This window comes from Dreissena polymorpha, chromosome 16 (assembly GCF_020536995.1).
Source record: "Dreissena polymorpha isolate Duluth1 chromosome 16, UMN_Dpol_1.0, whole genome shotgun sequence".
Taxonomy (NCBI): domain Eukaryota; kingdom Metazoa; phylum Mollusca; class Bivalvia; order Myida; family Dreissenidae; genus Dreissena; species Dreissena polymorpha.
This window is the reverse complement of record NC_068370.1, coordinates 39037654-39109742: the sequence shown is the minus strand read 5'-3', so window position 1 is coordinate 39109742 and position 72089 is coordinate 39037654. Positions and strand designations below refer to the sequence as shown.

The 72089-nt window shown below is 36.0% G+C and overlaps 1 protein-coding gene across 1 annotated transcript; it reads left to right on the top strand.

Moving 5' to 3' along the window:
- The first annotated feature begins 30891 nt into the window (after nt 1-30891).
- Nucleotides 30892-69192, top strand: LOC127862616 (nidogen-1-like). Its single transcript, XM_052401821.1, has 24 exons — nt 30892-31422; nt 37617-37762; nt 41580-41724; nt 45644-45858; nt 46240-46334; nt 48080-48232; nt 48599-48835; nt 49653-49850; nt 50342-50566; nt 53623-53745; nt 54751-54870; nt 55817-55948; nt 56257-56391; nt 57801-57929; nt 59440-59658; nt 60133-60285; nt 60604-60732; nt 61533-61652; nt 62845-62958; nt 64909-65031; nt 65620-65791; nt 66488-66781; nt 67157-67287; nt 68174-69192. The coding sequence occupies exons 1-24, from the start codon at nt 31222-31224 to the stop codon at nt 68317-68319; spliced, it is 3855 nt and encodes a 1284-aa protein (XP_052257781.1). The 5' UTR covers nt 30892-31221; the 3' UTR covers nt 68320-69192.
- The last annotated feature ends 2897 nt before the right edge of the window (nt 69193-72089 follow it).

Here is a 72089-nt window from a genome sequence, read left to right as displayed (position 1 = left end):
CTGTATATATTTTGTTTCTTGTTCTTTTCTTATGACGTTTGCACTCTTTATTTCGTCTTGTGTAATCTGTTATATGTTTAGACTTTAGAATATAAAGAGTTGCACAATATGTAAGAAAATGCCAAACGTTGTGTCAGCGTTTATAGAAATAATTCGACAACATTTCTCGTTCTCGTCAATACAAGAGCTTATCTCAATTATTGTTTCCGTGTTCGCAAATGACTTACAAACTTGTTTTGAGGAAATATATTATGTCCAAGGGACAACCATATCCAATCATTCGCACATCGACAATCGTCTTTCTATACTCCTCTATGCAAATAAAAGAATATTTATTGAGAAAGCGATAAATAATTATAAAATAGATAAATATATATGCATACAAATGCAACAACCAATAAACTAATCATAAGTACAACAAAAACAAAACTAAAAGTATTTGCTTAAGGCAGGCCATCACAATGTGAATATGTAACGTCAGTAAAGAAATAGTGGACGAATTTTAAGGCGTTTTAAGAAGTGTTTTATTTGATAAAATGAAATAACTTAAAGCTAAGCAAGCAACCAAAGCTGTATGTTGCCTTATAAAATAGTTTTAATCACATCACGTTCAGATCGTTTTATTTGACATATTTTGTTAAAAGATATGTTTCTGTATGAATGTTAAGTGCATGTATATGGAAATAACTATGTTTTAGAAAAAAAGTCTGATATATGGCGTGACCGATGTTTTACCTTTGCATTTATATTTATATACACATGAAAAGTTTTGGGGCAAAGTAAGATATCCCACCGTGTACAAACGTGTCAGTCACTGTATATATCATCTTCTAAGTAAATATATGTAAAATTAACGATTGAAAGATAATGATTTTGAAAGGATGAAACATATTTTTAAAATCTAAATGAAATATGGAATGACCAATGTATGGAAAAGTCACAAATATCTTTCATTCAAATCACCTGAATTGCGTTGTATGAAATACTCGTATACAATATGCCCAAGTGCTTTGGGTGGTGCAGCACAAAGAAATAGGACTAAATCACAATTCTAATTGCGGAAAGAGTATGGGTCGATGTGCAGTTGAGCATCATATTTAAGATTTAATATGTTACTTGTGGTTGTCTTGTGATAAGTCATCAGGATCATCATCTTCTGCTTCATGATATTCATCGGCAACAAAATTGTTTTTATGAAAATGTATTATTATGCTCCATACCTGATTCATTATAAAAAGCTAGTTTTCAAGCGTGAACATTCGGAAAAAAATAGATAGTTAATGTTGTTTACATTCAGCATCATAATTAACGATTCAACCGCTTTGTAGATTGCCTGTCCGACTTTCTTTCTATCGGAATTTGGTGCCTCCTGACAAAATAAAAGTGCTAGATTGATCCGACTTTTAACACATTTGTAACAGACTTACCAAAACCGGGAACTGTGAATCTGGCCTTGGTATTTTGAAACAGTTTGTACCGAAATGAGAAGAATATCAGCATATAATAATGACAATAAAGGAAAAGCCTTACTGTCGGGTATAGCTCTTTATCCTGCCTCAGTTGCAAACATTGACCAAATAAAGCAGGGTCGGATAAACTAGTTGATATCCGGCAATACATCACGTGACCGTGATCTAACCGTAAGTATGTATTCATACGCGCCGATTAACATGTTCTAATATTTGACCTCTTTGAAATTTATTGGGACGCATCATGAAAGTTATCGTTATATTATATATCATCATTTTGATCTTCTTAAAAATATATTACCGAACCAGACTTCCGTATTTATCATGTTCATTTACTTGATTACGCATTTTATGACGTATCTAGTGTGACGTCATTTCTCTGACAAAACATACTATCTAGTTTCTCTCAGGATTTTAGGGACAACAATTTTGACGTGGTGGTTTTAACAGTATTTTTAATATTTTAAAGCATCGAACGAATCATAAACGATTTTCGGAGTGTGTGTTTGTCATTCATAAGTGTTAACTTCGATAGGAATAAAATAATTCGCTACGACAGGATTACGGTTTCGTTAATCGGGTTTTGGGTCAGAATGGTTAGCATTCGATACAAACGCTATCAAAAAAGAGTGTGGTTTAAAATACATTCCGATAATAGAGATGGAAAAACAGAAAATGAATTCCGACAAAGGGATGGAAGAACAGACAATGAATGTGTATATCGTTGTACATTTATTGTTATAAGCAATGGATTAAAGTTGTCATTAAGGTAAATAAAATTTAGTTTTTGTTTTGCTGATGCATTTTGATTTCATTTTTTTACCAAGAAAAAATATCACATTCTCGATTCGTTTTTTATTTCTTCTCTTAATAGTTTCGATAAGAAAGTATTAAAAGGAACAGTTTAATGTGGAACTATTTTTAGCGTGACACAATCGGTAGTTATTCGGTCGTCAGGAATGTAGGAGGCCCGACAAGAATAATTATATTGTTATGTAAATTAATCATTTGTCTTTGATAAAATGTGTCAACGGCATGAAGCAGGATAAATCGAATACATGGTTGGTGCCGAGATGGAGAAAGTTTATCCGGTTCGGCCCGAAAAAGAAAAATAGGGCTCGCTAAAGCTCGCCCTATTTTCTTTTTCTAAGCCTCACCGGATAAACTTTCTCCATCTCGGCACCAACCATGTATTCTCTATAGTGTTACCGATAGAGTGAAACCACCAGTACGCCATTGTAATAAAAAAGCTTCATACATAACACAGATTGCACAAATCACACAGAAAAGAACACTAGTCATAAAATGAAAGCACACATCATAATAAAAACAATGACACTCCTGATCGTCTATACCATTAGTCCTAACAAAGAATGCACGCAGCATAAGAAAAGAAGCACACATTATACCGAAGAAATCGCTACCCACGGGAGATTCGCATAATGCTTGCAACTAGCGCACTTAAAATCTGCTTATGATAAATAAGGTTCCACGAGCATTTCAATGAAAAAAAAACAAAAAACATTTGCATGTAGAACGGTCTTTAAGTATAAAAGATTGGGTATCTGTAAAGCGCATGTAACTCTTTAAAACAAATATAAATTCCGATACAGTTCACATCTGAGGTTTTATTTGTATCTAATACTAATCACAAATCGTAATATTTAAAGACACTTCTCTGATATATCGAAGACATATCATATCAGTGTATCGTGTGTGTGTTTTCAATTAAATGCTAAGAGAAAATTATCATTAACACGATCGACTCTGGGAAGCAAATGTAATAATATGTTCCTTCTAGCGGATATTAAAGTTTTAACATGAGCGATTGATTAATACGTGATTGTTAGTTCATATGTAAACTAAAAGCATCAGTTCTTCTCGTAACTTGTTGCGCTCCAATATTGCAAAGGAACCTTAATAATTAACAGACCAGGACCATGTATTGTTTGATGTGATTTAATAACTGCTTGTCTGCAGCGAGTTCAATACACTTGTTCCCTTGAATTGCATCAAGTTATTCACTAAAATAGTGTGAAAATGACTTAATTTGTGCTAGCACGGAGCGTAGTCCGTGGTGCTAGATAACGTTTTCAAATATTTGAAATACATCGCTTTAACACATTTTAGTTATGCTGATACTGTTGTATGTGGTATCAGTTTTTAAATATGTCCAATGTTGTATTGCAAATACATTATAAGGCGATGCGATGATTAAGTTTTGACAGAATTTGTAATTAATGTTATGATTGTATTGCCAAAAGAAAATGGTATTCGCCAACATTGCTGTGTATTGATCAAAAACATTACCGGTAATTGGGCAATCATAAAATCATTTCCGCAGCGCGTAGAATCTTTCTTAGAATCCAATCTTTTCGTGCCAAAACAAGACAGGAAAACAATCACCGAAGCTGGTTATTATTATCCTTCTCCCAGACTTTAGAACAATATTCTCTTATTGATTGAGTATATTTGCCAAGACATCTATCTCTTCAACCAAGTTCGTAACTGAGCCGTAATCTTCGGTGTCGGTTCAAGTTATATTTCATCAGTGGAAAGTGTTCCACGTATTGATTGTTTGTACGTGCTTGCTAAATTATCTAACCCCCCAGTGTAATTGGAAGCATATACACGAAGCCCTGAAGATCGCGAAGGATGCTGCCGACCGCATGCAGTTTGAAAGGGTGCACCGTTCTCCAGGCCAACCAACACCAGGGAAGACCCGATCAATTGTGGCAAAGTTCGCCTTCTTCAAGGACCGCGAGGCTGTTCGGCGGCAGTGGAAAGAACTGAACGGCTCAAACTTCAACGTATTTGAGCAGTTTCCACCGGAAGTGGTAGCGACGCGCAGGCGGCTGGTCCCGAAAATGAAAGAGGCGAGGGGGCAAGGCAAACGATCCTGGATAGCCTACGATACCCTCTACGTTGACGGTCGTCCGGTCAAGGAATAGGGACACGATGGGGGAGAACTCGCGATCCTGTCGTGGAATGTAAATGGTCTGTCGCAATGCAAGATTGACGATCCTTTATTTGTTGATATTTTGTTAAAGTATGATATTTGTTTTTTGTTTGAAACTTGGACCAATTCTTCAAGTAACATTTCTTTAAATGGGTATATCTCTCATAATTTTTATAGGAAATTCCAGAACAAGAACGCACGTAGATGTAGTGGTGGGGTAGCTTTATATTTTAAAGAATATTTAAAAGATGGTATTGAGATTATAAAAAATCACCATGATTCAATTATCTGGTTAAAATTAGACCAACATTTTTTTGGTTTGAATGAAGATATTTATCTTTGCGGATGTTATGTTTGGTGTGAAAATTCACCTGCATACAATGTTATAAGTGTAGATTTTTTTGAATTACTCGAAAATGACATTTCTATATATGAAAATAAAGGACGCGTATTACTTTGTGGTGACTTTAATAGTAGGATTGGGTCCAAACCTGATTTTGTAATCCATGATGTTCTAAATAGTTTTATAGATGATATTGATTATGACCCAGATACGTACTCTGGTAGGGCCTCTGTTGATAGATCTCACAATAATCACGGTATTAAACTGCTTGATCTATGTAAATCCTCTAATTATCGTGTTGTCAATGGCAGAATAGGTAATACGAGTCAGTCTACATACTTTTCTCATAACGGTCTATCTACAATTGATTATTTGGTTTGCCATGAACGAAATTTCGCACTTATTAAAGAATTTGTAGTACACTTTTTTAATGAATTCAGTGACCACACACCGTTATCGTTTACATTGTATTGTAACAATAAAACGGTTGAACAATTGTCATACACTGAAACGAAGTTTAAATGGAACGATTCATTGCGTAACCAATTTAGATCGGGTATTATTAGCAACTTACCTATGTTTAACACAATTGTAGAGGATTTAGATTGTACAAGCTGTGACTCTATAAATAGTGCGTTAAATAAATTCACTGATGTTATACGTAATGTTGCTGATCCTTTATTTTGCAAAGATTATGTAATAACCAATACATCAAAATTTGAACAGTGTAGCGCTGTAAGGCATGCTGATTGGTTCGATGTGGAATGTAAAATTGCACACGGTCACTATGTTTCCCTGTTAAAACAATTTAACTGTAATAAGTCGGAAGACAATAGACTTCAATTGTTGCAATGTAAAAAGGAGTACAAACAAATTATCAATAGAAAGAAAAAATGCTATTTGAGAAATAAGGCCAATGAGATAGAACGTTTAAAAATCGTAGACCAAAAGAATTTTGGAAATACTTTAAATCAAATAATCAAACTAAAAATCACAATATCCCTTTGGAAGACTTTCAACATTTTTTCTCTGATATTAGTCATGGTTTGTTTGATTGTGTTAATGATGAGGCTGAACATTTTTGTAGTACTCATAATTTCAATTTGCCAAATTCACGTTTCCCCGAACTAGATCAGCCATTTACCGTTGATGAGATTAAATTGTCTGTAAAACGATTGAAACGCAACAAAGCATATGGAAGTGACTATATTTTAAACGAATATTTGATTGAATGTATTGATATTTTAGCGTTGCATATATGTGATTTGTTTAATGCTGTGTTGAACTCTGGTCATTTCCCCGAGAAATGGACGGAAGGTATTATAATCCCTCTACATAAAAAAGGTGATAAATCTGATGTGAACAATTATAGAGGGATTACTCTTCTAAGTTGTTTATCTAAGCTATTTACCTCAGTTGTTAACAATAGATTAGAAACTTTTTGTAGTAACTTTAATATAATTTCGGACGCCCAATTCGGATTCAGAAAAGGGCGCTCAACAATTGACGCTATATACATTCTCATGTCCCTGGTTCAAAAATATATAAATGAAAATAAAAGACTTTATGTAATATACGTTGACATGATGAAATGTTTTGATTCTGTTTACCGTAATGCATTATGGCTGAAAATATACAAGGCCGGCATAGAAGGTAAATTGCTTAGAATAATAAAAAGTATGTATGAAAATGTTAAATCATGTGTTAAGCATTGTTCATCATACTCAGACTATTTTAACTACGCTGTAGGATTACGGCAAGGTGAAGTTATGTCCCCTTTGTTGTTTTCCTTATTTGTAGAAGACTTAGAAATGTTTTTACAGAATGACGTCTCTTCCGGCCTAAGTATTGATGACATTGTATTGATTTTGTTACTTTTCGCAGATGATATGGCTATAATTGGTAAATCGCCCGCGGAAGTGCAGAAACACTTGGATCTTGTTTCAAATTATTGTAAATGCTGGGGATTAAAGGTTAATACCGATAAAACTAAAATAATGGTGTTTCGCAAACGGGGTAGATTATTGCCATCTGAAACATGGACATTTGAAGGTCAGCAAATAGAAGTAGTAAATGATTTTAATTATTTGGGAACTGTTTTTAATTACACTGGAAATTTTAATTTAAATCAGGAATATTTATGTGGAAAAGCGCTTAAAGCTATGAATATTTTATTTAACAAATGTAAAGAGTTTGACTTAAAACCAAAAACACAATTCCAGCTATTCGATGCCTTTGTTGGATCCATACTGAATTACGCATGTGAGATATGGGGTAAAGCAAAATCCATGGAATTGGAGAGGATACACTTAAAGTTTTGTAAAAGATTGTTAAACGTTAAGCAAACTGTATGTAATGCTGTAGTGTATGGCGAGTTAGGAAGATACCCACTATTTATCCATAGATATGTTAAAATGGTTAAATATTGGTTTAAACTTATTGAAACTGAGAACATAATTTTAAAATCGATTTATATACAAGCATTAAATGATTGTCAAAATGGTCGTTCTAATTGGGTATCTAATGTTAAACTATTGTTAGACACTTACGGTTTTTCATACGTGTTTAATAATCCAAGCTCCGTCGATGTTTAAATAGTTATACCACAGTTTAAAACTGTTGTCATTGATACTTATAAACAAGAGTGGTTTCGATCCATTGAAAATAGCTCTGTTTTAGATATGTACCGTGTGTTTAAGTCAACATTTGTATACGAAAATTATTTAGATTTATTACCTAAATCACTAAGACACTATGTCGCAAAGCTTCGATCTTCCAGCCTACCACTGAGAATTCAAACTGGAAGATATGCTGGTCAAAATATACCACGAAATGAACGTTTTTGCCTTTGTTGTAACGAATTAGATATTGAAGATGAGTACCATTTTGTCTGTAAATGTCCATTATACGTTGATATTAGAAAAAACTATTTAAAGAAATGTTATTACAATAGGCCTTCTGTTTACAAATTCCACCAGTTGCTGAATACAACGAATAAATTTGAACTTATTAAGTTAGCCAAATTTGTAAAAGAAGCTCTGATTTTAAGAAATAATATTACTAATGCTGTTAATCAATTTATATAGCAATCCTCCATATATTACCTTGCCTTTTCGTAACCGTATACGATGCTGATTATGTTATTGTTACTACTATGTTTATCTCTGTAACTTTTCCTAAACGTATACGATGCTCCTTATGTTTATATTATTACTATGTTTATCTCTGTGACATAATTGTATGTGAAATATCTAGTGTTTAGACGATGTACACTGTGCAAGTCTGAATAAATATTTGTCTTGTCTTGTCTTGTAATTAACTCATGATTTTATATTTATATTTAGGGATATCAATGCTAGAACGGTGAAGATTAAGGGGTGTTGCTGCAGTTTTACTGAATTTTTTTCCACCAAATAGATTTTGTTCAAAATTTATATTCAAGTACTTTATACAAATACTATATGAAAAAATGAAATACAAATATAGGGTCACCGGCCTTGTTTTGATTTTATTCACCATTTTATAACATTTACTTTTTCATTTAAACTGGAAAATCTCTAATTGCCTCAAACCAATAAATAACCTATGAAATAGACAAAATATAGATATTATATAAGCTGAGATACATAAAATACCATTTAATTAAACAACACAAAGCCAAAAAATGAAGAACACAAGTTAAATTTAAAAAATATATATTTTTATGTCACCACAAAAAACATTTTTTACTATTTTTAACATCAAAATGTAATTTTATGTAATTTTAAAAAAATTGTCAAATAGAATTCTGCAAAAGTACTGCTTGCCATTGTACACATTTTGAATTACTTATGTATAAAACATTAAAAGGAAAAGTACGGACCATTGTTTGCATCTTTATGAACTGTACATTACTGGTGCTATACCTGTAATAAGTGCTATTAATGTCTTGTTTATGTTTCCTTTTCAAGTTATTGGCATGTATATACATATTGTAACACCACCGACGTTTAAAATCTGGCGATAGATGGGAAGCTTCAGATAAAGAAATAACACATAATTCGTATCGCACTGATTAAGTATCACTATTCCAATGCTTAAAACACACGTGTAGAGAAATGTATCGATCAAGGGAAAATACTTTTTAATCGCTGAAATGCATGATGTTAGTATCAGTAATCTACCTTTATGTAAACAATACGTTTCCGTTTTTAGTTGTGAGCGTTAGCTCACGACTAAATTTACAGAGCATGTTTTGCCAATCAGTATGTGCTTAGGGACAGGGGATATATTTTTGATCAAATTTCGAGGTCCGAAAGGCCACAAACAGTCAAATCCATTTCATCAAAACAGAAAGTGACACCACGAAGCCTTTGTGTCAGTGTCATAACAACGGCAACATACATTGAAAATGCAACCAAAGACACGGCTGGCTTCTTCACTTGTGAACCAATGGCCCTTGATCTTTCCCTCCACCCACCTCATTTTTAATGAAAAATTGAGAAATTTGACCCATTTCATGGCATGCACAGTACATTCAAACAGAATGCAATTCTAGTTTTGGCTACATAACTCATTAATATTATCCTTGTGCTGTGTTTATTTACCTAGAAACGTGTCTCCCATACGTTTAGATTTTTCAAAATTTACCTTCAAAGTTCGATTCTGTTTCTGCAGCGTGAAATATTGACTTCCGCCAAAAGTGAAAACCTCCTTTTTGAAGATTCATAATTTCCTTGCTAGGGAGCTGTCGCTAGTTTAAATGTTTTTTCCAAAATTTTGACACATTCTTTCTTAAACCTAACACAAGAAATACATCTTATAAATACCTAATTAATTTTTAAAGACCAAAGGTAACCCCTACCCTAAACATTTGTAATTTTCATGGACCCTCCTTTCACTGATATATCCCCTGCCACCTTAGCTAAGAACCGTAACTCACTATGCTAGGAACGATTACCGCTGCCTGTTTGAACTGCAGACGACGAATGCTTAGGAGCGTCTGCATCTTCTACTGCAGTGAGTGTTTTTACCAGCTTGTAAGACGACATTGGCCAGTCTAGTGTTTATCATTGAAATCTGTAAATATTTACATATTAGCTGCTTTCAAGGAAAACGGGGCTTAATGCGTGTCAAATAAGATTATTAGCCTGTGCACACTGATTAGCCTGTGCAATGCGCACAAGCTAATCAAGGACGACAACAGCGAACAACTTAATTGCCTTCAGCGCATTGATTATAATATATTTAAATAAAGTTATGATGTTTAGTATAGCAGTCTGATCATAGCACATAATAATTAATCTAAATTAGTTACTTACGGTGAAGGAACTGTAGAGAACCCGTCACAGAAGCGTCCATTCGACTGCAGTAACAGATATGAAGGTTCTATTTCACTATGCGGTATACTTCTTGTGCGAAAGACGACCGTCTTGTTAGCGCAGTGGTTCGTACATGCGCATCTTACAAAGGTGATGAGGTTCAATCCTCGTTTCCGGCGCATGTAAGTGTGAATAGCGGTCACCATACCGGACAAGTGACATTTCTTCCGTTTTTTATTTACGAAAACTACATAGCTTGCAATTGCAGCTATTATTAAAATCTAGTCCCATCCTTTGTTAGTTTAGTAATCAATGTAGGTAAGAGTACTGGGACACACTTCGGGTCTTCACATAATGCAGCCTAAGGCGCGGTAGACCCTTATAAACTTAGAAACACAAACACAGCACACTCGCGCGAAAGACGAGTTGGTGTTTTAGTAGCGCGGGGTATGATTTAGTGGGTTTGATTTTTGTGTTATATGATTTAGTAGATTATAGTGAAGCTGGAGGCTAAAAAGTACTAATAGGTTAAAGTATAAGGAAAATATTGGATAACGTTGAAGTATAGTGGGAGATTAGTGCGTGTATCCGTAAAGCTTTGGAAAAGACCCCGTCACATGAAGTCCACCAGTGGAAATGGACATATGCTGATGAACAAAGGCTCTGGATAGGTAAAGAGATGCTTGATCCGATGAACCCGGAAACATTAAAGTGGCCTTTTCACAGATTTTGGCATATTTTGAAGTTTGTCATTAAATGCTTTATATTGATAAATGTAAACATTGGATCTTAAAAGCTCCAGTAAAAAAATCAAGAATAAAATTAAAAAAGGAAAAACAAGTGACCGGTACCAGGGCTCGAACCAGTGACCCCCGGAGTCCTCGAGTTAGTCTGAAGTAAAAACGCATTAGCCCTCTCGGCTATTCCGCCGGGTGTACACAGTATAAGTATTTTATACCTTATATAAGCAATCTTCGTAGTTTCGTAAATTTAAACGACAACAACAGAACTCTCCAAATTATTCAATCGTTTCGCGGTGCAACGCTTTATAATTTTTAGGTTTTCGAATCGTCAAAAGATACATATAATGGCTATATTGGACTATGGTAAATGTTCAGTAATACTGTTACCTCACAAATATCATAACTAAAACGAAAATTTGCGAATCTGAAACAATTTTTTTCAGTTTTGTCAATTTACCAAACCGTGAAAAGATCCCTTTAAATGGTGGTGAATGGGTAGTTGACAACGTACGTTTTCAGCAGTGAATTCGTTTAAAATATGTTTATCTGTAAAAAAAAAAACATGATTGATCATAAACACGCATTATTGTATACTCTTTTGATTTCCAAGTTTTGCATGAAAATTCACATCCAATTTCCAATAAAAAATAAATGTTTTGTATACACATGTCAGTATGGAAATATTTTTAAAGTAATGTTCACATCATCGGAAGTATGATTTCAACATGGCATGAAATATTGTGTGAACTTCACTCTCTTTATCAGGACACTCTGTGTCATCACACGCATAGCTTGGCCGAAAAATCTATTGTTGAAACATGTGTAACAAAATTATTTCAAATATGGACATATGTATATAGAAGATATATACCGACTGAGATGCTGAAATGTTTTTATAACAAATCTACTGTTTTTTGCAGGTTATCAGTTACTTCATATGCCTGATTGCAGCAGTGTGCTGTGGAAAAATGGGGCCATGAACCAATGGATGAATCAAAAGCTATAAAAACAGCACGGAAATATAAATAACTTTGCCTCTGTTACAAATAAAGTAATATTAAATTCAAGCTAGAATTTTATTGGAAGATTTTCATAACTGTGATAACACTTGAGAAAGCATTAAAATGCAAAATAAGTATTTTAAACTTAATTTCTGTATATAACATGCTCAATGTATTATAAAGATTACTTGTCGAACGTGTCAGTTGACATGCAGTAATATGATAACTTTAACACTAACTTATATTTAATGCATTGCCATTTCTATTAATTTAGCAATATCTTCATTCACTTTACTATTACTAATATTTAGCCAATCTGATCAACTCCACATGTCTCTCTAAGTATATAAATGCCATATGCCAAAAGGACATTGTTCCTTAACCTATATGTAACTGGACACAAAAGCTAGTCATGTGTGAAACACTTTTCACAGCAGTATGTACTTATACACATATTGACTATTTCAAACTTGTGAATTAGCAATTGTGAGCAGTATAGTGTAAATTCAGACAAAAACATCCTTTTTATGTATTAATGCTTCTCCAATATGACCTTCTGCTAATGCCAATCAACAGCCAGGGAAATCAAAGCCTTAGAAGAAAAGTGCCCATCCTACATTCATTGGACTATTCGAACTCAAAGTTCTGAAAGTTCCTAAATTGTGCTTTGAGGTAAAAAAAAAGAGTTGTCGGAACGGTGTTGATTTTTTTTTTCAAAAAGTAAACAATAACAAATAAAAGTATTTTCTTTTTTCTGTAACAAGGTAAGCAGTAAGGAACAGTACGGTTAATGAGACAAATACAATTTAATGCAATTAAATCCAAAAATGAGACTAGAAGACGGATCGAGCACAAAATTTCGAACCTTTGTAAACATAAAGTTTTTCTAGGATTAAGTGCAATTGTATTATCACAATTTTAAATATGTGCCACCAATAATAGTAATGACTCTTAATTGTTTGAGTTGCCCCTCAGTCGTTTCTTTAATCTGTGGAACGAAGTTGTCAACATAAATAAGCAACTTGTTCCATGGACATACACTCCCATGCCAATCAATAAATACCATGACAACCATGCCTGCGGTGTTTTCACATTGCTGTTACGAGCATGCCATTCCAACATAAATAGAATAACATGAAAGCCCTAATTACATTCATTTCAATGACTGACTTGTTCTAATAGGGAAATTTGATATAGGTACATGTTAGTACACACACACACACACACACGCACACACACAAACACACACACGCACGCACGCGCACACACACACACACATGCACGCGCGCGCACACACACACACACACACACACACACACACACACACACACACACACACACACACACACACACACACACACACACACACACACACACACACACACACACACACACACACACACACACACACACACACATATATATATATGTATGACAACCATGACATGGACATGATATATATATATATATATATATATATATATATATATATATATATATATATATCCTATACTTAACCAGCATAAACTTTATACCTGTCATGTTAATGGTGTTTATTACCAGAATGGGAAATGCACTTCAAAATCGAATAGCCTTGTTCAATTATGTTTAAAGCTATTTTTATTTCCACATTGGAACTGTCAACCATCGCTCTTCTTATAAACGCTTTTGCAATGAATTCATGATGATTGTGTGTGTGGGATGCGACAGGCCCTTTGTATAGAATATAGAGCTTACCTTAATGAAAGAATTGTACAAATCAGCAATGCAGCAGACGACACAACTTGTGAAATGCCTCAGTGCAGTGGTATATCCCGAACTCAGCGATGGGTACAGTGTCATGTATATGCCAAGTGGTACCACCTGAGATGCTGTTGGGTGGCAGTGAGGGCAGCCCTTGAAGAAGTGCATATCTGTATGGGATGCACATACATCTGTGTGAGCAAGTTTCCTGCAATGTACCTTTACATAAAAAAGAACAAGACATCTTTATTAAATGGACATTTAATGTAGAGTGCTTCCAAAAATCTAAAGTATCAGGATAATGTCCTCAATTACATGATGCTAGTTATAGTTAGAGAGGAGTTGCAAAAATGTGTTGCTTAAAAAAAATGACTTTTTTTTCAAAGATTGTAATGTTTGTGTTAAAACATGTGATCAAGAGTTAAAGAACCTGCAGTGCATACCTATGCCAGTTGTAGACCCATGATTATCTGAAACACTTTGTTCATGGTCAAAATAAAAATAAGAATGCAAAAACAATGTTTTGATCAATTTGCTACCTGATAAAAAACAACATTTTATTTTAAGTCTCTATAACGCTCAAAATCAACGACAATTTCGTGAAGTATTTCGTAAAATAAAGTTAACACCTAAACAATCAGTGTGCCTTATAGCAGTAGCCACAATTTCAACGCTAGATGTGGTATGATTGCATAGATTTTTGTAGATAGAAAATGCTCGTTTTTATTTATTTGTGACCACAACAAATTCCATGTTAATTTCCTGCGAATATATCTATTGATACGACACACGAACACTAAAATGGTAACATGTTAAAACCATAATAAAAACGAGCGTGTTGTATCCACAAACATCTATTTTACCAGACCACATCTGGCGTTGAAATTTCGACAATGGCTATAAGAAACAATGATTATTTTATTGTTAAGCTTTATTTTACGAAATATTGTACGAAAATTTCGTTGATTTCGAGTAGTAATGTTACTTTAATAAAAAGTCAGCACAAAAGAAGGCTGCCGTGTATAATTTATGGCAAAGCTTTGATAAGAGAATAACTACATTCAGTCCAAATTACGAAAAACAAGACATGTTTCCATAGCGGACAGATGCCGCCGCATTCCAAGTTTTTCTTCACGCTAAACTAATCTCAAAAATAAGCTGCTTTATTATCAAATTTTACCTTTGAACTTAAAAGTATGACATTGACCTTTTAGGAAGGAGACGTTTAAACATGTGACATGTCGTCTTATTATGTTTTATATTTGTACAAAATCATTCCAAAATCCATCAATAAATGGCAAAGTAATAGTAAAGACAGGAATATTCAAGGTCCATTGACCTTGAACGTGAAAGTGTAACATTCACTTATGTGTTTAGGAGACATGTGTTACATGCAACATGTTTTCTTACAATGGCTGACATGTGTGCCAAGTTATTTAAAAATCCATCAATAAATGAAACAGTTATAGCCAAGACAGGAGTTTTTTCCAGATGCACAGATTAATATGCTACATACTATACGCAGCATTCTAGGAAGGAGAGCATAAACATACATTTGGGTTTAAACTGTTCAAAGTAAGTTTATTTTTGTACGAAATAAATGAAACTGTTATCAAGAGTTATGGATCAAGGCTTAAAACTTCGTAAACAATTATTGGAGGAAAACGAAACGCACCCTCATGCTGCACCCACGTAACATACCTACATACTCCCATCAACATTCCCCACCTTTTTGCTCCATCCAAAAAAACCTATCCTCCTGCTTCACCCATAAAATCCACCCTTATGCTCCACCCAATTTACCTACCCCCACGCTCCAACCATATAATCCACCCTTAAGCTCCATCAACATACCCTTCCCTAAAGCTCCATCCACATAACCCACCCTAATGCCCCATTAACATAATCCACCCTAATGCTCCATCCACATAACCCACTCTAATGCCCCATCCACATAACCCACTCTAATGAACCATCCACATAACCAACCGTAATGCTCCATTCACATAACTAACCCTAATGCTCCATTCACATAACTAACCTTACTGCTTCATCCAAATAACCAACCATAATGCCCCATTCACACATCACACCGTAACGCTTTATCCACATATCCCATCCTAATGCTCAATCCACATAACCAACCGTAATGCTACATCCACATAACAAACCCTCATGCTACATTCACGTAACACACCCTAAATTTCCATTCACATAACCCACCATAATGCCCCATCCACAAAACCAACCATAATGCTCCATTCACATAACCCATCCTAATGGTCCATCCACATAACACAACCTTATGCTCCATTCACATAACCCACCATAATTCTCCATCCACATAACCCAACCTTATGCTCCATCCACATAACCTACTATAATGCTCCATGCACATAAACCACCACAATGCTCCATCAACTTAACACTCCCTAATGTTCCATTCACATAACCCACCCAAATACTGCATCCACATAATCAAACCGAAAGCTTCTTCCACATATCCCACCATAATGCTCCATCCACATAACCCACCATAATGCTCCATCCCCATAACCCACCCTAAGTCTAAATCCACATAACCCACCATAATGCTCCATCCACATAAACCAAGCGAATTCTCCATCCACATAAACCAAGCCAATGCTCCGTCAACATAACCAACCCTAATGATCCATCCACATATCACACCCTAATGCACCATTCACATAACCCACCCTAATGCTCAATCCACATAACCCATCGTAATGCTCCATCAACATAGCCCACCCTTATGCTCCATCCATATAACGCGCCATAATGCTCCAGCCACATCCTTAATGTTCCATCCACATAACTCACCATAGTGCTCCATCCACATAACCCACCTTAATGCTCCATCCACATAACCCACCATATTGCTCCATCCAAATAACCACCCTAATGCTAAATCCACATAACCCACCATAGTGCTACATCCACATAAACCATCATAATGCTCTTTCCTCATTACCCACCCTAATGCTCCATCAACATAACCCACTATACTGCTCTATCCACATAACCCGTCATAATGCTCTATCCACATAACCCACCTTAATGTTAAATCCATAACCCATCATAATGCTCCATCCACATAACCAACCCTTATGCTTCATCCACATAACCCACCATAGTGCACCATCCACATAACCCACCATAATTCTCCATCCACATAACCCTCCCTAATGCTCCATCTACATAACCAACCATAATGCTCCATCCCCATAACCCACCATAATGCTCAATCCATATAACCCAACCGAATGCTTCATCCACATAACCCACCCTAATCACCCAAACACATAACCCACCCTAATGCTTTGGCCACATCCATCCTAATGCTACATCCACATCACCCACTCTGATGCTCAATCCATATTACACACCCTAATGCTCCATCAGCATAACCCACCGTTAGGCCATCAACATACCCTACCCTGATGCGCCATCAACACAACCTACACTCATCATCCAGCCACATTAAAGAAATATTATGGGCATCTAACAGAATATAGGTGTCTATCGCAACCGTTGTTTATATTTGGTGTTTTCACTTCATATACACTTATATTTGTTAATGCATCATCAACATACTGAAACAATATCCCGGAAAGAGAAAAATAATGCATTTTAATGTCAACCGTACTTTCTATTGACAACTGATCATGCATGTACGATGTGATACTAAATTTAGTTTTAGTGCAGAGTTTAGTTTCGGCTTACAGGACCCACCAGTCACGTAAATTATCGAATATAAAATATAGTTTTACAAGATAAGTATTGATGCAAAGCATCAAAGGGCGTCGGGAATTTCAGTGTAAAAGGCACTAAATGAAGTTACATGGAACGATTTTTTTCTACTGTAAATATTAATATATTGGCCGAATATTTTAAACAAAATAGAAAAAGATACTGATATAACCATTATCTATGATTTTGTGTTATAACCCCCAAATAACCATTATCTATGATGTTGTGTTATAACTCCCAAATACTAACCATTATCTATGATTTTGTGTTGTAACCCCCAAATATTTCATAGTTCATTTTATTTACATTGGTTTCTTTTTTTTACTGGCATCCGTGTGCAGTTTTCATTAATGGAACAGAACTGTGTAGGTTTTAAAAAATCTGCTTCATCTTGTAAGCGTAATTTCATATTTTTCTCAACTTCAAGGGGAGATGATTCTAAACTTATTCGTACGTTGCTCATTTACGATAGGGGTTGAGTACTCATTGATATGAAAACACTGTAAAAGTTTTAATGTGTTTACGAACCGCCCCCAACCCTCTCACACATATATTTCATGGGCATAATAAAAACAAAAAATGATTACAATAAAACAGCATATTTATTTAAACTAAAATGTCTACATCAAAACAAAAAGTAAACATAGAACACAAAAAAAATAATTTGATTCTACTGGGGCTCGAACCTTGGACCTCTCACATGTGAAGCGAGCTTGTAACCACTACACTACGGAACCGCTTGAAAAATCACCTTCTAACTAAGATATTAATAAGTGACTGTAGTGTAACGGTTATCAATGAAGCAATAAACCATGTAATCGCTGTCGTCTTGTAATATTGAACAAAATACGCGTTAACCAAAACTCGAACAGCAAAAGTCTGCGCTATTGTTAGAAAAACCACAGAATAAATATATTTTGATTATGTTTTGTTTTTATACAAATCCAGAAAGTTTCACCGGTTCGCGTATTTGCCCAGTCCCTGTGATCGTTGATTATTGCCCAGTCCCTGTGATCAGTTATTAATTAAAATAATAAGCTTTGCATTATTGGCATTTTGTTGTAGTTGTAGTAAATGTAATAGGCACAAATGCAGTACTTATTTACACTAATTTACACAAAAAAATCACCACTATGCAAGATATTCTGACAACAAAAATATATACATTGATCCATAAAATAACTTCTCCTCCCATATGCGAAAAAAAACGTATTACATACGAGTCGCCGCACTTCAGTGCGACACCAATAAACAACTGGTAGCAAGATGAGTTGCAGATAATTGGTCAGAAACCACATTTAAACTAACTATTTTGACCTGTTAATTCTTTTCAGCTCAATTCAACAGTAAAAAATGCCCATATTATCATTTTAAAGGGACCGTCAATCACGAATGACGAAAATAGAAAAGTTCTTAAGTACCGTATTTTTTACAATTATTAGTTTTAATTGATTAAAATATCACGACTGGTATATAACATTACTTGAAAAAAGTTGTTAAGTTTTCATATTTTCTGTATATTCGGTAATAAATTTTACTGGGTACAGGTACCAGGTAACTACCAGTTAACTATAAATAATAAAAAATCAATATAAGCTAATAATTTTTAAAATACGGTATATTAGAAGTCTTCTTTTTTCGTCATTCGTGGTTGACGGTCCTTTTAAATACCGACATGATCCACTCATATACCTCACTGACATGCTCCGCCCATATATCCAACTGACATGCTCCACCCACATACCCACCTGCATGCTCCACTCACATGCTCTAGCCAAATACACCGCCCACATACACTGCATACCCACATACATACCTGCATGCTCCACTCACATGCTCTAGCCAAATACACCGCCCACATACACTGCATAATGCTCCTACCAAATGACCCACACTACCCATATACTCCATCCACATATCCCATCCACATGATCCATCCACTCACATAATCCACCCTCATTCTGCATCAACATGCCCAACCCTCATGAGCCATTCACATACCCCACCAATATGCTCCATCCACAAACCCAACCCTAATGCTCCACAAACATACCCAATTGACATGGCCACCCACAAACCCCACCCTCATGCTCCACCCACATACCCCACCCTCATGCTCCACGTTCATGTTCGGCCTTCATTCTCAAATAATTCTCCCATCCTAAGCCAGTACTGTACTATCAGCATTTAGTTAATTGTGCTTAATCTGTAATTCTGCGACTTCAAACCAGTTGACAGTAAACAGTAAATGGACAGCAAGTGGGTAGATGCGGGGTCACGTCTTTCTTTATATCTGCGGTTGAAGGGTCGAGTGTGCGGGTCGATAAGGTGTAGCTTGGTCAGCCTGTGTGTTTTGTAGGGGGACAGTAGGGTCTGTGCGCTGGAACTAGCCAGAATAATACTTTGGTGACCAAGACATAAGGAAATCTTTTAGTATATTGTGACCTGTATTGTTTTTCAGTACCGTATGGCCTCGCATGCGTATTCAGGAATGTAATCCGGGAGTTATCGATTTCTGGAATTGTATATAGGTCACAATATACTATAAGATTTCCTTACCAAATTTAATGTAAAAGCAATCACTGTAACAAAAATTCAAACTGCTGCGCATAGAGACCCTCATAACCATACCTTTTCTCAAATAGCAGTCCAAGCCAAATTGCTGAAAATAAATAATAATTAGTAGCTTGTATATAAAAGACCTCGACACGAATCAACGATCACTTACGGACATCTCTCCAGTTGATTAGGGTTTCCCGCCATCTGTCAAAGTCTTATGAAGTGTACAATCTTCAGGCAAAATAATGAATCAATCTGAACGCTTCGGACAGTGGGCTACACCACACCGTCTCTCTGATGTACGGAGGCTGCCGTCATATTGGATTTGGAACTACTTTTGAACACAAGATGGCGGCTCTCACGGTTCAAACCTGACGTAAAGAATAACAATTAAAATGTGTTGTTTGTAGCTCGTCTGTTTCAAGATTACATTCTTTAAATAATAATAAGTGTAGATCTGTGAATTACCACAACATAATTACAAAATTTAAAGATGCTAGTATTGACATAGAGTACTCCTATGAATTAGTCAATATAAATATAGGATAGATGATAGTCTTTTGATGATTTCTGCTTTGGCAGACTCTTGGCTCAGATTTATTCAGAATGCGAATTATTTCAGGTATCCTATAAATATGAGGTCGATACATCGGTAGATTACGTCTAATTAGTGGGCCTATGACATTGAGCTAATTTTAAAGCAGCCTTTTCACGATTTGTTAAATTGAGAAAATTTAAAAACATTGTTTCAGATCCGCAAATTTTGGTTTTAGTTATGACATTTGCGAGGAAACAATAATACTGAACATTTACCATGCTCTAAAATAGCCATTATATGCATCTTTTGACGATTTAAAAGCCTGAAAATTATAAAGCGTTGCAACGCGAAACTATTGAATAATTTGGAGAGTTCTGTTGTTGTCGCTATATTTTGTGAAGCTATGAAGATTGCTTATATATAGTATAAAATACATCTTTGATTCAATGAGCACGGATGGTCGAGTGGTCTAAATGGTAGACTTTTAATCCAGGACTCCAGGGGTCAGTGGTTCGAGCCCTGATGAGGGTTACTTTTTTCCTTATTTTAGTTTTATTCTGGATTTTTTTAGATCCATTTATTAATATAATACATTTAAAGACAAACTTTAATACATGCCAAAATCTGTGAAAGGCACTTGTAAATCGACTGTTTTCATTATATTTTGTGACACTGAGAGGATTGCTTACATAAAGTATAAAATACATAACTCATTGTATGAGCATGGATGGCCGAGTGGTCTAAGCGTTTGACGTTTACTCCAGGGGTCAATGGTTCGAGCCCAGTTGAGGGTTACTTTTTTATTTTATTAAAATTTATTCTTGTTTTTTTATTGGAGCTTTTTTACCTTTAATCATGACCAGTAAAATTCATATAAAAATTCCCGCCAGTAGGTTCCAAATGATTACATCCGGATTGTACTTTGGGTTATAATACAAAAATCACTGTAAACAATGGAGGCATATCATTTGAACAGCAATATGAATATATTGTAAAGTACATGTAAATTACAATAAATTAAAAACTGTCATGATTAAAAACATTCTCTAAACATTACACCAAAACGTTTTTCCTTAGTTTACGAAGCATTATAGCATTATAGCATTAATCACATGTCTCTAAAATTAAAAGAAGCTATTGTTTACATGCCGTAATGGTCACACTAAACACTACAAAAACACACAAAGTTTGGCAAAGGTACACAAAGTCAAACACATGCACGCATGTCCAATAAACCCACTGTAACTCTTGGATTGCCTTTGTTATAACTTGCCTGGAATTATATTAAAACTACTGTAGACCAAATAAAAACAGTTATTTATATTAAAATCTTTGTTCCTCCTAAATATATTCCCCTAATAGTCTTAAATTTATTGAATAAAAGATACACTGGTAAACGTATTTGTGTTTTGCTCTGACTTTGCTTGTCTTTGTAGCCTTTGCTAGACTGTGTGTGATTTTGCAGTGTTTAGTGAAACCCAATCGTATAAGTTATATTAATTTGTAAACAGCATAGTTATACACGTCAACGTATCAAGTCAAAAAATGTAATAATTTATACTAGTGTTTGTCTATTGCAAGATTTAGTTCACTGATATATTAATTAAATGTGTAATTAGCTCTACTATTAATCGCTTCAAGTGGCATAATAATCAATCGGTTGTGTAGTGCGCATCAGACCCAAGAAATAATTGACGATTGCTGAAGAACTTTTAATTTCAAGATGGTGAGCATAATTAATGGTAGATTTCACCAAGCGCATATTATATCTAGTTCTGCGGGTCATCAATAGGTTTTGCTGCCATTTTGTTTATCGCTTGCAATTAAGTTAAAACACCCATATTCCAAACGATTGACCGCTCACGATGTTGACCTAATTCTTGATTATGGACATTTTATGAGCAAATTTTCGCATCATATTATTGTATTGTTACCATTGGGTAAGATCTCGTACATAAACAGTTATTTGAATATTTGTTTCGATTTAGTTGTTGCAGTTTCTTACCGCCTCACTGTCATATGTACCAACACATGTACTCACAGATGTAAATAAGCAAACACATTTTCAACGAGTTGTTGGGTTATGTGTCCAGATTTTTATGGGGATCAATAATCTATTGAAATAAAATAAGCATTTAATTGTTTCTTTAACGAAAAAAAAGTGGTTTTAAACAATCTTTTTTCTGATTTCAGGTTCAGTGCTGGTGGTAAAACGCGAGTTCCTGATCCAGAGCAGCTTTAAAGGCGAGCCCTTATGATACATGTCATTATCAATGTGACATCTGCCTTAAAACATAGATGGAGAATAAAGTGTTTTTAAAAAGCTTCAAACATGTATTTACACATTTTGTGTCAAGATTTAATTAAATAATTAATATAGTTGACAGAAATAATTGTAACCAATATTATTGCTGTTAATTGGAACATCCTTATAGTGTAAGCAAACACACCTTTCTATATGGAGAGGAAATCCAGGTTCAAATCCTGGTGGGGATCCCATATTAGCAGCAACTTAGATAATGTTCATATAGATTATACAAACAATATTTTTGTTGTCAAAGTGTGTGGTATTTAATATGCAAATAAAATTGTCATTGTTTTTTTAATAATTTTCTCTATCACACACACACATACGCAGTAATTGTTTTTTTTTACTCCATGTCATGTATCATTCGTATTAGGGCACCATTATTAGCTTCACAAGATATCAGATGTCAAAAACAAAGGCCCATAATTATGTCCTGGCAATTTAGCATAATTATTATTTTTTTCACTTTGAAAAGAAAAGGGTTCTTCTTTGTTTCTACTACAGAATCAAATAAAAAAACGTTAATTTTTGTACTATACTACAAAATCAGGATATACGACGAATATCTTTTTTAAAGATATTTCTTGTTTATTCTTGTTTTATTTTCTTGAGGTATTTAGTTCCAATGTATACTTATCATATCAATTTTAAAGCATTTAATAACAAACTCCATTACATGTCTAAATATGTGAAATGGTCCCTTTGATATTGCTAGTTTTCCTCTTACATGCCCTTGTACTTTAATATAGAATACTTTCCAGAGGAAAGATGTTTGGGTTTGATTCCCAGTGCTGGCTTCAGAGAATGGTTCATTTTTAGTCAAATGTTAATATTTGCTTTACTATATCCCAAATTTAACCTAATAACTGAAATTATATCAAAATAATGTTAGTTTCTATATACATTGTGATCCATGAACATGAACATTCAATTATGCAAGAAACATGTATAATTTGAGGGAAGCATGCGACAGCAAACTAAGAATGGACATTCATTTTAGATTTTTAAATAATTAAAACTATAAATGGTGTAAAGCTTGTGTTTGACGTCCTTGCTTCTGGAAAGCAGAACTGTTAAGGCATAATTAACTACTCTTTTTTCGTTAGAATCAACATTGATGAATTATTACTTAAGCAAAGTTGAACTCTTTAAAAACTCGATGACTTGGGGACTGAATTTAATTTTTCATGTTTGTTGCTTACAATTAACTGAAAATATAAATGTTACTGGTAAACAAATGCCTTCTCTCTTTACAGGGAGATGGTGTTTTTTTTCATAAATATCCAGGTTATTGTGTATAAATAAGACCACATAACATTTATGTAGTATAGAATGAATTCTAAGTTATACATCTATGACGATGACATTATGTGTTTCGCTGTAAAAAAAAATACAGAGAAAATAGACTACAGCCGCATGTCACAAGTGTTGTTTAAGGGCATTTTGACAGTATTGCCCCTGACTTTTGCCCATTTTGAAGGATTCTTATAAAAACTGATTCTTGGTTTAACGTGCATAGGGGATGGAGGAGCATTTATTGATGCCTTTAAAAAAAGTAGTTTCATAGTGTAGAAAATTAAGTTTAAAATCTATACACGATGCCTAAAATAAGGCACATTCCAACAATGTTTTTGGTTTTTCATTTAAAAACAAGAGATGTGTTTGTCAGAACACAATACCCCCTATTGCGCCGCTTTGAATCCATATATTTGACCTTGACCTTTCACCACTCAAAATGTGCAGCTACGTGAGATACACAGGCATGCCAAATATCAAGTTGCTATCTCCAATATTGCAAAGGTTATGGGCAATTTTAAAGTTTTCAGACGGAAGGACAGACAGACAGACTGACGGACAGTTCAAAAACTATATGCCACCCTACCGGGGGCATAAAAAGTAGGGTGGCATTAAAAACTGCATTCTTAATTTGTTTATAATTGTTATTGGTGTCTTCACAGTATTGGAATAACCAATTTACACTTAAGGCTAAAACAGGGCTGATCCATTATATCCACCAACCAGGTTCATTCAAATGCTTACTGATGTTTTTAATATGTCATTTTTGTAAGCACATATAAGTTGGTTTTACAAATTTATTGAGTGTAAACTTTGGGCACTTATATAGCTCAAAGTGACCGGGAAAAAAAGTTCTTATGTCCTGATTTACATAATTGTATTAACACTTTCAAAATTCTAAGTTTAGAATGGTAATTATTAGAACTTATTGCCAACAACTGCATAGATCTTAACATTGTAAACCGGTTGTTTTGTCTTTATTACTACTTTAGTATATACTTTTGTACTGCCCTCTTTACTTTATTTTAACTTGTAACATATGTATCCAGTAATTGTAGATCTCAGATGTTCTGTGATGTAAATGTGTATGGTTCTTGTTACTTGTCACACCCATATCCATTTCATAATGCCTTAACACTGATATAGAACATAAGTGTTTTTTTATTATTTTTCTTTAGAACAGTGTGTTGCCAGACATATTACAGTTACAAAAATACTGGTTTGAATAATGGTATTGTTTTCACTTCAAAAAGCAACTAATTGGCTTTCTAAACATTTAATTAACATTTGAATATGTTGTATGTAATGACAACTAATGTTTAACAATAACAGAAACAAATATTCTGTTATATTACTCCTCAGAGACATTGGTCCTTCCATATCTATATTATCGGTTAATTTAGTGCACATTTAATGGCGTGTAACCCGAACTATATTTTCGGTGTAATATCTTCCGCCTAGAGGCGTTAGACATATCATTCCACTAAATACAACCGAGAGACGATCGCCGTTATGGCGAAATTGTCCGAGGATTCCCGATTGATAATGAATTTCAAATAAACAACAATGTTTACCCTGCCACATGCACAGGAAATAACCTAATATTAAGTCACGACAAATGCCCCTACAGCTAAGTATGTCGTCAAATAAATGATGTTGATGTTGACTATCGCGAAATATATGGTTGTATGTTATTGAATATCAGAAGACAATGCAGTTTGTTTAAAGCGAGATTATACGATTTTTTATATGTTTTAAATTGTAATATATTGATAAAATATGCTACAATAACACAAAATAAGCAAGAAATAATATACATTGAAGACGAATTTCATAAAATGCAGCAAAGACAAATTTGCGCCCCGAGCCGATTGTGACGAAGATATTTCTTACATGTTTTCCTACAATAACGAAAGCATTCGTCTTTTTATTTGGTGTTCATATGTCGTATGAATAGATATCATTGCAGGAATTTAGAATGAGCCTTTAAACTAAATTTAGATTCACATCGTACATGCATGATCTACATGCTGGCGAATTCGCCTGTACAGCCTTTTTCGATTTCAGAATTAAATATCTGGCTTATTTCGCATTTTTCGACACATGATCTTCTTAAGTTTTCTTTTAATTTATATTGAAAAATATGTTTCATAAGTTTTTACACATTTTATATAAATTAATAAATATTTGACAAAATCGTATAATCTCGCTTTAAGTGTAACAGGATGAATGGTAGTAGGTTGCAATGTAGTTAAAGACGAGGAAGTAGATAAGAGTAAAGCAGAAGAAAATGTAGTAGGTAAAATTATAGCAAAAGACAAGGTAGTAGGTTATGGTAAATCGAGACTTTGTTGAATGTTACAGTATTGCAAAAGATATGGTTCTAGGTTACAGTACAGGGAAGAAGACGATAGTAGGTACAATTTGACGAATTATAAGGTCGTAGATTAAAGTATAGAGAAACACCCGGCAGTAGGTTAATAAAAATGTGGTGTTTACACTTACTTATTAATCCAGTTTAAAAGGGCGTATCATATAAAATACTAGTAATGACATGCTATGTAGTGAATATCTGAATAAATAAAAACGATGATGCATATCATAATGGATTATGTCACACTTCCCATGAAACACTAATGTCAGTTCTTACTCCTATATAAGTGCTTGTGTATTTGACATCTGTATATTATTGTTTTGTTAAATAACTTAAAGAAAATAGTGTCAATTTATATAAACAACTTTGAGAACGCTTATTGAAGTCAAATAAATACGAAAAGACCAAATATTTTTTTTTAATAAATAAAAATGGTTGAAATTATTCATACACAATTTGCAATTATGCATAATTTTCTTCGACTGAAACGTTCTTATGAACCTGCCTGAATAAAACTACTAGGCAAATATCAACTTCAAAGGAAAAATGGTGTTATCTTTTCGGTGATATGCTGATTACCTGTGCAAGAGGAAAATGAAACCAGACAGATTATGGACTCAAATTTAACCCAGAAACAAGCTAGGAACTTGCAGTCACTGAGTGTTCTTGTTAACAGTCATGTGTTCGATGCTGCAACAATATAAATATTATAGCTGGCTCTGGACTCAAACTTATGCATCTTAGAATGATCATTGAACGTGATGGTCTCAAGAACATTTTTATAATGAATAACTCTGACAGTCAGCCCAGGGTCACCAATGCCAAGCGTCTTTTGGAGACACTTATTCCAACCTGTCGAAGTTCTTAAAAAAAACATGACAATCATGTATTTGTTTTGTTTGTCATAATAAGTTTAATGTTATTACTAGTATCACTACTCATTGATAAATTGATAAATCTATTTTTCTTTAAACGTGTATGATTGAATGATTAAATATTCCTTGTTACTTAATTAGTAATGTTTTTATTTCTCTGTAACATTTTTTGAGTCTTATTCATATCTAGGAACGCATTTCACGTGCAATTTCAAACTAGGTTAGCAAATCTTACTGCACTGAGTAGGTTCCATGTCACAAATGATATATGAGATGTATGCATGTTAATATGTTTAGGCGTTTATTATAGGCCTTTACTTTTTTTATCTATTTATAATAATTTTTGAACATTTAGCTCATCTTTATGCTCACATATAAAAATCTCAAATGGCGTTTCTGGAAAAGGGGGGTACCCTTGATTGTAAAGCAGGAACTTTTCGTTTTCACTGGTGACCCCCATTTGTTTCTTTATTTTTCATTCAAGCATACATTGAAGAAGATTTCTATGTTGGAATATTGTAATTTCCTTTTGCCATTTTTTGACAATTTATTTAAAAAAGACTCGTGACTAGAGATTGCAATTTTTCTCGTTTTCCGAAGGATGATGACATCACTTGTTTGTTTATATTTTCTTTATTCCTTTTTTTACATGTTATAAACTATCATATTTGTATATATTATGCATTTATCTATTAATACATACTAAAAAAGTGTTGTTTGTTCAATATTTGGATTAATGAGAGTGACTTTTGTAAATACATGGTTCAGAAAAAATGGAGATAAAAAATTTGGGGGTTCAAAACTGAAAACGTCCACCAAAAATTAGTGTACGGTGAATTGTATTTAAACTTAACTGGTCAATGCGGAATACCTCAACACTAAGAAATATGCGAAGAAAAAAAGGAGAAAATCAACATTTTCCATTAGAGTGCTAATACCTTAAAGTATAGCAAAAGACAATGTAGTTGGATTACGGTATAACGAAAGACAATTTAGTAGGTTGAATTATAGCAAAAACATGGTTGTAGGTTAAAGTAAAGCGGAAAACGAAATAGTAGATTACAGTATAGCAAGACACGAGTTACCTGGGTTTTCGATGGTAGCATAGACGATACGAAACAGTTTAGTAAAGTGCAGAGTGAAATTAGTAAGTTATAGTCTAGCGAGAAACAAGTAAGCAGAATCAAAACGTAGTGGAAGACGAGATATTAGATTATACTGCACCGGGAGACGAGTACATGTAAGTAGGCTACAATGAATTTGGAGACAAGTTAGCAACTTATAGGGTAGCGGAATACGACATCCGATTTAGTAGTTTATGGTTTACGGGGTACGGGGTACCAGTTAGAAGGTTATAGTTAAGCGTGCATTAAAACGTAAAACTCTTTAATTGGAAAGCAATCGTATCAACAACAGAACCATTTATCATCTCGTAAAAGCAAAAGTGTTGGACGGTAGTCAAATATAGTCCGGATCCGGATTAACGTAATTACTTTCAACGTATTAACTATGGCTTGATTGGTCATTGTCGGCTCGGGTACTACTTACATCTATCTCGGTTACTCTTAAGTATACTTACATGTACCCCGGGTACGGTATATATACTTAAACGTACCCGGTCGATATTAGACTGTTCCCGAGTTGTAATCCCGCCCCAAATCCGATGTCGTAAAACGCGCTACCGATTACTGTTATCTTATCTTACCGTTTGTTATCTTAAAAAAATTCTCTTTAAAAACTGCATCAAGGTGCTTTTGAGTATGATTTTCGATAATATAGAGGCCATTTACCAAATCTAAATAGCCGACAACGACCGAGTAAGCGTTAAAATTCCCGGGTACGTTTTAGTATATTTACCGTACCCAGGGTACATGTAAGTATACTTAAGAGTACCCGGGTACATGTAAGTAGTACCCGAGTCGACTCTGACCAATCGAGCTTAACTAAGCCAGTTACGGAAGCTACGTTAGCGACACAAACTTGCTTTTAAAATTATGTCCAAAAATTGATTAAAGGATCGTAATCGGAAACATGCGTGCCGATGTTAGAACAATGCAGATAATATGTACTGTTTAACCCATTTATGCCTAGTGGACTCTCCCATCCTTCTAAATTGGATCAATTTATTTCCAAAATTAGGAATGTCTAGTATATTTATTTCTATATTTAGAATTTTTCATACAGAAATTCCTTTGAGCAAACAGCGCAGACCCTGATGAGACGCCGCATGATGCGGCGTCTCATCTGTGTCTACGCTGTTTGCCAAGCCTTATTTCTAGACGCTAGGCATAAATGGGTTAATACGTAGCAGTGAATGAATATTATACTGCCGCTTACTAAAATAGCAAAGCAGCACTTACATTGCTGACATTGTGTGGAAAAAAAAGTTATGTACTGAAGAACAGGGAAACGAATACATGGTAACATGATTATGTGTGATCGAAGTACTAAGTGTTCATGTCCGAAAATGTAGATGCTTAAAATATTTCCCAAAATCAGCGTCCGAAAGTTTAGAGACACACTAAAAATACATTATGATTTCGATGTTCCTATTCCTGTGCTTTACATCAAATCTGAATAATAGCGCGTGCTTGTATGTACCACATTGTTTGGTATTGATAACAAAATTATATGTTTGAAACGAATTTACAATAATTTCGTAGTGTTTTACTTTGTTTTACAGAAATATATGCTAATGTGGTATGAAACTGTAGTATGAATTTTTAATTTCCATGTAAACAAACTGTTTTTTTTTTTATTCGTTGTCTATTAGACTTAATAATTTGTAGCGGTAAACATAAACATTATCTAAATACCGGTAACGCCAATGTTACGGTCTAGTGATTTCTCGCATACATCTCGTAGGTTTTATGACCGTTATCAGGCTGTAAAACACATAATTGGTTGTGTCACCGGGAGAACGCAAAAATAGGTTGATTTCTGATTAAAATGAAAGTGAGAGGCGCTAATTATAGGGGCATATCTGGGTTTACGTCCGAAAAATCACAAAATAATTCGTTGCTTAAAAGAGGATGTCCGAAAGTGAGATTTGGTGTAAATGCTACATGTTATTAAATAATACTGTTGTAAAAAACATCCTGGATAATACATCAAATATTATTTCATGCAATATTCAATAACTTAACACTGTTTTAGAAAACAGACTCAAGGACTGGTTATTATCTCGAACCTATAATTTTTTGCATGTAAAAATGCATAGACTTTAATTGTTCGCCTCCTAGTTAAAGTTCAACACTTTATGTTGGCAAAGTCAGAAAAAATACAAATAAGAAAAAACTTCGGCAATTCTTATGAAAAAATATTTTACATAAATTTAAATGTTTTATGCAATACATGATTTAGAAATAACAAAGTGATGTCAACTTAAAATTATTTGCTATGAGTGGATATATATCTAAAATATTATTTTTACTCATCTTCAGCGGGGAAATAACAGCTTCGAAGAGTGGCGCTGCCAGCATCATCTGGGCCAATATGTACCTCTTCCTGGATTCATCACGTCTACAGGTAAACTGAACGGTCTGGTAAATTGAGCGTGACGTGTCAAAAATAGACAAGAGCATCAACCAATCGCACTCGAGAAAAGAGATCTCAAGCGGTGTTTATCACACGATGTTCTCTGGAATCTCGAGATAACACTACGCCAGGATAAGAACTTCATGGCGGATTAAGTTAAATACCTACACTACACACTTCTACCCCTTTGTGTTGGGATTTAGGTGTACGCATTAGGCCGTTCCAGTCCTGGTTGTTTTGTTTTACGTAACTGCTGTTCATTTGGATTTAAACTTGAATGGAAAGAACGGCTGCTTCACAAAGATATTAATTTCTGATTACCTAGCAAGAATTGGTGGTTGTAGAACCTGGGAACATCTGTTTGGTGGAATATAATCAGTAGCGCGCTGGCATAGGATTTGGAAAATGCGGTGGTGTGTGTATGTGCGGTGTGTTCTATGTGTGTGCCTGGTGGTGCGGGTAGACGCTGTTCCGCTGCGTCTGTTCTACCCCTACGGAGAGTCGCGTGGGGACGAAACCCTTGACAGGGGCGATGACGTCAGCTCACAGGAAATTCAGCTTACGACCCCTATGTTCTTTTACGACGGGTTTTACCCAAGTGTATTTGTAAGTATATCGTCAACAACTGCTAAAGAGTTGATTTTAGACAAAGATCAAATCCAATAAACAGCAGTTATTGCTCCGTTTCGGTCCTATACCCTGTTGGGTCAAAATAAAAAAATGCTCGAGATTAAACAAATACGAAATAACCCCGAATTTAACAAATGTGCTCAATAATGGTTAGAAACAAATGGGTACATTTCAAAGATACTTATTGTAATATATATGTCATAATTGCTGGCGCATTTGGCTGTATATAAAATGGTTCACAAAACGTCTCATTCATTATACTGAAGATCATATACTTCGCTATGGTTCGTTTTAATTGAATAAGTAGTAAAGGAAATAATAAAGAAGGCTACAAACTAATTGCTATTAACAATTCGTCACTACTGGTATATTTTACCGCATACGAATGCTTTTTAAGGAAGTTGAAAACTTCGAAGGGATTTTATACGTTTTTGGCGTTTAATATGTTAAGTTTATTGTTTACGTTAATATGCAAGATTAACATTTCTTAACTGTTGTCATTGTGAATCGCCCTATTGTGACTGACATGTATACCAAAGAGGTGTGTTATTGAAGTGCGTGTTCTTGTCATATTATGTCAGTTACCTGCCGGGATGTACAAACACTTATCCTGTATAACACAAAGGCGACTTGATAATCTAAGCTTATAGTCTCGATAATTCCTTTATCGGATAGATTGGAGAAGACAAATCTTGTATTTACAAGTTAACAAAGAAAAAGAAAACGCTTGCGCATCGAATATGGGTCTAAATAGACCTAAAACCATGAAGGGATTGTACCTAAACGTCCCAGGTCTTTAACGATTTTAATTTGCATGATTTTACGTATTGATCACATGCCATACACTGTTTCCCATGTAATATAACCAGTACATATATTTTTTATCTTACACATGTAATAGACTTTCTAAGCGTTTTCATTGACTTAGTTTTCATTTATTGACCAATCGCATTTTGTTATTTTGCTGAAATGACGTTGCAACGTCAAATGACGTCGCGAAATTCTGGATTTATCATTATGTTTGCGTAAATATTTATTTTATTTGCTCATTTAAAAGCATGTGATAAAAAAGATCTGACACTCGTTGTCATATCATACCATATTTCATCAAACTCGTCCAGGAATTTCGTTAGAAAGCTCGCCAAAGGCCTGCTTCCTAACAACATTTCTGAACTTGTTTTTATAAAATATGATATGATATGACAGCTTGTGCCAGATCCTATATTTATTTGATTTAAACTTGTTATACCGCACATCGATGTTTGCTTAAATCTCAATGTCTGCCCATGCTCATTTTAAGCTCGGCTGTTTTCAGAAAAAACCCGAGGTATTGTCATAGCCAGCTCGTCGTCCGCCGTCAGCCGTCCGCCGTAGGCGTGGTGCTAAAACCTTAACATTGGCCCTAAAATCAAAGTGCTTCCACCTACAACTTTGAAACTTCATATGTAGATGCACCTTGATGAGTTCTACACGCCACACCCAATTGTGGGTCACTAGGTCAAAGGTCAAGGTCACTGTGACCTCTAAAAAAAATCTGACAAGCTTTCGCAGCCGAGCGTTGGCAGTCGTTATGCGGTGCTTTTGTTATATTTCCATCGGAAAATAATATTGCTGTTTTTCAACACATTAAATTCATTTTAATACAATAGTGTTTCACTAAAGACTGGGGCAAATATGAAATGGGCCGTTTTGATCCGACACAGGTAGAGTATCTACTCAGTATAATTACATATCCGTCATCATCGCCATAATTAGTATTTATTATATTGGCATTTGTCTCATCATGACAAAAATGCGAAAATGTCAATGTTCATTAGTATCATCAGTTCAAATCATCTGAACAATCAGCCGCATAAAATACTTAATCTTCATCATAAGCACCATTATTATCGTCAGTCAGAAACATAATGATAATAACAACCATCAGCGCGATCATCATCATGATCATCATCACCACCACCATCATCATCATCATGACATTATCATCATCAATATCATCATCATCTGCATCATGATCATAATCGTCAACAAACCTAAGCAGCAGCAGCAGCGTCCAAAAGGCAAACAATTATGTATTTCAAATATCTCCGCATTAAGTAGGACAAAGCATTCGTATTAGAACGAAATACAACGTGTACATTACCATTGTAAGCGCTTCTGTCTGGAATTATCGGAAATAGTACAATTAATGATAACATAATTTTACAACGGGACCGTGCTCTGTGAAAAAGGGTTTTAATGCATGTGCGTAAAGTTTCGTCCCAGATCAGCATTTGCATTCCGCACAGGCTTATCAGGGACGACACTTTCCGCTCTTATAAAAAATGTTTAAAAAATGTATCTTCTTAGCAAATATCAAGTTAAGGCGGAAAGTGTCGTCCCTGATTAGCCTTTGCGGACTGCACAGGCTAACCTACGACGACACTAACCTTTATGCAGATGCATTAAACCACTTTTTCACAGAGCACGGCCCTGAATATGTATCAAGATTCAGATAGCTGAAAGGATCATAAAATGCTTAAACTAGTTAAAATGGAACAATATTTGTAATAACTTTTGTATTTTTTTCAAATAGATGCTCAAATGAATGAACGTATTGAACAAATAAAATATTGCAACCTTTGGCGAATATACATTTGCGATTGGGAAAAACTCCTCTACGTACCGATTGGGAAAAAAAGCGCGGAAAAAACACCAGAAATTCGGAAAATTCGCGTCGTGAAATCTTCAGACTGTGAAATATGGGTCTTTTAAATTGCTTGGTATAAACAGGGCAAATCAATTAAAATATTCGTTTATATGCGTTTTAGCTCGAATTGTTAAGTTTCATTGCTCATTTTATTTGTTAACTTGCTGATAATGGCGCGCTTTTGAACCACAATTGTCATAATTTTCCTTCCTTTTGGAAATTTTTCAGACGGCGATTGGGACTTATGTAGTTTTTCCTCAAATGGGAAATTGCCTTATACGGATTCCTTATAAAGGAGGAAACACATCGCTGTACAAATAAGACTATTTTGAGAATGCACTAGTCTATATATTGTTAGTTTTTCGGTAATCTAGGCGAGGAAAACATGCATTGAGAAATGTGTAATACTTTTTATCATGCACATAAACCTTGCGAATATTAACGATACAATAAAAAATTAAACCACCAAAAGTACGATCTCCGCAGTTCATAAATACACATCTTAGTATATAGCCTATAATATACCCATAATATTTTTATACGTCGGAAAAGCTGAGTTTCAGCATAATTATAACCAAGTACCAGCAGCTATTGATAAAACTTGAATAACGTCCAGACGGTATGCTGTAGACGAGAATAAGTACTTTTGTCATAAAGCACCACAACCCGTGTAGCCCCGCGGTCTACAACACCAGCAGATCCTTCTTACAATTAATTGACGGCCTGCTGTTATTAATTAATTATTTTGGGGCGCGTGTGGAAGGGGTTTGTAGGTGTTTAATAGAAGATCTGTTATGAAATATTATAGGTCAAATTTCGTCTGGTAAGCCACTTCGGCTTTGTGGTTCACTGGCTATGAAACAGCTCACATAGTGTTCGTTTGTTCGTTAAAATCAAATAACGAATATTACAATTATTCATAAAAGCTGGAAACAAGTCACCACATCGAATTATAGCAAATGTTTACATCAACAGGTATGTCTATCTCCGTGGTTTATTCATTTGTTTTACAAATAAAATAATCAAAATGTCTAATGGATGAGAAATAAGCGCTGGCGCATTCTATAGAAAAATAAGATACACAGGAAGGCTGGCACTCGGCTGTCTGGTGAACCACCTGTCGGCCGGGAACGCTACGTGAATTATTTAATCTGTGGAGTGCATTGGGTTATCGGAGTATTCCTGCTGCTGTGCCAGACGCGCGCGTGTGTATAATTTATGTACATTTTGTATATCAAGTTCTTGAGCAACATTCATGAGTGTCTATTTCTGTGACTAAGTTGAATACATGTGGTTGCAAATAATGGCAGCTGTATTATAGGGCTTAGACAAACTGAAATATGATATGGTTTAGGGAGCGGGTGGGGGCTGAATAGGGGCAGGTTGATTGTTATCGTTAACAATTGGGGGCTGAATAGGGGCAGGTTGATTGTTATGGTTAACAATCGCCGAATGGTATTCTGTAAACATTGTACATTAATACCTTGTGCTGTTTCCACTAATACACTTATATTCAATAATTTGTTCAGTTTATTCCGCTCTATCAGAGAAGTAGATAACTGTTATCTACTTCTCTGGCTCTATTTCTTTTGTACGAATGTTAAAGAATCTATGATTCGGACAAGATGCAAACGTTTTGTTAAAGGGGCCTTTTCACGTTTTCGTTAATTGACAAAATAAGATAAAATTGTTTCAGATTCGCAAATTTTCGTTGTAAATATAATATTTGTGAGAAAACAGTAAAATTGAACATTTACCATGCTCTGTCTGACATATGCATTATATGCATCTTTTGACGATTTAACAACCTGAAAACTATAAAGCGTTGTAACGCAAAACGATTGAATAATTTGGAGAGTTCTGTTGTTGTAATATTTTGTGATACTACGAGGATTGCTTATATAAAGTATAAAATACATCAATAGTGTGTGAGCACCGATGGCCTAGTGGTCTCAGAGATAGGCTTCCGCCTTTACTCCAAGGGCCAGTGGTTCGAGCCCAGTTGTGGGTTACTTTTTTCTTTCTTTAATTGTATTCTTGTTTTTTACTAGAGCTTTTTAGATCCAATGTTTACATTTATCAATATAAAGCATTTAACGACATACTTCAATACATGCCAAAATCTGTGAAAATGTCCCTTTAATGCAGCGACTTGTATATGTTGAAAGCAGTCGTTTGATGTCGTTGGCGATTTAAACAGTACGAAATTTGCAGATCACACAGGCAAAACGTCGATTTTTTTTAATTCATTACATCACTCCTTACAAAGGTCCACACGTTTTAAATGTGTTGTGAATGTATGTCTCTGAACATTTGTGGATGAAAAACTATTCTCTGAAACGCACAACACTGCCCGAATTTTTAAAGCAATTCGAAATACTTTATGTGGAAACAAAATTGGCTAATAATATCCACGTCCGTTGTTACACCGGGCAGCGTTAATCTTGTTTAAGCTTGGACATGTTCTTGAAGATATCATAAAATGTAAAATCCGTTTTTTTTTCTGAGGATTAAATCTATATGATGGTTTAGTAAAAAAAAAACGTAAAGACATTATAGTCAAATTTGAAAGCAATACATGGATTTTGACAGATCAAACCTTAATCAAAGTTTACATCGTTCAAGTGCCAGTCGAACTTAACCCATTTATTCCTAGTAGACTCCCCCATCCTTCTAAATTAGATCAATTCATTTCCAAAATAATGGATGTCTGGTAAATTTAATTCTATTTTTAGAATATTTCTAACAATTCATTTAAGCAAACAGCGCAGACCCTAATGAGACGCCGCATCATGAGGCGCCTCATCTGGGTCTGCGCTGTTTGTCAAGGCCTTTTTTCTAGACGCTAGGCATACATGAGTTAATGCTCGTGCAGGACATTTTCACCTCCTACACATAATTGGTCATGCTGAAAACTAGCAGTATTGTATACAACAAATAATATACCCTGTACGAGCATTGTTTCAAAAGTCACGCACCTTGTAAAATGACCCCAGCATATGGGAACAGCATCAACAGACATCCACAGAACTACCAAGCATGGTGTTAATATTAATAGTTTGCACATGTTATCAATTAAGCGTCCGTTTTCAACTAGTTTCTCATCATAAATCAATTCGATATCTTTTATTCGTTAATAGGCTTCATAACATAGAATAAGAATGGGTGGTCAAAATGGATTTTACATTCAAAATGCATTGTTTTCTGTCATAACTGTGCAAGATGTTGAAGCAGTGGATATACGGGCATGCTGTTCCCGTTGCATTTGTCTAGGGATTTCAGTGAAAAGACAAACGCTCAGTTATGATCAATGTAAGCTATGTCGCGTGTGAAACAATTTAATCTATGTCGCATGTCACACGTTACTATGCAAACATCAATTGTTGCAAAACTGTACGTCCATGTTGGTTTAGTGAATAACACATTTCTGCTCACCATATTTACATTTTATGCGTACATCCACGCTTTTTTATGTCTCAAGGTTAACTCAAATGGGCACCTGTCGTTCGAGAGCGAGTTGCCTGGGTACCAGCCCACCATGGTGATGCCCCTGGGTCGGGAGATCAAACTTATAGCCGCCTACATGGCCGACATCGACCTCAGCGACGCCGGGCAGGTCTTCTACAGGTGACCATTAGTTTATTATAACTTGGACTGTACTGCGTAGATAGGGGCAGTCTATGTAGAAAGTTAAGCTCGAACTTATTTATTGTAGTTGTTATGCATCGAAAACTTTACTTATGCGTATACGGACACTTTCTCGTCCGTTTCTGGAGAGAACCTGTGATTCTTTTTTTAAAGTAACATTACTATTCAAAATCAACGAAAATTTCGTTCAATTGTTCGTACAATAAACTTACACCAATTAGAAATCAGTGTTCCTTCTGGCAATAGCCAAAATTTCAACGCTAGATGTGGTATGATTACAAAGATTTGTGTAGATACAAAATGCTCGTTTATTGTTTTGCATATCTATTCATACGACACATAAACACTAAAATGGTGTTTGTGTGTCGTATGAATAGATATATTCGCGGGAATTTATTGTGGCCATAAATTATTGGCTATTGCTATAAGAAACACTGATTGTTAAGGTGTTAACTTTATTTTACGAAATACTTAACGAAATTTTCGTTGATTTTAGCGTTATAGAGACTTTAATAGCCGTAATAATGCTCTTTGATTTGGAAACGAATCCAGAGCCTCTCAGTTGCACATCGGACCGTTATTAAAGTGTTATTATGAGCATTTTACACTGTTGAATTGAGCTGAAAAGAATAATCTGGTCAAATGAGTTAGTTAAAAAATGGTTACTGACCAATATCTGCAACTCATCTTGCTTCCTTTTGTTTATAAAATATATATATTATATTCGATATTTTACATGACTGATGAGTCCTCTAAGCAGAAATGATCCGTAAAACAAAATAGTGTCTTTGTGTCGTATGAACGAATCTGAACTAAACCGTAATTTAGATTCACATCGTCAGTTGTCAAAACGAAAGTACGGTTGAAATTCAAATGTATTATTTTTCTCTTTCCGGGATATTAATTTAGTAAGTTGATGCTGCATAAACAAATATAAGTGTATACAATGTATGCAGTCAAAAAACGCCAAAAATAAACAACGGGCCTTTTCACGTTTTGATAAATTGACAAAATAAAAAGAAAGATGTTTCAGAATCGAAATTTTTTGTTTTATTTATGATTTTTGTGAGTAAACAGTAATACTGAACATTTACCATGTTCTAAATATTCTTGATATGCATCTTTTGACGATTTAAAAACCTGAAAATTATAAAGAAACGATTGATAATTTGAAGAGTTCTTTTGGTGTCGTTATATTTTGTGATACTACGAGGATTGCTTATATAAGTATAAGTATAAAACATCTTCCAAATGTGTGTTAGAATAATGGTGTAATTAAATATACTATATATTGAAGTTCAAAATATTACTTTTTTTCAACTGAATTGTCCGTTTTAAAAAAGAATGACTCATAAAATACATCTCTCATTGTATGAGCACGGATGGCCGAGTGGTCTAAGCGTTGGACTTTTACTCCAGGATTACAGTTTCTAGCCCAGTTAGGGATTACTTTTTATCTTCCTTTATCATCATTTATTCTTTTTTTTACTGGAGCTTTTTAGATCCGATGTTTACACGTATCAATATAAAGTATTTAATGACAAACTTCAATACATGTCAAAATCTGTGAAAAGGTCCCTTGAATAAGGCCCGTACGGTTTTAAAAATATCTATGTCCAGACCATAATCATTAGTCTATCTATGTCCAGACCATAATCATTAGTCTATGGTAACAAGGCTTTTTCTGTTATCTTAATCGTCGTGTGGCATTAATTACACAACTTAACATAACTGTAAGCTTCGCTCAATATTTACGTTCAAACATTGTGTTTACCCAGTACCATCTGCATACTATTCTCTATCAGTATTAGCTCAATTTACCACATTGACAGGGCGATTGTGCTCGCTTGCAGTTGCCAATTATGTGTTAAGAACAATAGAGACTCTGAAAACGGCACTTATGTGGTCAACATGGGCATCTTTTGTCCGTCACAACTAAACTCTCAGATCTTATTGTTTGTTACGTATAAATGTGAATTTTCTTTATAAATGCATTACCCTCATCGGCAGAGTTAGGAAACGGTTGGGACTTTGGTTTGGGCATGCCTCGCTCACCTTGCTCATGGTGCGAGTGAATGTAATGTGTGCGATATTGATACTTTTAAATATCGAACCAATAGTCACAAGATACCAACCACTGACTCTGGGCGAACACATCACACTAAGTCTTTTTAATTTAACATTCTGTTGAAATCACATACGAACTTATCTATATTAATTTAAAAGGACTAACCTTTATATAGAAATGAGGTCGGCATTTATTGATTATTACAGTACCTAAGAATTAAATGTTTATTTTTAGAAAATTTGGAGATTTGAATTTGATTGCAGCGATTTTGACATGCCAGGGTTGGCACCAATCGACCGCCCCCGGTTTTAACCGGCGGTTTTACCGGTTTAAACCGCCCGGTTAATACTCCCAAAGTGGTCATTACTGGTCAATACTGGTCGATTGAACTTTACCCCTAATTTTGATTAATATTCCATGCTTAATTAACAATATTGATGATATAATTTAAACAGACATGTTGGCATTAATGTCTTAAGCTATTAATACCCACTATTGTATACCTGTTCATGCAATTTGAAGGCCAATCTCTTAAAATTTTGCAAATAAGTCAAAGTTGGTCAACTGGATTTTTCTGGTTGATTGACAAAAAAATCAATTCTAATAAATTAAGAATGATCAGAAAATTATGTGCTTGATTCAACACGAACCTGTCAATTACTGTGTATTACTTGTTCTTCATGCCCCGCTGTCCCCAGTCTTCTCACAGTCTTCTCACCTATACAGGTTAGGGCACCCAAAACGGATAATAGGGCCTTAAATGGCACCTTTTTGACACAACCCTTACTTGTCATGTATTCTTGCCTGGATTTCTTTAAGTACTTTTTAAACAAAATAGTGAAACCATATTTTATTTTCCATTGATAAAAAAAAAATAAAAATAAAACATAATTTGAAAAAATTATTAAAAGAAAGAAATAATTGACAAGAAGAGTCTAGAGTAGACCCACAATTGGTAAACATTATTTGTTAGCAAAATCAAGAACTTTGATTGCTTATTCATTTGAAGACCAATTGAACTTTAAAATATGAAAACCCTCTTAATACAGAAAGGAGACAAGTTAGAAGTAACTATTAAATTAATAGCAAGTTATCTCCTTTTGTGTGAGTGAAATGAAATAGCCTAAGGGCAGATTTGCTTCATTGTCACTTTCAGAGACATAACACTGCATGCATATTATGACCAATTAAGGCTTAGGGGCCAGATTTATGACCCTAGAAACCACACGAGTTCTGTTTGTCATTCTGCCTATCAAATAGATATATCAATAGATCAGTGAAATACTATGGTAACTACAATTGTAATAATACTTTAGTAACAGATGTGATACACTGAGATAAAATTATTGCCTTAGTTCTTTTGTAATTGAGGCCGTTTCCATAAATAATAAAGAAGTAATTTGTTACAGCTTTAAAGATTTTTTTTACAATAAATAACTCAAAAAAAGTTTATCAATTACAGAATAATGATTGATTTAATATAGAATATCTTAAATTCTTCCTTTGTCATGTTTAAATGCTTTAATTTTCAATCGACCAGTATTGACCAGTATTGACCGGTTTTCACCGGGTATTGACCGCCGGCCCGGTCAATACTCAATTGACCGGTCAATATGCCAACCCTGTTACATGCTTATGACAATCAGTGCTTACCAAATCGTGTATAAATATGTTGATTTGTGTTGTATTTTCGTACTTTATGTTAGTGTTATTTTTTCATTTCCACAGAGAAACCAACGACGAGGCCCTTCTACAGAGGGCGGGCATGGACGTGCAGGCACACTTCTCACAGTTTCCATCTTTTGAGCCCCTTGGTCTGTTTATAGCAACATGGGAAGGCGTAGTACCGTACGGTAGCCAGAACACCAGCCAAGTGAGTATAAACACGTCCCAAGTGGTATTGGTTTACTTGAGCTAAGAATTGTTAAGCCTCGCTCTGGAAAAATCGTGCTTTAGGCAGGTCCGTATAGTGTCGTCCCATATTTACATGTGCAGTCTGCACAGGCTAATCAGGCACAGGTTTTTAAATCGTCAAAAGATACATATAATGGATATTTTAGAGCATGGTTAATGTTCAGTATTACTGTTTCCTCTCAAATATCATAACTACAACGAAAATATCCGAATTTGAAACTTTTTTTTTATTTGTGTCAATTTACTTTTACTTGAAAAGGCCGCTTTAAATACATGACGCATACATGTATCTAAAACCGTCTCTATAACGCTCAAAATCAACGAAAACTTCGTAAAGTAGTTCATAAAATAATGTTAACGCCTAAACAATCAGTGTTCCTTATAGCAATAGCCACAATTTTAACGCTAGATGTGGTATGATTGCATAGATTTTTGTAGATACAAAATGCTCGTTTGTATTTATTTGTGACCACAATAAATTCCATGCTAATTTCCTGCGAATATATCTATTCATACGACACACGAACACTAAAATGGCACCATGTTAAAACCATAATGAAAACGAGCTTTTGTATCCACAAACATCTATTTTACCAGACCACATCTGGTGTTGAAATTTCGGCAATTGCCATAAGGAACAATGATTTTTGATTGTTAAGCTTTATTTTACGAAATATTGTACGAAATTTTCGTTGATATTGAGTAGTAATGCTACTTTAAGAACAGCTCTAAACCTTTATTGTTTATACGAATCAATGACAACAGTTTAATGTTCATTGTCATTGCTTTTATATGGTCATAGCTAGGATTTTTAACAATAAGGCAAACCACTTCCAAAAGTTTTGTTTTCACTGATTACCAAGAAGACAAGCCTCTAAATTTAAGTAAGACGCTTTGATCATTTTGATTTTACGGTCTTGGGCTCATTTGTTGATGATTCGTAACATGTTTCCACGTGGAATGTCCCTTTAGATTATTTATATATAGCCCGTCGATGAAACAAGTTTGGCAGACACATTCCATATCGTCACGACCCCTTTTATTGGCGTCGCACTGAAGTGCGGCGACTAGTATGTTATACGTTTTTTAGCTCACCTGAGCACAACGTGCTCATGGTGAGCTTTTGTGATCGCCTTTAGCCCGTCGTGCGTTGTGCGGCGTCAACATTTGACTCGTTAACTCTCTAGAGGCCACATTTATTTCCAATCTTAATGAAGTTTGGTCAGAAGATTGGTCTCAATGATATCTTGGATGAGTTCGAAAATGGTTCCTTTTGCTTGAAAAACATGGCTGCCAAGGGGCGGGGCATTTTTCCTTATATGGCTATATATGACTATAGTAAAATATTGTTAATACTCTAGAGGCCACATTTATTGTCTGATCTTCATGAAACTTGGTCAGAAGATTTATCCCAATAATATCTTGGATGAGTTCGAAAATGATGCCGGTTGGTTGAAAAAAATAGCCGGCAGGGGGCGGGGCATTTTTCCTTATATGGCTTTAGTAAAACCTTGTTAACACGCTAGAGGCCACATTTATTTTCCGATCTTCATGAAACTTGCTCAGAAGATTTGTCTCACTGATATCTTGGATGAGTTAAAAAATGGTAACATTTGCTTGAAAAACATGGCTGCCAAAGGGCGGGGCAATTTTCCTTAAAAGGCTATATATGGCTATAGTAAAATCTTGTTAGCACTCTAGAGGCCACATTTATTGTCCAATCTTCATGAAACTTGGTCAGAAGATTCATCCCAATAATGTCTTGGACGAGTTCGAAAATGATGCCGTTTGGTTGAAAAACATGGCCGCCAGGGGGCGGGGCATTTTTCCATATATGGCTATAGTAAAACCTTGTTAACACTCTAGAGGCCACATTTATTGTCCAATCTTGATGAAATATGGTCAGAAGATTTGTCTTAATGATATCTTGGATGAGTTCGAAAATGGATTTGGTTGCTTTAAAAACATGGACACCAGACGCGGGGCATTTTTCCTAATATGGCTATATATGGCTATAGTAAAATCTTGTTAACACTCTAGAGGCCACATTTATTGTCCAATCTTCATGAAATTTGGTCAGAAGATTGGTCTCAATGATATCTTGGATGAGTTCGAAAATAATTATGTTTGCTTGGAAAAAAGGCTTCCAAGGGGCAGGGCATTTTCCTTATATGGCTAAAGTAAATTCATGTTAACACTCTAGAGGCCACATTTACTGTCCGAACTTCATGAAACTTGGTCAGAAGATTCATCCCAATAATATCTTGGACGAGTTCAAAAATGATGCCGGTTGGTTGAAAAACATGGCTGCCAGGGGGCGGGGCATTTTTCCTTATATGGCTAATGTAAAACCTTGTTAGCACTCTAGAGGCCACATTTATTTTCCGATCTTCGTGAAACTTGGTCAGAAGATTTGTCCCAATAATATCTTGTTATCTCAGGTTAGCGACTTTGGGCCTTTCTGGCCCTCTTGTTTCGCTTATGGGAGAAGTTATTTTACGGATCAATGTATATATTTTTGTTGTCATAATATCTTGCATAGTGGTGATTTTTTGTGTAAATTAGTGTAAATAAGTACTGCATTTGTGCCTATTACATTTACTACAACATTTATTGCCAATAATGCAAAGCTAATTCTTTTAATTAATAACTGATCACAAGGACTGGGCAATAATAAAAGATCACAGGGACTGGGCAAATGCGCGGACCGGTGAAACTTTCTGGTTTTGTATAAAAACAAAACTTCTTTGTTCCACTATCCTAGCAACCACCTAGTTACTAATAAAGGCGCTATAGAGCGCGACGCGCGACACGTATTACATGTATCAATTGTAATAATGAGTCTTGATAAAGGAAGCAGCCGCTTATCAATGAGGAGCACCATCACAGCACCCCAGTCTCATTACTATCAAGTCCTCTAACAGGTTTTTTTTAAGAACCATATATAGAAGGCCGCAGGGTTGACCCGTATCTTGCCAGTGATATGGACCCTTTTGTATGGACCTTTAACCCCGCTCACTATCCAGCTTTAAAACTTCCGGGTTTAAATTAAAACCGACTATTAATAGCGTATTAATATCTTAGTTAGAAGGTGATTTTTCAAGCGGTTCCGCAATGTAGTGGTTACACGCTCGCTTCACATGTGAGAGGCCTAAGGTTCGAGCCCCAGGAGAATCAAATTATTGTATTTGTGTTCTATGTTAACGTTTTGTTTTGATGTAGACATTTTAGTTTAAATAAATATGTTGTTTTATTGTAATCATTTTTTGTTTTTTTTTATGCCCATGAAATATATGTGTTAGAGGGTGGGGGGTTCGTAAACACATTAAAACTTTTACAGTGTTTTCATATCAATGAGTTACTCAACCCCTATCGTAAATAAGCAACGAAAGAATAAGTTCAGAATCATCTCCCCTTGAAGTTGAGAAAAATATGAAATTACCCTTACAAGATGAAGCAGATTTATTAAAACCTACACAGTTCTGTTCCTTTAATGAAAACTGCACACAGATGCCAACAAAAGGAAACCAATGTAAATAAAATGAACTATGAAATATTTGGGAGTTACACAACAAAATCATAGATAATGGTTATTTGGGGGTAATAACACAACATCATAGATAATGGTTATTTGGGGGTTATAACACAAAATCATAGATAATGGTTATACCAGTATCTTTTTCTATTTTGTTTAAAATAATCGGCCAATATATTAATATTTACAGTATATAAAAAATCGTTCCATGTAACTTCATTGAGTGCCTTTTACACTGAAATTCCCGACGACCTTTAATGCTTTGCATCAATACTTATCTTGTTATTTTTGCAAATCTCACAACTGTCGTATGAACACAGTACATGAAGGAATTTTTGTTTAGGTCAACACATTCCAAATCGTGGTCGCCTCGGACGCGCTCAACTCCTTCGCAATTTTCAATTATCTGGACGGAGGTCTTGTGTGGTCACAGAGCAGGGGCAAGTTCGCCGATTCCGGTCGCCGTGATCCCCCGGCGCAGGCCGGATTCGACTCCGGGGACAGCTTGCACAAGAAACTGCCTCATTCCGGAACTGACCAAGTCACGCGCCTTGCTGTGTATGCCCATCATATTTGTTACTCGCAAATGAGCCATTGTATTGGGATTTGATCGACAATTAACAACTTTGTTATATGGGCAATATTAAGAGATCGGTCACCCATTCAAAAATAGCACTAATTTATCGTCTCGAATGTTTTATTTATTCGACTTTCTGGTATATGCAATACGTTGATTTTAGACGATTTCAAATATGTATAGTTGCAAATCTTTTTGTTTATAGATAGAATCCCCCTCAAACATGGTATGCATATAACATTGAAACTTTATAATTAATTTTATTTTACCGAATGCAAGGTCAAATGTTTTCCAATAAAAATATGAATTACCCTTATATCTGTATATAACGACTTCTATGCTACGGCTCAAACTTTTTTCAGCGACTCGAACGCGAACTTGCCCGGCATGTGGATGCACCACATCGGCAACACCAAGGGCTCCAACGTGGCGGGAGCCGACCTAAACACCGGCGATGGTCAGTGGAAACAAATATAGTATAACAATACCATCGCTCAAAAACACAATCAATAAACTGCATATTTAAGATTCACATTATAATACAATGCGACGATCTCGTTCAAAGATCCTATTTATGTGGATTAAACCTATTAATTTGTTTTGATGTGTAGGATTAAACGTATAATTGTGTTGGTATTCGGTGGTATATCATCACTGAAAAGGGAGACAATATTACCACATCTATGTGCGTTTGAGCGCATAATTATTTATATAAGTGGCATTTTCCAGCATTATCACAGAAAATTAAAACAATTGTGCCCAACTTTGTCTTACTTTGTCTAACTTGTCCCGTTATTGAGCCCGGGACCTAAAGAAGAAAAAATCTTACGCGCTACCACTGCACTACTAAATATATAATATATAACAAAACAATTTGGCCATGCTCTGTGAAAAGGAGGTTTACTGTATGTTCGTAAAGTGTAGTCACAGATTAGCCTGTGCTACCCGCACTGGCTAATCTGGGACGACACTCTCCGCCTAAACTGAATTTTCGCTAAGAAGAGACTTTCTTTAAACGAAAAAAACCCATAAAAGCGGTGTCGTCCCTGATTAGCCAATGCGGACTGCACAGGCTAATTTGAGACGATACTTTACGCACATACATTAAACTCCCTTTTCATAGAGCACAGCCCATTTATATTGTACATTTTCTAAACCGGAAAAAGGTCCCTTTAAAAACTGATGCAGCTGTGCGAGCGATGTAAAGATGTATTAAATTGATATTTTTCTACAGTTTACTACTAAGTATAACATAGGCAGCTCTAAATAATGGAACGCAAAAAGCTGTCATATGCTGAGAGAATCTGATATGTTTGATAAGTTGACATTATTATGCGTAAAATTGACTAAACTTAATACAAACTTTACTCAACAGAATGTATACTGGACTCAACATAATGTCAACTTAACCCAACATCCAGTTATTTATCCCGTAACAATTGTAAGTTTAAAAAGTCCCGTTTAAGGTTACATATTTTTTATTTAAAAAAAATGCATTGTTAATCTGCTTCAAGTCTGAATGAGTTTTTTTTTTTAATAATGTGTGGGGCAAATTCAGCTTTGAAGAGATTGTGCTAACTTATTATTAGAATGTATCAGTGCAAAATATGACCGAATTAAGTCTAACTTTTGATATGTTCGTTGCGGTAATATTTTAACCGATATATCACACAATTTCGTGGATTGTGTGAATATTATGTAAATGTGATACCTTTAAATATTGACAACGAACACTTCTTTCGTCAATTCCAGACTCTTTCTTGATTTAAAGATATAATAAGCTACAAGCATTTCTACGGATTATGTTAATACAGTTTACTAGTAAACAATGTTTTCTTGCACTTTGATTATACAAAAGTATAACTAGAGCGTCATTTGCCCTTGAAATAAGTGAATTCATGTTCGTCATTGGCGTTTGGCGAATACTTATCCCTTTTATGCCTAGCGTCTAGAAAATAGGCATTGGCAAACAGCGTAGACCCAGATGAGACGCCGCATTGTGTGGCGTCTCAACTGGGTCTGCGCTGTTTGCTTAAAGGAATTTCTGTACGTAATATTGTAAATATAGAAATAAATATAGTAGACATCCCTAATTTTGCAAATAAATTGATCCAATTCAGAAGGATGGGAGAGTCCACTAGGCATATATGGGTTATTGTATGAAAACTGGAATGATTTCGTTGTGTTAAACTCTTCTCGTAGTTGTGATATTTGAACCTCAAATGGACCAGAACACATGTGACAGCGGCAGACGACAGTGCCACACTGACGCGCTCTGTACGGACTACGAGACGGGTTTCTGCTGCCACTGCGCACCGCCAGCGTACGGAAACGGCCGGCAGTGCGTTCAGCCGGGTAAGTCTTGTTAACAGGTATAGCGCGCAAATGCGTAAACAACCAACAGTGCGAATAGCTGATTAGGTCTTCTTAGCATGTAGAACGCCAACGTACGAAATCGGCCGACAGTGAGTATAGCAGGTAAGGTCTTATTTACAAGTGTATCGTAGTTTTTTCTGCTCTAAACATGTATGTGTAATTATGAACACATTTTTCTTTGTGTCGTACTTTATCTCTTCTATGTTCACATCAATATCTACAAACTGAAATACTTCGAGTAGACAGAGCAATAGTTCGAGTAATCAAGTAATACTTAAAATAGACGATTTGTACTTCGTATGGTTGAACGTACCGTTCGTTTACGGCTCTGGTTTAACACCGCAGAGGCCCCACAGCGCCTGGGTGGAAAGGTTTCCGGTACGATCAACGGCGTCGCCTTCAGCGACCTGGACATGCACTCGTTCGTGGTGACTAAGGACGGGCGCGCCTACACCGCCGTCAGCCGGATCCCGGCTGAAGTGAGCGTCGGCCTGATGACCTTGAATACCATCGGCGGCCTTATCGGCTGGATGTTCGCCCTCATCGGGGGACCGGGTGCGAAAAACGGATACATGTACACGGGTAAAGCGAGCTTTCAGAAGTAGCTAGATTTCAATGCTTAAAGGAAAGTCAATAGTTTTAGACTGTTTCAGTTACTAATTTTGTTATATATAGGACTTTTCTGTGTTCATATTTAGAAGTTTAAATAACTTTCGTAACCATTAACGTTAAATAATTATCTGTTATTATTTTGTGTGCGTTGCTACCAGTTAAACAAACCCTTTATTTCACTAAAAGAGATCTTACCAAGAATTGTAAAATACATACTGATTTGATTTGGTTTACCTAATCTTTTTTTAAACAATCCAGAGTTTAGAAATATACGCTTTTTCTTTGTTACCGGTACTAATCTATCTTGATTTCACATTATGACCTATGACCTAACAGAAGCTATGTTTAATAAGTATATCAGGCTTCGCTTAGGATAATATGAGACGCGTTCTGATAAAACTGAGCATAATGCATGTGCGCAAAGTATCATCCCAGATTAGCCTGTGCAGTCCGCACATGCTAATCAGCGACGACACTTACCGCCTAAACTTGATTTTCGGTAAGGAGGGGATTCCTTGAAACTAAAAGTACCATTAAAGCGGAAAGTGTCGTCCCTGATTAGCCTGTGCGGACTGCACAGGCTAATCTGGGATGACACATTACGCACATGCATTAAGCCCAGTTTTATCAGAACGCGGCTCAATTATATAAGCGATGTTTGCCGATGCATTAATAATTAAAGCAGAGAACCGAACTTATAAACCACTCTAAAAATCATATTAATGATGATATACAATGTGTAATGATATATGTGATTGTTGTGTTTGGCACGTGCTTTGTTTCTCAGGCGGAAGCCTCAACAGGACTGCGCGTATCCGGTTTCAGAGGGGTGGGGAAGTAGTAATCACTCAGCGTTTCCTCGGGCACAATGTGCTCAACAACATTCTTATGGAGACGAACGTGCGCGGAGACGTGCCGAATTTCGGAGAAGCGGACAGAATCACAGTGGACGATTACAAAGAGGAGTACCGCAAAGTCCGTCGAGGTACATTATAATTATGTTTCGCACAGAAGATAATTAATTTTAAGTCACCTAAGAAGTTAGCCGAAGTGTTATATATTAGTTTTAAACCAAAATGAATGGCTGAGAGTCATGCTCACACAGATCCGCTGGGTTATCTTTTCTTTATCCTAATTTATGTGTACCATTGAAATATTATACAAGAAGGGTTTCCAGTACATTCAAATATGCATGTACATTTGAAGGTATCGGACAATAGTTACAATTGGAAAGATATTTACACAAAATAAAAAAGGAAAACAGAAATTATAATTTTTGACGTTATGATGTAAGATTCATCAGGGAAATTGACACTGATTTCATTGTTTCGAAAGAAAGTTCCTTAATTTAGAGCTACAAATAACTCGATGAATTCATTTCAAGCATATCGACCAATATCGCAGAATTAAGTCACAACAAGTTCGGATTTTTCTTACTATAGACAATATAAGCCCCTGATATCATTTTCTCACTAGGCGTTATTGAGTCGACGTCGGATCGCACGTTCCGTCTGAACGAAGTCGCGTATCAGTACTCCTGGAACCAAACGATCACATTCGACGAGTGCGAGCACGCGCCCGCCGGTCTTGATGGCGGCGGCAACTACATGCGCCTCTCTGTGAGCCGGAACTACATCAACTATGACCCGAACGAGCGTGTGGTGCGCTACGCCATGTCCAATAAAGTGAACGCCATGACGGGTAAGTTGGTGTTAGCGATCCATTGATAAACGGTTAAAGATTTTTAAATTTTTATAAGTTAACAATTAATCAATTATTAACGCAGCATATGGACATATGGAAAAACAATCACAAAAAAAACATTCGTTTAGCTATTTAACGAATATAGGAATATTATAGGAGCATGTAGTGTCGTTTGTAAAAGTATTCAGTTTAAGTTTATACAAAGATCAAACCATTCTCAAAATAGTGTATTATTTACATTTCAAATTTTTAATTGGACACAATACTTTTTTTTTTAATCTATGTAGCAAAAGCACTTTTGATTTTAACAACATTGTTTCACATTTGTAAATTAAAACATGTATTTCGAATGAGTAAATGATAATTTGGAATGTAATTCTTATTTAGACTGGCATTATTTCAGTCACACCAGTACGATGTTGTATGTAGCTCCTTTTCGAGTGTCACATTGTGTTTCCATTTCTTCAGCATTATAGCATAATTAAACAGTCATAGTACATCAATAATTAATGGAATCGAACTGTAAAGCGTTTGTTTCCCACAGCGTCCACTAGGGCTCGCTTTGCACTTTGCTCAGCAGCCATTTGCTTCGCGGCCATTTTGCCGTACTTTTTGTTCAGATAGTCTTTCTTCAGTACAAAGTCATTCAGCGAAACGAAGTTTCCGAAACCTGTTTCAAAGTCGTATAGTGGAGTGCAACCTATGTCGTTAATCAAGTGATTGGCAATATGCTCTAATCCCATTAAATTTATGCGTATATTTTCTTCGTCAACAACGCAACATTCTTTCGATAAAATATTTATCTCCTTGTTGAAACAGTTCGGAAAAAACGCATGCTTTTTGTTCTTGAATCCCTTCACCATTTTCTGCATATCGTCAATAACGGCCATCAGGCAGTCCGCGAGTTTGTCATTCGTCGCGCACTTTTCACAATGATACAGCACGTGTTGTTTTATCACGTGATCCGTAAAGTATTCCGCTTCCGGTAATTTCTTCTGCCCGTATCCCTGCACGAGGAATTGGATGATCTTGTATAGGCGCTTGTGGTTTTCTGATAATCCATTAATCAGCGATGTCTCCACATGCATGAAATTCCATTGGAAGTAGTCGTTAGACTGTTCGATAGGAAATAAAACCAAAAATCCCGCCTGCTCAAGGCTTTTCTGAAAATACTGCGATGTTATAACAGTCTTGCTCATTAATTTTAGACTTTTACTTCCAATGCACGGTGTCAAAACTATAGTTATAAGCTTTTCTCGTTTCCAGATAAATTTTAGTTCTGTAGCTGTGCCGTTCTTTACGACAGCCTGATCTTCCATTATATCCAACCGACCCGTTTTCCTGAAGAGCGTCGTTCGTGATTTCATTCTGAGAATCTCAACAGCTTTTTGTATTCGATCATAGAACGTCGTTGCGATCCCGATATCGCTACTCAGCCGTTTCTTATCGTCAGTTTCGTCTGTTGTACAGTCGTCCCATCGCATAGCGCAGTTTTCCGTCACGAAAACTTTCAGAACCTTTTCATTGTCTTCAGAACATTCCGCGACCTCAGCGATATTTTTGTCTGATATGTCATCTATTTCAATATTAAAACATATTTCCTCAATGGTGATGACGTCACAACTGTCGTGGAATTTCCCAACACGCAAAACATCCTCTGGTTTTACCCTAAAGCGCCTATCGACGCTGCCGACTTCTGTCACTAAAAAGTCAACAAATTCTTCAGCAGCGCTGTCGATGTCTTGCCGTTCTTCTGCAGTGACATTCAAAACCAACACATTTGCTTCAAGGTCATCGAAGTATTTAGATAACCGTACATACAGCCAATCTTCAAATGCTACTTTAGTCAACTCGTTTACGCTCTCTGTATTAGTTGAAGCACTCCCAACGTTTTTGTTTTCCGAATTACGCCCCTTAGATGAATTATTTGTGGAGTTATCGCCAATAGCTGCACGCGTCTCGTCGAATTCTTTATTTTGTCCACTTGATTTATCCTGATCTTCAAGGATGACACTTCGCCGACCTGTTTCATGTGGCTTGCTGCTGCTTCCACCGACCCCCATGCCGGATTTTCGTTGGCGTTACAGTCCATATATCACAACAAGAGACTAACACATGAGCGTCCTGGCTAGCTCTTTTCACTTGTAATATCTGCAGAATTGTTGTCTGATACAATTTGTTTGAAATTGTATTCCATTATCAAATAGTTAATAAAACAATAAAGATTTTCACAGAAGTGTCGACAACATCACGCATTTTTCTTAAGTATAATGTTTCCTTTAAATTATGATTATTTCCAGTGATTATAAAAATTCATTACATTCTTCACCTGGAGGTCTATGAATCGTTAACGAAATGGAGATCGTGAGTTGTTCCACAGATGTAATACCATACCAATTCTGCATTAAATGCGTGACTTATTTAACAACAACAATTTAATTACTGTTAGTAAGCTACTCACTATTATTACACGGCGTACACAAGTTGCATTGTTTGTAGAACAGTGTAAGTTATGTTGTAGGTTTGACCCGTTCAATTTTACTAATTAGTTCATTGTTATTAATCTACCGAAAGTAAACACGCCGGTGTCCGATTACCGCCGCTTCAGTCATGGTTCTGTCCTTCTGATTGCGATAAAATAGCTCGTTTACACTTCGTGTAAGAAGGTTAAATCCCTTTGTGCAGTTGAGAATGTTATACCAATTTTATGTTGTGTATGTAAGATGTTACTTCCTTTTTTTAAACTGAAATATCACATAAGCGGAACGCTTAATTGTGCCGTTTTGACATTACCGGTACTCACAAATAAAAAAAACACTTAACGCAGCCACTCACGCTAATCAGGAACGACACTTTTCGCCTAGACTGAATTTTCTCATTGAAGGGACTTACTTCAAACGAAATAATCATAAAAGCGGAATGTGTCGTCCCTGATTAGCCTGTGTGGAATAAATAGACTTATTTGGAATGTCACTTTAGGAATATTCATTCAGCTTTTCCATGGCGCCGCACAAATGTGCTTTCTCAAAACCTAACATCTTCTTCCGCTCCAGGATCCGACCCCTGCCAAGAGGGCGCCGCCTCGTGTGACCGCAACGCCGCCTGCCTATCGGATGGAGATACGTTCCGTTGCGAATGCAGGACAGGATTTATCGGGGACGGACAAACATGCCAAGGTGTTTAAAAATGAATGAATTTATTTACCATACAATTATAGACATATTCCTTGCATATTAATACATTATTCTGATATATATTATCAGATATATAAATGCAAGTTCGTGAGTTAATCCAAGTCACTTTACACTATCAATATGTCATAGAACAACTTTTTTCATAATTAAAAAACAATTCTGATATAATATATATATTATATCAGAATTGTTTTTTATTTTATATCAGAATTGTTTTGTGTTTTTTTATGTAAAAAGTTGTTTTATGACATATTGATAGTGTAAAAATGCCTTTGCCACGCGCCCAATACCTGTGTGTTAATCATTACACGTTTGATAGCTTATGAAGCCTCTGGGGTAAATCTACAGAAATTTTTATTCTGTTCAATCCAACCCTTTTCGCATTTATATATATACGTAATTATGTCTTAACTCTTTAACAATAGATAACGTCCAGAGTTTAAGTATCAGGAAGTTTATTTGAATTTATGTCAGTTTAAATGCCTGAGCTATATTGTATGGACGAGCGTTTTAATTACAAAGGCGTTTTCGCATATTGACGAATGAATATTTCACAACTCTTCTCAAAGATTCAAACAACAGTTAATAAAACAATGTACACGCTTAGGACGTAGACACATACTGAAGTACGTTTTCGTGTATGAGTTATTATCATTTGAAAAAAAAACAAGCGTAACAAACCCGACACAATTGAACTATTTGAAGTGTTTCTCATGTTATCGTTAATTGATGTGGCAACACGTGGAATGCTGTATAAGATATATAATACATGTTGCATTTCAACAGCTTCGATGCAAGAAAGCTCTCTTATATAAAGGACCCGGGTTCGACTCCTGTTGTTTAAGTTTATTTGTTTATTTATTTTCGTGTAACTATACTTGAACTCGTTGGTAAGACATTTTAAAATCTACTGATTTAAGGCTTGCACTTACAAACTTAAAAAAATGCCAGATTCGGTGATTAAGTCCATTTAAATTGCCGTTCCAGACCTAGACGAATGCGCCACTGTGAACACGTGCGACGCGAACGCGGACTGCGTCAACACCGTCGGCTCCTTCACGTGCCGCTGTCGCTTTGGCTACGTCATGACCGGGCGCACATGTACACGTGAGTGTGACGTCAATGGGCGTTCAAAAAATATTATCTGACATATCTTAATGGTTATTACGGAATAATTATTTCTTGAAGTATATGAAATGAGGTTTCCCATAATACGTTTATTGATATAATTTTTTACACTCTTTTATTAATGTGAACATTGATGACGCTTCGAAACGATTTATCATTAATAGTAATACAAACATTTAACCCTTTCAGTGCGGGAACCGAATTTTAAAGGCCTTTGCAAACAGTTTGGATCCAGATGAGACGCCACAGAACGTGGCGTCTCATCAGGATCCAAACTGTTTGCTATTCTGATAGTATTCTTTGAAAAAAATCGAAGAAAATGCTAATTGTAGAAATTCAGCAGACGACATTTTAGCAGACGACAAATTTCCCAGCATGCAAAGAGTTAAATAGACATATCTACCGTAATATATCATAGCAATCCATCATTGACCCAAAATTACTAGTACCCTTATCTATTATACACAAAATAGAGCGATTCAGCTGTCAAAGTAGTTAACCATGGATAATCTCTTGCGTCTACGAAGTTTCAGTTAGTGTGATTGTTTACTAAGTGAAAGTTGTTGGTCCAAACTCACTGTTTTATCGGACTTTGATTTATCAAAAATAATATATTGAGACTGAAGGAAACCCCGGTTGATCCAAATACTGAAATTAAATCTTCTTAGACCACTAAAGCTTTGATAACATAAAACAATATTATTTATTTCTTGTGACAATGTATAAGAATCAGTTTGTGAACACTTGCCCAAATGCCGACATTGTTTTTTTTATGATAACGGGTGTTGTTATCCGTGATTTATCATATTTGTATAAACATAATCCTTCGGAAGTTTTTCTTGCTTACTTTGATGGAAAATATAGTTTAGATCTATATTTTTCTTTATAACAGTGCATGCAGTTCTAATAATGTTCTCTACTTCAGGCGATGTCGCGCTCTGTGGTGGCGTCGTATGCGACGACAACGCAAACTGCGTATTTAATGACGTCACAAACACCCCGATGTGCGAATGCAAAGTTGGTTTTGCCGGAGACGGAAAGACTTGCAAGTCTGTTCGTAAGTTCAAGTGGTGGTTTTGTCGGTTCCACAAACTTTAGTTTATTGGTTCCTATCGTATAACAGATCTTTCTTAAAATGTAAGGTATGGCTGGACGTGGACGTTCGTGTTAAGAATTTCTTTAAAATGTAATGAAGTTATAATAGCTAATTAGAAGACGGTTCAAAGTAACAAATGTTATGAATATAAATATGCATTACGTACATGATCAAGTTGTGACGCACTTGGAGAGTGCCCATGATTTCATTACCATTCAGCACATATCTGTTATATCATATATGCGATCCCAACTACCGATCCGCTGCAGATTTTGACTGTAACGAGGCGGACATTTGCCACGCGAACGCAGAGTGCGTGTTCAGCGACGTAGAGGAGCGGTACGTGTGTGAGTGCACTGACGGCTTCAGCGGGGACGGTCAGTACTGCGATAGGCTCGATATTGGTGAGTACGCTCCCTTAGTTCTACGTTAGTCTTTACATTATATTATTTAACCCATTTAAGCCTAGCGGACTATCCCATCCTTCTATATTGGATGAATTTATTTCCAAAATTGGGATGTCTCGTATATTTAGTTCTATATTTAGAATATTTCTTACAGAAATTCCTTGAAGCAAACAGCGCAGATCATGATGAGACGCCGCATGATGCGGCGTCTCATCTGGGTCTTCGGTGTTTGCCAAGGCCTTTTTCTAGACGCTAGGCATATATGGGTTAAGTCTTTTTATTAGGACCAAGTACATAAGGTCTCTGCAACTGCTATCTTCCATGTGCATGCTTTTAGTAATGAGAGCTTATTAATATAACATCTTGTATTGACAAATTGCAAATAAACCGTTGTTATTTATTTCAACATCACTCTTGTTTCTGTAGACCTATTGTCACATTTGTCGTTCCATTTAACTTTACAATTTGTAGATCTAAACAATTCGAACTTTCATGTACTAGTATTTACCATTTGTACTATCGACAGGGGTGTCAATTTTCCGGATTATTCCGGAAATCCGGATTTGAGCCGTCCAGGGTTGATTTTGAGGTGAATGTAAATCCGATGAGTTTGTTTAAGGGGGGTGGGGGTAGGGACAAAATTCTTTGAGTGCGGGATCATTTCAAAAAGAATATTGTTATAGCATCGTCGGCATTCCGGACATTTGCGCTTGGTGCCGATTTTATTTATTGATTTTTGATTGGTAAGCGGCTGGCACTGACATGAGCAGTAACTTACAAAGTAAAGCACTGCAATATCATTTTAAAACAATATGTTAATCAAATTATTTATTGACTGCGTATTTGCTAGGTTACTGGTTACTGGTTTACATTTTCTGCAGTCAAACGATATGCATATTTATTTCATTTGCAAATGATGTATCGGGACATGTTTTCGGACAGTCGTTTTCGGATACGGTATGGTTTGTCGATTTTAATTTAATTTTGAAGTTCTTAATAATATTTGTTTAGAATGACAAATACACATGCGGTGTTACGGATGGTTTGGTTTATAATATTTCGCATTGTACTCACCAGAAATTGCACCTAGAAAGACTATAAGAAAAGAACAATAAGCTAGGGCTCGGTGGGGGGGGGGGGGCCTCTCTTCCCTTTATCCTACGGCCTCAGACTCTCGACTTAATTTTCCGGATTTCAAATTTGGGACAATTGACACCCCTGTATCGAGCACCCATATACAAATACCGTATATCCGTTACTAATGCACCACACCAATGGTTTGCAGTCTTAATTAGTACAATTAAACAATAAGCGAAGATTATATTTTATCATAAGCTCTTTTTAATGCTTAATACGCCGAATATTATAGCAAAGTAATAAATGTATAAATATTGATCTATCGACAGAAAATCGCTGTGACGAGTGCGACAGGAACGCCGAGTGTATCTATGACATCAACAACCTCGTTTTTCGCTGCGTCTGCAAGCAGGGATATACCGGAAGTGGAACCACGTGCACAAAGATTGATCAACCAGGTATGAGCTATGCTACTTTATAATGTTTCTATTATTATTATGCTCCCCTTCGAAGAAGAGGGGGTATACTGCTTTGCTCATGTCGGTCGGTCGGTCGGTCGGTCGGTCGGTCCGTCCACCAGGTGGTTTCCGGATGATAACTCAAGAACGCTTGGGGCTAGGATCATGAAACTTCATAGGTACATTGATCATGACTCGCAGATGACACCTATTGATTTTGAGGTCACTAGGTCAAAGGTCAAGGTCACGGTGACCCGAAATAGTAAAATGGTTTCCGGATGATAACTCAAGAACGCATACGCCTTGGATCATGAAACTTCATGGGTAGATAGATCATGATTCGCAGATGACCCCTATTGATTTTGAGGTCACTAGGTCAAAGGTCAAGGTCACGGTGACCCGAAATAGTAAAATGGTTTCCGGATGATAACTCAAGAATGCTTTCGCCTAGGATCATGAAACTTCATGGGTAGATTGATCATGACTCGCAGATGACCCCTATTGATTTTGAGGTCACTAGGTCAAAGGTCAAGGTCACGGTGACCCGAAATAGTAAAATGGTTTCCGGATGATAACTCAAGAATGCATACTCCTAGGATCATGAAACTTCATGGGTAGATTGATCAAGACTCGCAGATGACCCCTATTGATTTTGAGGTCACTAGGTCAAAGGTCAAGGTCACGGTGACCCGAAATAGTAAAATGGTTTTCGGATGATAACTCAAGAACGCATATGCCTAGGATCATGAAACTTCATAGGTAGATTGATCATGACTCGCAGATGACCCCTATTGATTTTGAGGTCACAAGGTCAAAGGTCAAGGTCACGGTGAACTGAAATAGTAAAATGATTTTCGGATGATAACTCAAGAACGCTTTTGCCTAGGATCATGACACTTCATAGGTACATTGATCGTGACTCGCAGATGACCCCTATTGATTTTCAGGTCACTAGGTCAAAGGTCAAGGTCACAGTGACAAAAAACGTATTCACACAATGGCTGCCACTACAACGGACAGCCCATATGGGGGGCATGCATGTTTTACAAACAGCCCTTGTTATTTTAGCCGTTACATTCTTCTTCTATGTTCATTCTGTATTTTCTGTGGACGCTTTTAGTATTTAAATATACATGTACATGAATGTAATTTATTGTTAAAACTAGCCATACTAAAAATCCTGCATATAATAGTGTTATGCTTAAACGTTCATTACGATAAACCCTATCTCACTTTTAACGAACGTCTTTGGTCTCATCCATTTCTATACGAGCCTTGTTCTGGGAAGACTGGGCTTAATGCATGTACGTAAATTGTCGCCCCAGATTAGCATGTGCAGGTACGACACTTACTGTTTGCATTGTATGTTTCTTTTTAAGTCAAGGCGGAAAGTGTCGTACTGGTTAAGCCTTTGCGGTCTGCACAGGCTAATGTGGGAAACACTTTACGCACATGCATTTAGTCCATCTTCACAGAAAGAGGCTCATATAGTTTCCTCCTCTATCTTAAGACCTCGCGGCTTGTGACGACTGCCATCCAAACGCCGCCTGCGTTTTCAGCCAGGACAGCCAGAGGTATGGGTGCGTCTGCGCGGCCGGGTACCAAGGTGACGGCACGCGCTGCTCGCCCGCCTACGACTGCCGCTCGGGTAACGTGTGTGATGTCAACGCCCGCTGCGACCGCGACGCGAGTGGCAATCATGTCTGCGTGTGTGAGCGAGGATACTACGGTAAGTCGGCAACGTCGTTATAGTTTAAGGGCGCTGCTTGCTTCTTTCTGTTAAATGTCTTGTGCACAATTGAAATAGTATACACGTAAACCGTTTGTGAAGACTGTAGTGCGATAAAGCTAACAACGTTAACGATTAAAATAAAGTGACCACCGGGTATACAAAGTGTAATAGGACAAACATTGTTTTTTTAGTTTTATATATTTTAAATGCAATAAGAATAAGATAAACTTTTGGCTCACAATTGAAAAGTTACTATATAAATGTTGTATACTTCATGTCTTAATTACTGTTTACAAGGTGTTCTTTTAAAATAAAAGCATGTGTATTTAAAATAACGCTTTCAAAAGTACGAATAAAGAATGATGGTCTTTTCTTCACATACACAGCCCCTTTCGTACACATCTAATGATACGTGTAGCAAATGAAAGTACCGTACACTAAAACATATGTTTGCTCTTTCATTGCCACCAGGCGACGGTCGGCGCTGCGAACCGGAAGGCTGCAACGTAGCTAACAACTGCGACGTAAACGCTCGTTGCGTGACTGACCCGCGTGACACGCGTCGCTACATTTGCCGCTGTAACCCCGGCTTCTCCGGCGATGGCACCGTGTGCATCATGAGAGGTAACCTTATTATGCTCGTATTTTTTCCTATCACCACATTTTAGAAGTGTTTCAAGTATTCATCTCTTATACTTGCCTATGTTTTACAAATCCCTACTTTGTTAAGACCGTTTTCATGATATAATGCCCAGAGGAAAAAGTACGACGAAGCGTCGCTGCATGTAACCTTGGCGGATGTTGTTAAATATTCTTTTAAAGCTGTCGTCACCATGCCGGTGGTACGGCATTGCTATGCAGATGGTTATTTTTGAAAAAAAGACATCGTCGGCTTAACTGATCTTGAATTGTGGTGTACATTATTTTAACGTGTGTTTACAGTGATCGCATGTAACGAGGTGAACAACTGCTCCCCCGACGCTCAGTGCGTTTACGATCCGCAGTCTAGCAGCTATAGGTGTCGCTGCAATAGGGGATTCGAGGGCGACGGCATTACATGCAGATACAGAGGTAACTAACTGGACAGTCTTAGTCGATCTATGCGGGTTACCGGTACTTATTGTACCGGTTCTTATTGTACCCATGCCATATACATGCCAAAACTTCTCTGCTTCAACCAGATTAAGGAAATACTAGTACCTGGTCGTATATCTAACTTTATGACCAATCAGCAAACATGATATGTCACACGACATATAATGTTAATGGTTGTTTACATCAGATTATGTTTGTGTATACGTGTGATTGCACATAATAATAGCATCATGCTTTCTTTGGCTAAGATGCTTATGCGTATTTGGTTTATACAGATTTCTTTATTAGATAAAAATGTATAAAGAGCCAACTTCTAAGCTGAATTTGATAAGGGAAACTCTGTACAGTGGCTAGATAACTCTGTACAGTGGCTAGATAAGGGAAACTCTGTACAGTGGCTAGATAACTCTGTACAGTGGCTAGATAAGGAATCTCTGTACAGTGGCTAGATAACTCTGTACAGTGTCTAGATAACTCTGTACAGTGGCTAGATAACTCTGTACAGTTGCTAGATAACTCTGTACAGTGGCTAGATAAGGGAAACTCTGTACAGTGGCTAGATTTCATCAACTATTGAAACATATGTATTCCTGTCCTTTGTTCTCACGTTCATAACTTTAAACGTCGCTTTTTATACATTCTTAATTTGCGCCACATAAAAAGGTTTTATCAGTACTTTAAATTTTTGCTCTAGTTTATTTAGCTAGCCTTTCGATAAAACCTGTATCAAATGCAACTAATATTCTAATCAAGTACATGTATTAATGAATTTTCAGAGGTGGACTGCAACTCCAACCCGAGCATGTGCGATCCCAATGCCGTCTGCGTGGAGGCGGAGGGCAGGTACTCGTGTATCTGCCGCCAGGGTTACCAGGGAGATGGACGAAGATGCGAAGGTACGAATGAGCGTTTAACCCATGTATGCCTAGTGGACTCTCCCATCCTTCTAAATTGGATCAATTTATTTCCCAAATTAGGGATGTCTAGTATATTTATTTCTATATTTACAATATTTCGTACAGAAATTCCTTTAAGCAAACAGCGTAGACCCAGATGAGACGCCGCATAATGCTGCGTCTCATCTGGGTCTACGCTGTTTGCCAAGGCCTTTTTTCTAGTCGCTAGGCATAAATGGGTTAAGATCGTTTCAGAATCAATATACTTTAAAAATCGATACATAACTCAGACGCTGACCTTTTTGCACGGCTATACATTTATTATATACCTATGCATATTCTCTCTAAAATAATGGGTTATTTCAAATATACAATACAAGTTTTCGACTGAATTCCGTATTTCAATGTTTTAAATCCGTTGTCGTAATCGACGGTTGGGGAAGCGGACTACTTTTTATGCGTTATTTATCCTAGATATCTGTTACGTTCCAAAGCGACATTTGTACACACGCACAAGCAAGTACATAATGATAAATATTCGTGTGCGTCTTTTCATAAGATTTTATTTCTTGTTATTTGTGTTAACCCACTTATGCCTAGTAGACTCTCCCATCCTTCTAAATTGGATAAATTGATTTCCAAAATTAGGGATGTCTAGTATATTTATTTCTATATTTAGAATATTTCTTACAGAAATTCCTTTAAGCAAACAGCGCAGACCCTGATGAGACTCCGCATCATGCAGCGTCTCATCTGGGTCTACGTTGTTTGCCAAGGCCTATTTTCTAGACGCTAGGCATAAATGGGTTAATCGCACTAAGGTAAATAATAAATCAGAATATAACATGGCAGACGTGTTCCGATACATTGTATGATAACTGTGTTTCATCGTAATTCTTTCGCATTTCGGGGTCGTGGAATATAAAAACCAAAACAATAAATCGGTGAGATGCTTACAGTATTATTTTTGTTTTTATAGGTATTCACGTGTCATCGACTTAAATATCATTTTAAAGAAATCGACCTGTATTCTAAATTTCGACTTTTTGCTAAATTCTTATTTTACTCAATGTGCTGAGGTGTTTTGTTTATACACAACATACACAACGCATAAATTCAAGTTCATGTGAAATTTATGTCTCCTTATTAGTGACCATATAGCGTACAAACTAATCCTCTGTCTCTGTCCCAGCTCTACCGGATGTGGAGAGTTATCTGGTCTTTTCCCGCGGCTACTCCATCCACAAGGTACCCACGAAACAAAATGGCGACCACTCGGACGGCTCCCGAGTATTGTACCTTCCTGGTGAGTTGTATATGAACGACATGCTATAATTGGTGTGACAAAACTTGGGAATTTGCATTGAAACGTGTACACTTGTTCCTATCTTTCACGGTCATATACTCCTCAAAGACGCTTGTTTCGCACACATGAGCACAATGTGCTAATGGTGATCTCTAGTCCTTCGTACGGCGTGCGGCGTCAACATTTGCCTTTTTAACACTCTTCGAGGCCACAGTTATTGTCTGATCTTTATGAAATATGGTCAGAAACTTTGTCGCTATGATATTTTGGACGAATACGGATTACCAAAATGGTTCCGTTTTGTTGAAAAACATGGCCGCTAAGGGGGCAGTGCATTTTTCCTTATATAGCTATTATAAAATCTTGTTAACACTCTAGAGCACACATGTATTGTCCGATCTTAATGAAACTTGGTGAAAAGATTTGTCCCGATGATGTCTTGGACGAGTTAAATAATCGCTCCGGTTGGTTGAAAAACATTGACGCCAGAGAGGCGGGCCTTTTCCTTTTTATGGCTATAGTAAGACTTACTAACACTCTGGAGGCCACATTTATTGTCCGATCTTCCTGAAACTTTGTCAGCATATTTGTCTTAATTATGTATTGGAAAAGTTTTTAAATGGTTCCGGTTGGTTGAAAAATATTGCCGCGATTGGGGCGGGGCATTTTTCCTGATTTATTTCCCATATTCATGAAACTTGGTCAGAACATTTTTTCTAATGATATCATGGATGAGTTCGAAAATTGTTCCGGTGTGTTGAACAACATGGCCGCAACGAGGTGGGGCATTGTCCTTATATGGCTATAGTAAAACCTTGTTAACACTTTAAAAGTCACATTTATACAGATCTCCAGATAAGGATTTAGTCTAAAGGGTTTTTTACCCCCTGAAATTATTGTTAAAGGGTTTTTTACTCCTTTTTTTCAGCATAAAGGGTATTTCGGAATTTTGTGGTGTATTTTCCATTTCCATAGAAAACTGACATAGTACATGGCGTGTTTAATCTAGAATAATTATTATTTGTTAATTAATAAATGCAAACAGAATAAATTATCAATGATAATATGAACAGACTTTCTTTAAAATATGCAACTTACATGTGTTGTATCTCTGTCTTGATTGGGTCTTTCTTGCATATAGTATTCATGTAGTACACCACGAACGCCATTTCGCAATTAAACTAAGTTATGGCACTGCTTGTGCAATGAAAAATAAAGTCACACTTTATGTGGTCTATGCAAGTTAACAATAAACTTCTTCAATAATGAGATCGCTTAAAATTATTTAAAACAATCCTAGAAGCATCATAAGATTTATGGCATATTGTAATATACAATTACTTCCTGCAGGAGCCGCTGTTCGATTGAAACGTCCCTTTTTCGAACCTAGAACACAATGGGCCGCTATTTTTATTTCACGGTTCTTTTGATTGACTTACTTTTGATTCAAAGGTTAACTTACACTAAACCCTGAACAGGATTATTTGTTAAACCGGCTACGCACTCTAATCGATCAAAATTGCGTACCGAGATTTGTATTGCGTAATGTTACGCACTGTGCCGATTTTTAAAGCTTTTTTTTATTTTTCAATGCGTTAATACGCAGATACGCATCTTATCTGGAGCTCTGCCTTTATAGTTCAGCATTTAATTAACTTGTTCAGAATTTAATTTTTTATTTTATCTTGGATAGGTTCGAAAATGGTTCTAGTGTGATGGCCTCGAGGAGGCGGGTCGTTTTTCCTTAAATGGTTATAGTAAAACATTGCCAACACTCTTAAAGTCACAATCTTCATACAACTTGGTCAGAACAGCTCCTTTGTAAATCAGGTGAGCGACTTTGGGCCTTTCAGGCCCTTTTGTGAAGGTTTTATGTTGAAAGGATTGTACAATTTCCATATACATGACAGCACGAGCGCGCAAGTTAAACTTCTGCAACCATTTTTGCAGACGAGCTTGCAGTGGCAGTAGCGGCGGACTGTGCCGAGCAGAAGTTCTATTGGACAGACGTGAAACATGGTCGTATCTCGAGGGCGGACCTCAATGGCTTCAACAAGGACGTGGTTATAAATGGTAAACTTGTTACGTTTTTCTACTATCTTTGTAGATATTTTAAGGAAAACGCATAGCAGATTTTTCTATGACAGTTGTTTAATAAGTGTTATTCGGCAGTCGGTGAACACGTGTTCGCACTTATTTACATTACGTACTCATACAAATGACTAAATCGATTATTGGAATTGGATGATGTTTTATATAGAATTAATTTGTTCTCAGATCTCTTGTTAAAATACGAATAATCAGGTAAAGAAGGTGCATATAATTGTAAAAAACTGTTTGAAGTTTGGGATGAGTAAAGTACCTAAAGATGTATTACTTTAAAATATTCACGCACTGTGGCACACTGAAAGTTTATGTGCGACATTCGAAACCGAATCGCTTCACTTAAAGAAAGCTATGCCGTTATAAGTATAAAAAACGTTCTCATGTGATGCATCAATTTGATTTATTTACAGGATGTTTTAACTATTTTTCCAAAATAATATGTAAATCAATAATTACGAAGTAATATTAAACGTGTGACAATATGAATAAGCCGTTACCTGTTTTTGTTTTCACGTAGTAGCTTTCTTATGAACAAGAAAATTGTTTCGTTGTCAGGATTTAGTTCACCTGAAGGGCTTGCTGTTGACTGGATGTCGCGCAACCTCTACGTCACCGACTCCACCCTCGACCTCGTTGCAGTGGTCAACATGAACGGCACGTATCGGAAAACGCTGATCAATACTGAGCTGCGCGACCCTCGGTCCATCGTCGTGTCACCTATGCAAGGGTGGGTAGCACTCTACATAAAAGCATTATTAATGGTTGCGTTCTGTATCTATTGTAGGAATGGGTGAAAGATTTTTGTATTCCGATTACAAAACTCGTGCATTTAAGGACGATGTTTAAATTTGAACGTCTAACAGTTTATGATAGCAACATTTCTTTCTAAGCTCAATGGTGAGCTTGTGTGATCACCTTTTTCCGTCGTGCGTCGTCAACATTTGCCATGTTAACATTCTAGAGACTACATTTATTTCCGCTCTTCAAACAATGGGCATGTCTTTTGTGCACGAATGCATTGTCGACCATAAACCCGAAAAGAATGTTCATTCGTATTCGTACACTCTAATTTCGGTGATGTTCTGGTACAATTTCTTCTGAACTTTCATTCTTGTTTTTCAACCATCAATGTTGTATCTGTTAAACATTTTTAATTAGATCCGGGCCCGAATTAACCATCCCATTAGTAGACTTAAGCATATATAACAGACTTAGACCCACACAATCTTACTTAAGAGTTTGAATTGATGCATTATTTTTAAAATGAGGTGTGAACTGTTAAAATAATATTAAGAACATTACAGTTGTAAGAATAATCTTTATTCCTACACTTTACGTCTAAGAATTGGTTGGTTAATTTTGGCCCTTATATACTTGCAATAAATCTGCTTACAACGTGAGTTTCATGCATATCGCGGCACAGGGTCATGTTCTGGACGGACTGGTTCCGGAACAAGCCGGTCATCGAGGCGGCCTACATGGACGGCTCCGACCGCCACGTGTTCGTAGAGACCGGTCTGGGACTGCCGAACGGTCTCGCGTACGATCCCTACTCGCGGCAGCTCTGCTGGGGAGACGCCGGCGTCAACAAAATCGAGTGCGTGCAGTACGGGAGCTCGGCGGCGGGACTTGGGCGCCGCGTCGTTATGGAAAAGGTTCCCTACCCGTTTGACCTGGCCATATATGGCAGCGACATCTTCTGGTCGGACTGGACTATGTGAGTTAATTCTTAGTAAATATGTATTAAATATTTAATTAATGTTATATTGAATACAAACTGTCATCCGAAGGTTCGTTGCTGATAATAGAACAGCATAAAAAAATAAAGAAACTCAAACATTGTATTAAGAAAATGTGAAAACCAATTTTAAGCACTACACGTTAAGAGTAAAACCTGCTATTGTTAAAAAAAATAATTTTTAAACAACACCAAACTATCAAAACTACATGAACAAATTGTAAAAATAGTTTATATGCAAAATGAAAATTATGTTCTTTTGAACTTGTATATCCATTGGAGAACATACTGTTTTCTTTCTATAAAACAGACTTTGATTTAAATTGTCACATTTTTTTTCGTGTACATTTCCAGTCGCGGCATACCCCACGTTGACAGGGTGACGGGAGAGGAAGGCAAGCCGCTCTCACTTCCGGTTGGAGGTAACGGGCGTCTGTACGGCATCACCGCCATCGGTAGCTACTGCCCGGCAAGAGAAAGCCTCCGTATGTATAATATAAGCGTTGATCATTTGAGTTTTCGGCAATTAACTTTGGCCCTGTCGTTTCCTCTTTAAGCATAGATCTTACGACACATTTGACATTTGTAATTTACGTATGATTTTTTAGCTAACAACAAATAGTCCTACTTATTTTAACATTCATACAAATGTACGTTCAATGGAATCAATAAAATAAAAACATGTGAAAGATTGAACGAAAATGTACAGATTTGCTGAAATGAAATTATCATTTAGGTTAGAGCTTTGAACGTAAGTACTTCATAAAATATTGAATCTCAACTTACAATTGTCATACACTGTTTGATAAGATTACTAACACTTAAACTCCGCCTTCCTGTCCGTCTAACTGTTTTTCAAACAACTTTATTTCATTTCAAAAACTATTTGCAACGGTTTACTTCTAACATAAACAGGTATAACTGGAAAAAATCTTTGATTAAAATGAAGATACTCTTGTAGTTAGTAGGTAAATTGCTATTATCTGTAGAACATGCAGCGTTATGTTCATCTTTCAAATGCTTCTTTCGTCTTTCAAAGCTTTCATCACTGTCAATAATCTATTGCATGAACATGGGTGATTTGTGTTTGTATTTACTTGTTTTTAATACCGTTTTTTTCTGATCTGTAAATGGGCTCCATAAATTGCACGTTTACCTGAAGGCACGTCATATGTATTAGAAATTCTTTTATTTGCATGTCCGTTGACAGATGTTGAACATTTGCATTATCATTTTGTTTCGGGTCACTAAATTTCGGGGCGCTAAACTTATATTTCTGCTGTGAAACATATTAGCATATTAATACGCAGGTTGGATATGGACTATGTTATTGGTGTTGTTAGTCCTGTGCATACTTTTTCTTTTTTGTAGAACGCTTCGGCTGCGCTTTGAACAACGGCGGCTGTAGATACCTCTGCCTCCCTAAACCAAATGGTGGGAGAACATGTACCTGCCCTGACGACATCGATAGCGTCACTTGCGAAGAAATCGCGACTCTTACAAAGAAAAAAAAGTGATCTACGGGCTTTGTTTAAAATGCTTTTTTAACTTACAAGTTTCGCCAATTTTGTTTTCTTACCAATATGTATACATTGTGGCTTTTTAATATTGATTTAAGTCTAATATGTTTTTACATTTTTATACATTATGTTTTGGGAAATATTTCTGAATGATATGTCTTTTCATTTGTGCGGGTAGTGGCCAGTACAGAAAACTATACATCTCTGTGTTAACCAATATATACTCGTCAGTAAATTTGCATGTAAATTCTAGATTGTCCTTGTCACATGATACAATGGTGCATCTGTAGTTCGGGCGATGGTGTACGTTATTAAACATTCTGTGCGATAGATGCTGTCTACTTTTTCATTCAGATGTACATATATTTTCACGTACGTCTATGTGGAGGGTTTTCTTTGATAGATACACTGTACATGAAGTTCATAATGTGTTTTTGACTGGTACCACTGTCGTTGATTTCATACTATAACATTAATACTATTTAGAGCGTAATTAGACTAATGTTGAAAAGGCCAGTTCTTTGAAGTTTGTTGAGAACAGTTTTTATTCTTCTTTCAATTGTATTATATGTACATGTTTCGTCTGCGTTATATCACGAGTGACATTTAAGTAATCTACTCATATAGAAAGTATCTGATTGTTTGCAATTTTATCAGCTTTCCAGTTGATCTAATTTAAAAACAGTGCAGATATATTGAGGAGAAAAAAAACAACGCATATAATTCAGTGCCGTTCCCAATTAACATACTGTTCGTGTGCCAAATTAATCTAATTTTCAGTCCAAGTTATTAAAATATGTTTCATTGTGGAAAAACGGGCTTACTGCATGTTCGTTAACCCTTTCAGTGCGGAAACCGAATTTTGAAGGCCTTTGCAAACAGTTTGGATCCAGATGAGACGCCACAGAACGTGGCGTCTCATCAGGATCCAAACTGTTTGCTTTTCTGATAGTATTCTTTGAAGAAAATGCTTATTATAGAAATTCTGCAGACGACATTCTAGCAGACAACAAATTTCCCAGCATGCAAAGGGTTAAGTGTTGTTCCAGGATAGCATTGTAGTCTGCACAGCCTTATCAGGGACGACACTGTCTGGTTTTATGGATCCAGTCTTGGAGGTAAAACTCGTTTCTGATTAGCCTGTGCGAGCTTCACGTGCATTTATTCTAGTTTTCCCAAAACGCGACGTAAATAATATTTTCTATATGTATCCAGGTTATCATTAGTATGAATTAAAGCTCCTATGTGAAAGCCTATTGATTTTGTTAGGTTAGAATGCTTTTATTGTATATTTATATTATGTGTTCTCTGTCGGGACGAACAGCAACAAATACTATTAATTGTTACAAGTATATTTTTCCTGGTATAATACATTGGCCACTCAATGTTAATTTATGACCGTATAGGCTTGCAGAAAAATGTATTAAATATTCTAGTATACATGTAGTTATAGTGAAGATGGTGTTCTTAAACATAGTAGTAAGTTTGTTCTACGTATTGCCAATCAATTTCAATTTCAAAATAAACTTTAACGTATAATAAAATGTTTTGGATGATTTTGTCTTTCAACCTTGACTGTTGTTGAATCCTAATAATCAACTTTTCGAACAGACAAACAGAACACCAAGTTGTTTGCCAATATGTTTGCATGAACGAAACCAACATTAATGTCAAAGTAGCATCAGTACGATACACTTGTGTTAATTGCCAAAATGATTTGTCACAAACAAGGCACATAATCCGCATCGCTTTGTCCGCTACATTAAGGTAGCGCACCTCTAATGGGCACATACCCAAACATAATCTAATTAATTATTTTCTTAATCAGCATCATTTCTCTGAACTACATGCAAATTTGTAGGTAGGCTTTCCATGCTTTTTAAAAAAATATACCGATTTTTTCAAAACCACCCCCACGCTCGGCTTTTGTCCAGTTTATTTTCACCCCTGGGGTATATAAAAGTTCCATAATTCATTCTAATTTCCAAATATGGGCATGCAGTTGGTGTGTACAGATGCTGTAAAGGTGTTTAAAGATTAAACATGATGAAATAAGTATTCTTTACAGACATTTATTTTTTACAAATTTGTATCTATTGAAGAGCGCCATGAAATGTAAGTGATTTCAGCCAAGTAAAATTGGGTAGGTTAAAAAAAGGGGTCATAAAATTCAAAATAGTATCATTTAAGTCATATTTTAAACTTAGTTTTTATAGAAACACTATATACAGCAAAAATACCAAGAACTAGACAGATTTACCGTTTACTTTTTGAAATAAAAATAAAAATGCAACATGCATGGTTCGTATTTTCAACAGTAAATCACCCAATTTCGCCATAACGTTGTTTTAATTTTAATAATTGAAGAATGTGCATAAAAATTGCAACATATTTAACAATAAATATAGCTTATATGCCAAATTAAATCAAATTACGTTAGAAAATAAATAAAACGCGTCGCAAAAAAGTATACGTCGTCGGGAGGATTCGAACCTGCGCGGGAATATCCCAAAAGATTTCTAGTCTATCGCCTTAACCACTAGGCTACGGCACCTAATAGTAGGCTCTTTAACCTTCGAAGAAATCGCGGGAAATCATTAGAGGTGCGCTACCTTAAAGAGAAAATAACGCGGACATGTGAGAATCACATACTTATATGCATACTCTTCATGGTGATCACACATTACACAATTATAAATCACATAAACAGAAGGGGGAGTAGTTCGCTTAAAATTGTATAACATTTTAGCGCGCGAGGCGACCGACAAAGTGACTCCAATGATATTCTCCCTTTGAAGATTACTAAATTATTTCTATCTGCGTCTACTACCGCGCGAACGTATGAACGCAAGTCTCGCTTAAATAAGTTACTGATGAAAGATCAATATGACATCATTTGAAATATATAGGTCAACATTAGGATTATTTAATTGTGTCGTTGATATGTAGTGCTTTTAACAATATTTAGTTCGTTTTGTCATAAGAAGAAAACTACCATCATATTGTTCGCATTTTACGTTAATGTTGACGTCGTCGCGTAAAATTTTACGTTTACCATACTATATATGTCATTGAACGTCATTGTCGTAATATACATTACGCGACGTCATAACGCATGGCAACGAAGTTCAATATATGCGTATTGCGCAAACGACCGAACTAAACTTAATTTCATGCTAATTAATAAATAAGTAAAATGGATAGCTAAATCAATGCCACGAGATTTATTTTCAAGCCAACGTTGTTCCTCCTATGGATCGGGTTCATAGTATAAGGCTCTCTCGGAAGATGGCGCTAGCATACGTGCCGGGGCATTGCCATCTGTGTCAACAGGCAATGCCAAGGTCAGGCGACTGAAGTGCGGGCGGCACAACTACTGCCGGATGTGCGGGGACTTAGATCCTCGTTTGGTAAAGGGTGAACTACTCGTGCAAGGTAGAAATTTCATGAATCACATTAAGAGAATAATTGTTATGGACCAAGGCTTTTTTTATTACTTTGCTTTGAAATTATGCTTTATAATTATCAACTAAACCTCCTAGACTTGAATAAACTACGATGGACACAACTTGCTACATGAGTTTTCGTAGTAAATAGTCTTTTTATTTGGGACGATGATAACATGAATTGTACACGGGCCATAAACGGCTATTAAAAAAAACATCGAACATACAATTTGTCGTTAAGTCCACAATATCAAAAATCTTGAAAAAAAATGAACTAAAGACTTCTTCACTTCTTCATTAATTAACTCTGCGTTAGTCTAC

What these genes read in the sequence shown, in the direction of transcription:
- LOC127862616 (XM_052401821.1), top strand. Translation starts at nt 31,222, where the DNA reads ATGCGGTGGTGTGTGTATGTGCGGTGTGTTCTATGTGTGTGCCTGGTG. An exon ending in CTGCGATAGGCTCGATATTG is followed by an intron (nt 56,392 to 57,800) that starts GTGAGTACGCTC and finishes ATCTATCGACAG; the next exon opens with AAAATCGCTGTGACGAGTGC. An exon ending in TTCTGGTCGGACTGGACTAT is followed by an intron (nt 66,782 to 67,156) that starts GTGAGTTAATTC and finishes GTACATTTCCAG; the next exon opens with TCGCGGCATACCCCACGTTG.